At 46.7% G+C, this 72,089-nt stretch overlaps 3 protein-coding genes and 2 pseudogenes across 3 annotated transcripts; 4 read left to right on the plus strand and 1 right to left on the minus strand.

Moving 5' to 3' along the window:
* The first annotated feature begins 28,887 nt into the window (after positions 1-28,887).
* Positions 28,888-31,254, plus strand: LOC136472141 (uncharacterized). The gene is made up of 3 exons (XM_066469870.1): positions 28,888-29,421; positions 30,105-30,453; positions 31,161-31,254. Exons 1-3 carry the CDS (start codon positions 28,888-28,890, stop codon positions 31,205-31,207), a joined length of 930 nt encoding a protein of 309 aa, XP_066325967.1. The 3' UTR covers positions 31,208-31,254.
* A 3,522-nt stretch (positions 31,255-34,776) lies between these two features.
* Positions 34,777-37,352, plus strand: LOC136472144 (uncharacterized). The gene is given in 4 exon segments (XM_066469871.1): positions 34,777-35,125; positions 35,128-35,324; positions 35,915-36,257; positions 36,988-37,352. Coding segments are annotated over 4 exon segments (936 nt in total). The 3' UTR covers positions 37,035-37,352.
* Positions 37,353-40,461: 3,109 nt separating this feature from the next.
* On the minus strand, positions 40,462-42,789 carry LOC136472145 (uncharacterized). Its single transcript, XM_066469872.1, has 3 exons — positions 42,213-42,789; positions 41,167-41,469; positions 40,462-40,506 (listed from the first exon to the last, which is right to left on the minus strand). Exons 1-3 carry the CDS (start codon positions 42,787-42,789, stop codon positions 40,475-40,477), a joined length of 912 nt encoding a protein of 303 aa, XP_066325969.1. The 3' UTR covers positions 40,462-40,474.
* Positions 42,790-63,782: 20,993 nt separating this feature from the next.
* Positions 63,783-66,469, plus strand: LOC136472146 (uncharacterized; annotated as a pseudogene).
* Positions 66,470-70,868: 4,399 nt separating this feature from the next.
* The window catches only part of LOC136472147 (uncharacterized), a 1,644-nt pseudogene continuing 423 nt past the window's right edge, over positions 70,869-72,089 (plus strand).

Consider the following 72,089-nt stretch of genomic DNA (forward strand, 5'->3'; position numbering starts at 1 on the left):
TGGATCTTCGCATGAGTAAATTAGTTAACTGCTCGGCAATGACAAAAGATACAAAAGCATCAGGAATACACAACTGAGATATTTACCTGAGGAAGCAAATTTTTGTAGTGAACGGGTTTTGTCTGCCCTGGCAAGTTGAATGAGGCAAGTGGAGCGAACAGCTATGCGGCCTGCTCCTACACAACATCCCTCGATAGCATCTTCGACCTCTCTCAGGTACCGTCGGTCTCCCCCTTGAACTCAAAGGCAGGGTGGGCCCTCTCCTCATAGGGCTGGATACGGTGCACTATAAAGCTTGCCGACACAAATCCACTGTTGGTCTTCACGCCCTTTATTAAGCCAAGGAGCTCCCTTATTTGCTCCATATCAGTGTTGCTTGGCATCTCCGACCAGCTCCTCTAGCTCTCTGGTATGTGGTCAGCGTTGCAGTGGACTATAGGGTGGCTCTGCTTCATGTAGAACCACCTGGTGTTCCATCCCTTCAGCAATGTGCTTAGCGGAACAGTAAGGTATTCCCTTGAAGATATACTCCATCGGCCACCTTGGAACCACCGCCGCCTCTCTGCTTCAGCCAGAATAGGTGATGGAAGAGATTAAAGTGTGGAAGGATTCTGAGATACGCCTCATAGAAATAGATGAAGATAGATATGTGCAATATGGTATTTGGGTGGAGGTTGCATAGACTAACCACCCAGAGCTCCAACAGATCCCTCAGGAATGGATGAATAGGAAATCCCAACCCACGCTAAAAATAATCCTCAAATACCACCACTTCGTCGGTATGAGGCATGGGGAAGGGCTCACCGAGGGCCGAACGCCATCCGGCGGTGATGTGGTCAGGCAGAACGCCCGCCTCCACCAATCTGTTGAGCTCCGCCTCTCCCGTCCACGATGCCACCCACTCTTCGTCACGCCAAATTTTGGCGCTCGCCTTCTAGGGGCTCGTCTTCTTCGGTTTCGCACCTCCCATCTTCGGCGCCATCTCTCAGATCTGGCTAGGGTTTGGCAACGGAAGCAGGAGTAGATGTGAATCCGGAAATGCGACGGCGCAGGCGGAAAATGAAATGGCAAAGGGGCAAAGGTATGAGCGCGGGGTGCGGTGGCGTAGTTATAAAGCACTCCCCCACCTCTTCGTATTTGAGGGTTTTTGGGAAACTGTTCCCATGATTTGCGCTTCTCTAAATTCTCCGCAACTGAAGGTGGACCGTTACTTGGGCCTCCGCGCAGCCTTGGCCCGTATCGCCGATTTATCTCCACAATTTGTTACGGCTCGTCGAATATTCACTGACATCTCCGTCAACCGTTACGGCTTAGTAATTACTACTGTACAGCCATTACTTCGGGCATTTTCTCCGTGATTCTATTTTCTCCAAGCTGACTGCTGTTTCTGACCCTGGCACCATGTGACTACGTCACCTACTGTCAGGCTTGGGGACTAAGTGGGCACACTTCACCTTGCGGTGAATGTGCTTTTTGGGGCCACGCCCGGGGACTGGCCGCCTACTCGGCTGGTCTTCTATTTTCCTTCTAATTTGGACCCTGGCACCACATGACTACGTCATCTACTGTCAAGCTCGAGGATTAAGTGGGCACACTTCACCTCGCGGTGAATGTGTTTGCTTTATTCTGGAAGACTCTGTGCCTCTTGAAGCTGAAGAAGACTATCTCATTTTCTCGTGGTCGGATTCTAAGTGGGCACACTTGGTCCGCTGCGAAGAAATTTTCGATTCTGAACTTAAGCTCCTTACACCCTTATGGCAAGTCATACTTGGGTTATACTACTCGGCTACAGTTCACGCTGTTCGGCTATGGTTCACGCTGCTCGGTAACTGCTCACAACTGCTCGACAACTCATCACGGTGGTCGAACCATGAGTCTAACTACTCGGCTTTGTTTGCACCTGCTCGGACAAGCTCAAGATGGTGTTGCACAACGGGTACAAGGCGCTCGGGGACTAGTTGTGGGGGGTACGACCCCGGATATCCACGACAGACCACATGGGCTACGCCCCCAGGGGCGGCCCAACCCACAAGACAAAGTCTTGCGGGGCACGACTCTGCTCGGCGCCTCCCGCAAGACATCGGGAAGATATCCTGAAGATACTACGAGATCTGTTAGGATACGTATGATCCCAAGATTCTTGTAATCTGTTATTACTTTTCGGTTATCTCTCAGATCTAACCGACTTGTAACCCTGCCCCTCCGAACACACGCAATATCATACGATAGCTAATACAAACCAACAGACCACAGGAGTAGGGTATTACGTCATACTGACGGCCTGAACCTGTCTAACTCGTGTGTCTCTGTTGCCTTCTTGTTCTTGATTACACGCTTCTCTGCCGATCAATCTACCTTCGTGGGATACCCCTCAGAGGACTGTCGACGATATTCTGTCGACAACCAGGGAGATAAGATGAACGGTTTTAAAAGTTGAGGGAGGTGTTTTGCCCGATTTTGAAGTTCAGGAAGAAAAAGCGGACTTTCGCGGAAGTTGAGGGATGTAGCATGGACTTTTTTCGGAAAGAAAAGAGGAGGGTCGGGTGGGCTGGTTGGGCTAGAACTGGCCTGTGGCTTACTGGGTTTTTGGGAACCCTTTTTCTTTTTTCAAACATGGGGTTTTGTAAGAAGTTCAACTCCAACTATAAAATAAATATATAGTAAAAAACGAGAATCCAAAGCACTGCATGCTTGCTAACATTACATGAATGCACAAGATTATATTAGAACTTGATTTTGAAGGGGATGGGAGATAGAGTTGACGTTTGTATGTGTTTAGAAAAAGGAAAACATGTTTCAATTGGACTCGTTGAATTCGGGCGCTCTCATTTTTTTGGGGGGAAAGCAATTCGTTTCGAGACATGCATGGCCTATGTCATGTCTTCGATCTTGTCAAAATATAACAAGGCATTTTTCATTTCAAAAGTTTTCATGTTGGAATTTTGAGATTTAGGTAAGAACGAAAAGGGTTTACAGCAGGTGTAGGTTTGATGTAATATTACATGCAACACACAAAATGTTTTTTTTAAGAAATGGTATTTTTATAGTCCCTTCGTTCTACTTTAAATCATCTTTCTTATAGTAAGAACTTTTGGGATATCTTTGATTAATATATATTCCTCGGTGAAGTTAGAGAAATTGCTGCCCCTTCCCATCCCATTCCACCACCAACGGCAACGACAAGGCGAGAATGCTGTATGCCCGCTGGGCCGCCATACGTGTGTGTCCCAAGAACTAGAAGTCCAAATCAAAATAGAGGAGGAGACAAGAGAAAGCGATAAATCTGATTGTTTCCAGCCCGCTAAACTAATACAATCCGCCACTTGCGTGCAGAAGCATCAAGCATGCATGATGCATGACAGTAAAGGAGAGGAAATTGTGGCAAAGGAAGATGATAAAGGGGTAGTAGTAGCTTAGTGTTGCGCCGCTGGTCATCGGAGAGACGACGACTGAGACAGTGAAACGATGGCAAAAGGATTGGTTGTGCTGGTTTCGATTTGGAGAGATAGCGACCATCAAGGAATTGGTAGATCGCGCTGCGTTTTGGCGATAGCGACAGCCGTCAGCCGACACAGATATAAAGGGAAGGACAAAACAGAGGTTTGTTTGTGCTCGTCCTTGGGATAGATAGACGCGAGTTATTTCGCTAGGAGAAATAAACGATGGCAAATTAAAGAAAGATGACAAACGAATCGGATACATTATTAGTTATGGTCTTTGGGAGGGAGGAAGGAAGGAATAGAATATCAAAGAAAAAAAGGTTGCATAATTGTTGGCTTTCAGCCCATTCGTTTGGTCGTGTTTGGCTTATAAGCCATGGCTTATCAGTCAACGAATAGTATTTTTCTCTCACACCAAATCAGCCAACAGTACTTTCAGCCATGACTTATCAGCCAAACAAACCTAAACGAACAGGACGTGTGCCTTTATGGTCCGAGGAATGGTACCAATACGAGAATTCATTCGTTGCAGAATTTCTTTGGAAAATTGTGTCTGATTAGTTTATTGTTATGCTAGCTAGCAGGACTGTATAAACTGGGTTCTACCTTCATGCTCTGGCCTCTGGACCAGCTAGCACACCAACGAGGAAACTCGTTACCAAGATACGGACGATATATGCTGATTTCGTGATCGAGCTATTTAAGAGAAGCAAATAGACGAGTGCTCTACTATCTAGCATTCACGTACGTCAGTTTCGATTTTCCTCTACAAATATTATTGCTGCATATAAAAGTACGGCTTATAAGCCAAGCGAACAGGACGTTTGATTGAAACATTTAGAATTACAATATCTTTCTTAAACTCATCTAACCAGAGAATTGCTGCATATAAAAGATATTGCATTGCCACTGGTGTTAGGCCTAGAAAGTTTCAACTAGACATGGAAGTTAGGTGGAATTCTACGTATCTAATGCTTAAGTATTTATTTTCTCATAAGGCCCCATTCACTACTTTCATGCATGCTCAATATCCTAGGATTGAAGGTGCTCAGTTGCTTTTAACTGATGATCATTGGGCTATAGCAGAAAAAGTGCTTAAATTTTATGAACTGTTTTATGATTCTACAGTTATATTATCTGGTGTGTACTATCCTACATCTTCATTTATGATTCATTATCTTGTTAAGATTGCTATACACCTAAAGAAATATACTAATGATAGTCACATCAGACCTATGGTTCAACCTATGATAGACAAATATAATAAATACTGGAAGGACATACCTTTGCTTTATTTTTTTGCATTCATCCTAGACCCTAGAGCTAAAATAAAATGTTTCAATAGAGTGCTTAGGAGGTTGGGTAACCTTACTAGTACAAATTATACTACTTATCAGTTGGGCACTAGAGCTCGACTTACTGATGTCTACAATAAGTATAAGGAGAAATATAGAGCTGTTTGGTTGAGGAGGACTGTCTATCCTAACCTATCTGGTAAGAAAAAGTCTGCTTAGGATGAAATTTATGATGATGATGATGTTTGTGGTTCTGCTGGTGGTATGCATCCTCTAGCTGCTACTCTAAGCATGACTAGAGATACCTCTGCAACTGCCCTGCTGCAGGCTGCAAGTTCTTCAGCTTCTAATGCTTCTGTCTTACTTGGACCGTGATACTGTGAACCAGTTAGATGATGATTTTAACATCTTGAACTGGTGGCATCAGCACAAACTCACATATCCAGTGCTATCAATCATGGCTAAAGATGTTTTAACTATTCCTGTGTCCACCATATCTTCAGAATCCACTTTTAGTATTTTCTGGCAGGATCATCGAGGAGCGGCGGAGGAAGCTAAAGTCTGAAATGGTGAAGATGCTGACCTGCATCAAAGATTGGGAGGTTGCAGAAGCAAGGCTGCAACATATGGTGGAGGATAAGGAGCTTGAAGAGGCATTTGGAGAACTTTATCTTGATTAATTATTATTTATGTAATGGGATTATAATATTATTGACTGGACTTTGATGTAAGGACAATGAACTTTATAATTGAAGCTGGGTTGTACTCTTTTTCCTTGTCTAGGGTTTCTCACAAGGGTGAGTTTTACCTAGACAAGTTTTTAATAAGGCAGCCATTGCACTAAAGCTCTCTATAAACTGTTATTTTGTTATCTCTGCTTGTGTTTCTGTTATCTGTGTTGTGGAATGCAAGTTATGTGTTGTTTATTGTAGGTTTCATCCCAATTCAATAAATAAAGTGACATATTTGTTTGTCTATCTCAATTTTTATAGAGTACTGTGCTCATTCTGAGTCGGTTGGGGTCAGACACTTTAGTGCCCGTGCCAGCACGAGCACTGCAGTGCCACCGTGCTCAGTGGCACGGCACGGCACGCCTAAGCACTTATAGTGCCGTGCCTGAGCCGATACTTCGGTATGGCGGCACTAACAGACATGATACGGCTAACCTATCGTGCTGCGTAGTGCCGTGTGGCCCGTGCCATACGGGGCAGCCCGTAAGTATACCCTAGTTCACCCGAGAAGATCCACCTCTGAGAGAACTCAAGCAACTGATACTCAATACCGACGGTCCCGTAGGGGCTACAGACCACCTGATTCGCTCGATTTCCAAGATAAACAATGTTCTTCAATCTCTCTTCTTTTCGATTCGAAAACGACTATTTTGGTTGGACATACATTTATTTACAGGACTTAACATGCATGCCTTTATATGGAATGCTTGTGTCTTATATTAATATAAAAACTTGTGCCAGCCAAGAACGACAAGGGATATATATATCTCATGAGAAGTTTTGTAATGGTCACACAAAACTTACACCATCCACCAGTTTTATAGGAAGAGCGAAAACAATCAAACAAGAAAAGTAGACTTCATCATAAACAACAATTACACAAACGACATACAAGATAGAAAAACAAATGCAGCAATAAAAGAACAACATTAATAGTTTGCCCATCTCTAATTCGCCGAAGGTTTCACACCTGTGCAGACAGTGCTCCGCTAGTGTCTAAGATGGCTTCAGAAAGTGGAATTCTCATGAAATTAACTATCAAATCATCATCGGCATGCAGACAGCCAACACTAATTAGATGGTTAACTCAAAAGAACTCCACCTGCCAAAGCCACCTTAGGCACCGGAGGAGCACTGTCTGCCTAGGTGGGGCACGGCTCATCTGCACTCAAGTCATAATCCGCTCAGACAACATCGGGCGTGTGGCTGGCGGCTGGCTGTCCCAACGGATTATGACCCAAGTGCAAAAGAGGCGTGCCCTGCCTAGGCCTAGCCAGAGACGGTGGTGGCTAGTCCACGCCGGCGTTCAGGGCCGGCCGCGGGCTCACCGCCGGCGCACGCCGCGGACGATGAGCGCGATGCCGCCGTGGAAAGCCACACACAGTGCTAGAGCGAAGCACATCGTGCAGGGATCTCGTTCCAGGGAGAGGGAGTCGACCGATTTGGTGAGTGAGGCGGCGATTGCGATGACCGTGGAAGCGACGCACAGGGCAATTGTAGTAGAGTTCATTTTCTTCCGCACCTCAACTGAATCACATCAAAAACGAGTTAAAAGCAGTCAGCATGCTAGAATCGCCTCCTTTTCATAAACAAAAAAATATATATTAATGCAGAATCCATAAAGAAGGGTATGACAGGCAACAATCAAGATTGGATAATCCAGGAAAAAAATAATATGACGCAAAAATGTTTTTTTTCTGTGTCTTGGCCCTGAACGCGGACAGTGCGTGAGTCGGTGAGGATTTGGTGCTTGTGCTGCATCTGAAATTTGGCTCAGCCTAGAGAAACTGGAGAAATTTGGTGCTGCTCTGCTTGCGTGCTTGATGAAGGAGACACGGATGACGCTGCTATTGGCTGCCGATTGGAGGAGAAAGGAGGAAGGAGGAGGGCCTGGTTGCTATGATGGGCTGCTATTGACTGAAGCTTGGGTAGATCATTGCTGCGGTGCTGCCTTCTGCCTGTGCTTGCTGGAGATTGGCGAAGAACATGGAGAGATCCAAGGGCAAACTTGTGCGTTCACATTAAAGCAAGGAGAATTACGAAATGGGGGGAATGAATAGTTAGATCCCGCGTGTGGCTAGCAGAAGAGCTCGGACGAACGCGAGGGAGGGGAATGAAAGAAACGAGAAACCCCACCAAGAACCCAACCAAACTGCGTCCCACATGTAACACGGCACGCAGCAGCAAAGCGCTCATGCTCCAAAGGAAGAGATTTGTTACCGTAGCAGATCGATGGATGGATGCTTGATCCCTCGAGGCGTGCGAAGCGGAGCGGCAGAGAACGAAGCAGAGCAGAGCAAGGCAGAGGGGAAAGGAAAGCTTGGGTTTTGGTCGTGCTCTGCATGCGGACATATATAGGCCGGTCGCTCATGCGCGGCAGCGTCGTGGCCCGTGGGACTTTAGAGCTGTGGCGGGCTTCCTGGCAGCTTCCCCGACCGTCTAAGAGGGTAAGAGGGATTGAAACAGCTGCTGGTATTCCTCCTCTTAAGTCAGCATCTCAGACGGTCGGGGAAGCTGCCAGGAAGCCCTCTTACCCTCCAGAACTGTTTCAATCCCTCTTACCCTCTTAAGTCCCAAACTGTTTCAATCTCATGCCGATGATGATTTGATAGTTAATTTCATGAGAATTCCACTTTCTGAAGCCATCTTAGACACTAGCGGAGCACTGTCTGCCCAGGCGTGAAATCTTGGGCGAATTAGAGATGGGCAAACTATTAATGTTGTTCTTTTATTGCTACATTTGTTTTTCTATCTTGTATGTCGTTTGTGTAACTGTTGTTTATGATGAAGTCTACTTTTCTTGTTTGATTGTTTTGGCTCTTCCTATAAAACTAGGTACTATTGTCACAAGACATTTTTACATGTATATGAGCTGATGGATGGTGTAAGTTTTGTCTAACCATTACAAAACTTCTCATGAGATATATATATCCCTTGTGGTTCTTGTAACAAAACCGACCAAATCATAAGAACGTAAGTACAAAAACAATCACCGAAGCGATCAAATTCCTGTACTTAAGCTCCCATAATCTCGGTAGTCCGAAAATCACGAAGGATTTCAACCAACATTCGACATACAAACCAAGACCGTAGTGATTCAACACAACACATCATTCGTTACAACAATTCACAAGTAGCATTCGGATTATATCCATCAGAGTTCAAATAAAATATTACAAACCAAGTCGAATGTGCGGAAGCAACATAGTTTACTACATAACTTCATAGTTTTCAAATACATTGCCAAGTCTGAGTCATGTCCCACAAAAGCATCATCAGGTACGAGAACTAGGAGAGACCGCGCACAACGGTCTAGTCTTCATCCCCAGCTGGGAGAAGACAGTACTTGCAGCAACCAAAGTAGAACTGGTCATCTGCAACAGGTAGGAGATAAACCCTGAGTACGAGAAGGTACTTAGCTAGACTTACCTGTCAAAACCAGAAATAAAAGACACCAAGGGTCATGCAAGGTTTTTGAGGTGGGCTAGCTGGACACAGTTGCATAAAAGAGCTTATGAATATAGTAACCAATTTAAACTTCGCATCAAGTTTATCATCATTTACCTGTCCACTAGATTTGCACATGTACTAGAGCACTCACTTATTAGGAGCGATCAATATTAACCATAGCAGGTATAATAAGGCTGTCGTCATCATATCATCATTTCCGAACCATTAGGTTATTTAGTGTATCTACTTTAGAGATAAGCTCGTCAAGTTCTCACTAACCGGGAGAGACGGCGACTCGAATCGAATTACAACTCAGCTGAGGGGGTATTCCTAACTCTCACCCTGGCATACTTAGCAAGGGTAGCCGTGGGTTACCTTTGGGACAACTCAGGAACCAAATTCGCGGGTTCGATCAGCGGCAGCACTCTCAGGGATTACCCTTCTGCCAGGACGATCAGGACTTTTAAATCACCTGCCCTTGGACTCACGCCTACGGCTCCCTTCCGAGGCGCACTTTATACTTATCGACTCCCGGCCTGAGGTGAGCTACTCGGCTTCGCGGTCGGTCTTCGGACACGGCCAACTAAAAGAGAGGCATGCGTTCAACATGAACAGGAAAGGCTCCAAGATTCAGTCCTTAATCGACACAGACGGAGTCACTACAAACCGGCAAGCCTCCGTCCGGTCTTCATTTCAAATTAAGACTGGTTCTTTTCCACGATAGCAAATATAGCCAACCGTGCCATATGTATCTTTCTATATCTCGCAGGTGACTGGAAATCACCTGACTTCTACCGTGTTTAAGCAGGGCTAAGCACTACACGAGCCTGAGCTACATAGGATTCAGGGTAACAATATCTGAACAATGATTGAATAACAAATGCAGCAAGTGTTTGCATCCAACACCTAAACTTAATGCAACAATATATATATATATATATATATATATATATATATATATATATGTAACAATAATACTATAACTGCATTTCGGAAATTAGGAGGCTTAATATGCTCCGGGGCTTGCCTTTCACAAAGTTGCACGGACGGTGATCCGGGCACTCAACGGCGACCTTGTCTGGCACTTCTCCTGAAGGCTGCACCTCCTAAACCTCCGGTGTCGGCTGCTGCTGCTCGCTCGGTTCCTCGAATTCCAGCAGGGTTACTCCCTCCGGTACACCTATTGCATGCCGATGCACGAGATAAATATCATGGATGCATAAGGAATGACATGATGCTCATGATGAATGAATCACAGTAAGTGTTTACGAAAGCATCACTGGACACTCGTTTACCGAGTAAGAATAGTTCTATTCAAATCACTTTAAAACAGGTATCTAACTTAACTTGAAGAACAAGATCAACTTACCTAACTTGCATAACCTAAGATAAAGATGCTCATCTTCAGTTAAAGGCCTAACACCTAGGAACATTACCACAAGTTTAGGAAATATTTAAGGCATACTTAAATCAAAGTTAAGGTTTTACATGCAACGAGTGGTTCCTTAATTCAATCATAACCAGAGTTCTATAAATCCAAATGACTTGCATGAGGACATTCTGGAAAGCTTATGAAATTCTCTACAAATCATTTGTAAACATCAAGCATGATTCTTACGTTAACCAAATCGAATTCCAGTAAACCTAGAATCTGTCCAGAATAACAGGGTTACTAACTTAATTATTTAATGATGATGCAAAAGCATAATTGGACCAAACCAAGTTTACCAACATGTTTTGCATACTAGAGAAACATTAGAAAGTATAGTGCCAACTTCTAAATAAATTATTTAATATCCTTTTCAAATTTATTTAGTTAATTAGGTGATTAAAGCAATATATAGAAAAACTATTCAGAAAAATCTACAAAAATTCCAATAGCTATCTCATGCTTCACATAGACTACCATAAAAATTTCAAAGCCATTGGGCAAGCAGAACTTGCTGTATCCAAAATAACAGGTGGCATATCTATTTTTAGCATAATTAGGAAACCCTAATGAAAAGTGTCAAGCAACAGATTTCATATTTTTCCTAGCATCATTCTAGCTTAAGAATAGCACTCACCAAATTTTACCTTTACTGGATCTATAGAAAAATTATGAAAATTCACACAAGATCCATCCATGCAAACAAGAGAATTTTATATCTCCTACATACAGTGTCCAAAATATATGAAATTTTAACTACAAGCTATTCATGATATGAGCAGTACACCATAAAATTCCATGCCATTTGGAGCTACATAGAAAAAGATATAATTATCCCTAATTCCTCCATGATTAAAAGAGATAAATAGAAACTCCCATTTTCATAACAGAACATGGCATAAATCATATTTTTAATATAAACTAGACATTATCATGAACTCAGCAAAATTGGAACCACATCATTTGAATCTATCAACTAGGAGATACATATTTTTGAATATCTATACAAATCTGTGAAAAGAATAAAACAAAAACAAAATTTGAAACCCTACTCTACTGGCTGGGCCGGCCCGAACAGATCCGGCGGCCCACAACACACGCGCTGGCGCGGCCCAAAACACGGCGCAGCCCACGCTGGCTCCCGCCTTGGCATCGGCGACTGGCAAAAGGGGCCCGCGCGTCAGCGAGAGAAACAGGGGAGGAAGAAAAGGGCGGCGGCGAAGCTCGTCGCCGGTGACTCCTCCGGCCTGTCCAGCAGTACTACGATGTTCACCTCGTCCGTGCGCATCTAGCGGTGCCCTCAATCGAAGCTATTGCTGCGGCTACTGAGGGTGGTGACGACCACGGCGGCGCATGGCCACGGCATGGCCGGCTCCGGCGAGACTACTGTGTCATGGTCCTATCGGTTGACCCTACGAGCATCAGTAGCGTCCACAGCACCTAGCGCAAGGGAGAGAAGGGATGGCAAGGGCGCGAGGACAGTTGGCCATGTGGAGCGCCAACTTCAGCGAGGTTAGCCATGGCGGCGGTGGAAGAAACGATGAATTCGCCCTTACCAAGGCTCAAGTGGACCGACTGAACGGTGGAGGTGGTAGAGGGGATCACGGCGAGGCTAGGAGCAAGATGGCCGGCGCGTTTTTGCAGTGACGAGCGTGCACGACGACGGCGACGCTCGGTCGGAAATGGAGGGCGGCTGTGGCTTGGCGCTACGCGCGGTGAAGGCGAGAGAGAGGCAAATGGAGCTGGCGAGTGCGTCGGGCAGGCGCTGGCCTTCTTCTAGAGCGCGGACGTGCGACGTGGTGGCATCGGCAGAGCATGAGCACCACGCGGCGAGCAGCCCCTACGCCGGTCGGCCACGGCGGCTCTGAACGTTTTCTAAAACTTTTCGATTCAGTGCTCGATGACTATGACTGACAGCGCGACTTCAACATGTCGATACGGCTAAACGATTGATCCAATGCAAAAACTGTGTACATGAAAAATGTAGGCCTACCATCCATCTACAACTTGTTTCAAGGACCATCATCTAAATCGCCATGGATCAAAAGTTACATCAAGCCAAAGATGGCTCAATCAAACTGAAAATGGATTATGACTTAGCAATTTTTCCAAGTGTGAAATCAGCATGGAATTCTAACTTGTGGGCCATGTTTGAGCATGTTCTAGCCATTTTCATGAGATGATCATAAAACAACTTTTGTTCCTTGATAAATTAGCTACAACTTTGGTAAAGAGTGCACAGCCATGCAAGATCTCTAAGTTGGACTTTTGAATCAGTCAAACAGTGTCACTCTAAGGGTCATTCAAAGTCAAACCTCTCCCAAAGGGCAATTTTGTCATTTTGATCTACATGAACAATGTCCAAACAATTACCCTAAGTGTAGTTAAGGTGTATTAGACCATGATCAACCACTTTACACAAATGCAAATGCCAATTTCTAATGATCACATGTGATGAAGCACAAAACAAGCAATTCACCCAAATGTTGCAATTCAATGTTTCACATGTTTCATGACTTCGTTGTTATTTTATACTTGTCACATTACTACCATGTTGCCATGTTTCAAGGTATGAGAAATTCATGTTGCATTCACATGTTGCACTATTACCATTCATAAGCAATCAAGTATGAAACAAACATAATTTGCGAATGTTGCATATGTATGTTTTAGTGATAATGACATGATGACATGGATGATGCATATGTTTATGAAATGAAATGGAATTATGTGGAAGCCAAACACCTAGGGTGTTACAGCCCTCCCCCCTTAGAAAAATCTCGTCCCGAGATTTGGAAAGCGTACCAATCAGTATAGAAAGCCGGATATTTTTCCTTTAAATAATCTTCCCGCTCCCAGGTTGCATCCCGTTCACTATGATTACTCCAAACTACCTTGTACAACTTAACTACTCGCGTACGAGTCACTCTTTCTTGAGTATCCAGAACTTGCACGGGCTTCTCCTCATAAGAAAGATCATATTTCAAGTTGACTTTCCTTGTTGCTATTCTTTCCTTGGAAATACGAAGACACTTCTTCAGCTGGGACACATGGAATACCAGGAATATAGCTCCCATCTCACGTGGTAGATTGAGTTTATAGGCTACTCTTCCACTTTTCTCAATAATGTAGTAAGGTCCAACATATCGAGGCTCAAGCTTCCTTTTGATTCCAAAATGTTTTACTCCTTTCATAGGGGATAACTTCAGATAAACATGGTCACCTACTTCAAACTCAATAGGTTTTCTTCTCTTATCAGCATAGCTCTTTTGTCTAGCCTGAGCGGTAGTCATATTCTTCTGTATGGTTCAGACTTGCTCTTTGGCTTCTTTTACAAAATCAATACCATAGAATCTTCTTTCTCTGGGTTCCACCTAGTTCAAAGGAGTTCTACACTTGCGGCCATAAAGAGCTTCAAAAGGAGCCATTTTGATACTCTCTTGATAACTGTTGTTATAAGAGAATTCAGCGAGAGGCAACCAGTCCTCCCAAGAGCCTTTGCAAGAGATAAGACAAGCTCTTAGCATGTCTTCAAGAATTTGATTAACACGCTCAGTCTATCCTGATATTTGCGGATGATAGGTAGAACTGCGGATTAGATGAGTGCCAAGATTCTGATGTAAGTACTCCCAAAAGCGAGCCGTGAATTGTGGTCCTCTATCTAAAACAATGGATTTGGGTACACCATGGAGGCGTACCACTTGTTGAAAATAAATCTCAGCATAATTGTGAGGGTGATAGGTAGACTTGACTAGAATAAAGTGAGCGGATTTAGTTAGATGATCTACGATAACCCAGATGGAATCACAACCCTTTTTGGTAGTGGGTAATCCAACAATGAAATCCATGCTAATTTCTTCCCACTTCTAGCCAGGAATAGAGAGTGGCTACAATAATCCAGGCCTCATGTGAATAGCCTTGACTCTGCAACAGTTATCACACCTTGCCATGTAGGCTACGATTTCTTTCTTCATCTTGGTCCACCAATAATACAGCTTGAGATCTTGATACATTTTACTGCTACCAGGATGGATGGACAATTTAGAAGAATGGGCTTTAGCCATAATTTGATTTCTAAGTTCTTTGTCTTTGGGTACCACAAGCCTATCATTAAACCAAAGAATTCCTTTGTCATCGACCCTAAAGTGCTTGGTCTCTTGATATTTCATCTTTCGCTTGATATGAAACACACCCACATCAGTCTTCTGGAGTTCGATAATTCGACTTCTAAGAGAGCAATCCACAGTGATATTGTGGAGTACTACAGGATGAAGGAGGTGTGCCAGATGAAAGTCTTCACTAACTAAGAAATTGCAATGGGCCTTTCTGCTTAAGGCATCAGCAACCACATTCGCCTTGCCAGGATAGTAGTGTACTTGAAGGTTGTAGTCTTTGATTAATTCTAACCATCGTCGTTGACGCATGTTCAACTTGGGTTGAGTAAAGATGTACTTGAGACTTTTATGGTTAGTATAGATGTTGCACACATTACCCAGCAAGTAATGTCTCCAAATCTTCAGGGCATGAACAACCGTAGCTAGCTCTAAGTCATGGGTTGGATAATTGATTTCATGCTTTCGAAGCTGGCGTGAAGCATAAGTAATGACCCGACCCTCCTGCATAAGAACACACCCCAAACCGGTGCCACATGCATCACAGTAGACATCAAAAGGCTTCTCGATGTCAGGTTGTGCCAATACAGGAGCAGATGTTAGTAAGGTCCGCAAAGTGTGAAAAGCCTCTTCACACTTCGGAGTCCACACAAACTTCTCATCATATTTTTGAAGTAGGTATGAGAAATTCATGTTGCATTCACATGTTGCACTATTACCATTCATAAGCAATCAAGTATGAAACAAACATAATTTGCGAATGTTGCATATGTATGTTTCAGTGATAATGACATGATGACATGGATGATGTATATGTTTATGAAATGAAATGCAATTATATGGAAGCCAAACACCTAGGGTGTTACAGTTCTTGGCTGGCACAAGTTTTTATACTAATATAAGACACAAACATTCCATATAAAGGCATGCATGTTAAGTCCTGTAAATAAATGTATATCCAACCAAAATAGTCGTTTTCGGATCGAAAAGAAGAGAGATTGAAGAACATTGTTTATCTTGGAAATCGAGCCGATCAGGTGGTCTGTGGCCCGGGACCGTCGGTATCAAGTATCAGTTGCTTGAGTTGTCTCAGAGGTGGGTCTTCTCGGGTGAACTAGTGGCGTCTGTAATGGTCTAGCTTAGAGCTAGCTTATGAATTTTTTAATTATTAAATAGTGTAAAAGATAAGAGACTAGCGTGAATTCAAGAGATAATCTCACGCACTTTAAGATGCAATCCTCTCCCACAGTACGAAGTGCCGCTTGGTCTCTCTCCACCATATTTATTAGCTTAGAGCTAGTACTAGCTCATATAGTTGGAGACGCCCTAACGATCTTGAGGTGAAGGTTGTCAGCTTTTGCACAGCACAGATGAACTGTTGGCGGGGTAGTGCTTTGGTCACATCGTCATCGTCTCACGGACCCGGGCAACAACGTCGTCATCGTCTCATCAACGATGTAGTCATGGTACAAGAGTTGTCCATAAGTAATACTCCTTCCGTAGATAAAAGAATGCAACTATAGAATCCGTCAAATCAGTTCAAATTTGACCAAGTTCATAGTATAGCATTTATGTCTCCAAATAATTTATTATAAAAATATATTCTATAACTAATCTAATGATACTTATTTTATATCATGAATTTAGTCAAAGTTTAAATTATCTGACTTTTCAAAAAACGAGAATTGTGTTCTTTTGTAGACAGAGGGGATATAACTTAATATAGTTTCAGCAACATGTAAAGAGGAGAGGTGTATCGGACCGGACCGCTAAAAGACCAAACCAGAGTCTGGTCCGATTCACTTAAAAGGCCATCTATACAACCAGCTGGTTTTTTGTCGACCGGTGAACCGGGTAGTTCCATGTGAACCAGGCCGGTTTGGTATTGGTGACGCGCGTGCAGTGTACTCCAGGCGGGCTGGCTGGTCCGTGCCTCCGTAGGTGGCGTGCGCTGTGCGCCTGCCGTGGGTAGGCCTCGCCGGGCCCCACCTGCCTCCTACGGTCAAAAGCCACTGGATTCGTAGTTTCGTACTCGGCACAGTCGATGTATCGTGCACCTGGATATGGTTACTCTTGGCCACTCCCCGCTGGATGCTTGTGGACTTTTTTAATGTCATTATTTTATATATTTTCATATCAGTTCCAAATTATGCAAAAAAATTATTTATTGTTATTATCTCAATGAGTTTTTTTATAATGGTGACTTAATTTCAATATTTGAGATTTTTTTTAACGGTGATTTTTTTTGAAACGAATCAAGCAGGAAAGTTATCAATTTATATTTAAAAGAAGAAAACTCAGATTAGGTAAATACAACAGAGCAACAAAGACCCCTAAAGAGTCAAGCAACGAGCACCACAACAACAAAGAGATTACTAACAACAGAGAGGAAAAAAAACTCGGGCCGTTAATATTTGAGTTATCATTTTGTAAGGGCTTCATATATTATCTTTTCATGCTTATTTTTGACATATCTTGTAAATCAACTCTAGAGCACCAAAACCTATAGAACTTGTTAAATTAAGACCTGTCTTGGTTTAACGCATTATGAAATGTTGTGTTTTTTACCAGCTTATTCGCATATACGATCAATTTATATGTTGCTGATTATCTGTTATATATCATTATATTGCACCGTTTGAAGTATTTGTGGACGGTTCAATTCATCTAGTTCAAAACTATTGAACCGACGGTTCAATCGGTTCTTAACAGTTGGACTAGTAAACCAGCAAACCTCGTCGGTTTGATCTTCGGCCAGTTCTAATAACTATGACTGCTATTAAGAGGGGAAAAATGAAAGGTACCTACATATAAGATTGTCCGATCTTAGCTTGTGCTCCCATGAGATCCTTCTTTCTGCATTCTGCATCGGCCTTGTTTAGTTGCCAAACTTTGGATGTGCAAAGTTGGCAAAATGTACTGTAGCGCCACTGTAGCATTTCGTTTCTATTTGGTAATAATTGTTCAACCGTTGACTAATTAGGCTCAAAATGTTCGTGTCGCAAAGTACAACCAAACTGTGCAATTAGCTTTTAATTTCGGCTACTTTTAGTATTCCATGCATGTACCGCAAGTTTGATGTGACGGAGAATCTTCTTTTTGCATAGTGCCAAAGTTAGGAGTTTGGGAGGAACTAAACAAGGGCCTGGTTTTTTATGGGATTCAGTTCAGGTACGGCGCGGAAGACGATGAACGACTCTACCACAGCTGGCCTGTGCGTCGCCTCCGCGGTCATCGCGGTCACCGTCTCCCTCACCGCAGCCGCCGCCGATCCCCTCGAACAAGACCCCTGCCTGCTGGGCTTCGCTCTAGCACTGTGCATGGTATTCCACGGTGGCATGGCGTTCGTGTTCCGTGATCTTGGCCCCAGCGGCCAACCGACGACGTGGCCTACCTAGCACCAGTGGCGGAGCTCGACGATTTTGACGGCTAGGGCCACCGTCAAAGTGTTTATATGTTCCGCACCGGGTTAAAATACTAACCACACCGGTCCTAATAACAATACATAACAAACTAGCTTATAAATGCAAAATTTTAGATGGTACCTCAATTCCATGCCTGAATACAAAACACATTTTTTTAGAAAATGTCTTCATCTTTGATGCTTGCAAAGATATCTAGTTAAATATTAAAATAGAACTTAGATTTGAGAACAGGAAAGAATTACCGAGGCTTAGTCAATTGATCCTCATGCAATCGGCAAGTAAATAGTCTAGCAGAGCACAGAGGCACAGAGATAGAGGCGCCTGTGGCCTGCGCCTTCCTGTTGCATTGTGCTGCAGTGCTGGTGCCGTCTGCTTGTGCCAAGATGCTGGCTTGCCGGACGCAGGCGCCGTCTAGTGCGGTCGTCCGGGTCGCAACTACGGCCAGGCCTAGGCGGCCGTCGCCGTGCTGGGCGGCAGGAGCAATGGCGTCGAGGCCAGGAGGACTGGTGCGTGGAGGACCAGTGCCCGGCGAGACCGCGGGAGGACGGCAGGCAACGGGCGAAGGCCAAGGGTGGACCGGCGCTAGGGTTAGCAGCGACTCAAAACGCGGAGTCAGAGAGGAAGAGGAACGGAAGAATAGAGGGGTGAAGGGTCGAGATGGCGACTAGAGGGGGGTGAATAGTCCTTTTTGAAACTTAATCATGTTGGCTAACCGAAACAAGTGCGTAATTAAAACTATCGGTCTAGCCAAGACTACACCCCTCTATATATATTCACTAGCACCTTGCAAAGATACTAATTATGCAACTAAGGTGCCGGGCTAGCTAGAGCTCTCCTAAACAATTCTAGGAGCAAGGTTACACAAACCTATGCCACTAGTACTTTAAGCGACAAGGGAGCTCCTACACATGCTAGTAAGCAAAAGCACAAAGCTAACTAAGCTCACTAGCAATGCTCAATAACAAGGCAACCAATGCCTAATTAGAGAGCGCAAATACTTAGCTACACAAACTAAGCAATGTGACTAACAAGGTTACTAAAACCAAATTAGGCACGCAAAGGAGCTACTTCTATGCTACACAAGCAAGAAGGTAATTAGCAAGCTACACAAGCTATCTAATTACAAGAGCAACTACACAAGCTTAATATGTATAAAAGTAATTGCAAGCTTGTGTAATGGGGATGCAAACCAACGGGAAGAACAAGGTTGACACGATGATTTTTCTCCCGAGGTTCACGTGTTTGCCAACACGCTAGTCCCCGTTGTGTCGACCGCTCACTTGGTGGTTCGGCGGCTAATTAGCATCACTCGCTAAGCCCGCACGTCGGGCGCCGCAAGAACCTACCCCTTGAATGAGGGTAGCTCAATGATACGCTTTACTAGAGTTGCTCTTCGCGGCTCCTGCGGGGCGAGCACAATGTCCCTCACAAGCTCTTCTCCGGAGCACCGCATAAGCTTCTTGCGCGCTTCGACGGAGACCACCACCAAGCTGTCTAGGAGGTGGCAACCTCCAAGAGTAACAAGCACCACTGGCTTGCAACTCGATCACCTAGTGCCACTCGATGCAACCTCACGATGCAATCGCACTAGAATCGCTCACTCACACAATCGAATGATCACTATCAAGTATATGTGTGATGGAGGGCTCCCAAGCACTCACAAGCATGGACACTAAGTCCCTTGAGGTGCTCCACACCAGCCATGGCCGAAGGCCACTTCTATTTATAGCCCCAAGGGCTAAACTAGCCGTTACCCCTTCACTGGGCAACGGTCGGGCTGACCGGACGCTCCGGTCGTGTTGATCGGACGTTGGACCTCAGCGTCCGGTTGCTTGTAGACGGCCACGTGTCCCGATTCCAACGGTCACTTGACCTGATCGGACGCAGCAGCTTTCAACTGACCGGATGCTGAACCCCCAGCGTCCAGTCGTTTCCAGTAAGGTACCGACCTCGACCGGACGCATCCGGTCACACTTGATTGGACGCAGCCAGCGTCTGGTCACACTCTAGCTTCTGCGTCATCGTACGTTAGCCTGACCGGACGCAGCCTGCCAGCGTCCGGTGCTTTTAGACCTAGCGTCCGGTCAGTTGACCGACGCCAGCGTCTTCGCGATCAGCTCGTTTTCACTTCTAACTTCTTCACCCTTGCTCCAATGTGCTAACCACCAAGAATTTGCATCCGGCGCAATAGAAAATAGGCATTCCATTTTCCCGAAAGCGCCAAATCCCACCGAGCTTGCTCGGCGGGAGGGAGAGAGGGACCCAAACCCATCTTACCTCTGCAAACACCACCTCCTTTATAAATGTGCCAACACCACCAAGTGTACACCACCATGTGTAAGTGTGTTAGCATTTTCACAATCATTTCCCAAAGGATGTTAGCCACTCAACTTGCCACGCCACTCGATCCTAGCGACAATGCAAAGTTAGATCACTCGAGTGGCACTAGATGACCGATATGCAAACAAGTTTGCCCCTCTTGATAGTACGGCCATCTATCCTAAATCCGGTCATAAACTTCTCTACACACCTATGACCGGTGAAATGAAATGCCCTAGGTTATACCTTTGCCTTGCGCATTCCATTCCATCTCCTTCAATGTCGATGCAACACATGCACCAACACGATCAACAATGATATGATCCACTTTATATCATCACGTGATCATATTGGTTCATCGATCTTGACTTTACTTGCTCTTCACCGTTGCCATCGTCCATCGACGCCAAGTCTTGCTCAAGCTTCACCGCCACGCGGTCCATCACTCCAAAGCCTTCGACTTGCCCTTCACGCTTGCAACCGGTCCATCAAGCCAAGTCTTGTCTTGATCTTCTCCACCTTGATCACATGACTCAATGTCATGTCTCATGTGCATTTAAGCCCCTTCATCATCACATGTGTGAGCTTTGCAACATCTCCAAGCCATTTTCACCTTCATGGCATATGTTGCTCACACGCATGTACCTGTAGACTAATCACCTGTGTATCTCACATAAACACAATTAGTCCACCTAAGTTGTCACTCAATTATCGAAACCAAACAAGGACCTTTCAAGGGGGCACCGCGCTCGCGATTCGCGTTTGCGCTCTCTGCCTCTCTTCTCTTTGTGCTGGACTGCTGGGCGATTGGGGTGTACACATTTGGCCCAATGTCTAGAACTAAGCCATAAAACTACATATACTATAAGGGACTTTTTGGGCCACGCCTAGGGCCATGGCCCTAGGCCCAAATCCGCCCCTGCCCAGCACCATCTCTGGCTAGACCTAGGTATAGGGCGCGGTTCCTTTGCACTTGAGTCACGTTCCGTCTGGGTAGCCACATCGACGAAAGGTTGCCTCGGTGGATCGTGGCTTGAGTGCGAAGGAGCGGCGCCACACCTAGCTAGGCAGTCAGTTCTCCTACGGTGATGTCAGTTCTCCTACGGTGATGTCAGTTCTCCTACGGTGATGTTGTCCTTTGTGCAATTGTTGCGTGTGTGGACTTCACCTTCCTTTGTTCATGTCTACCAAAGGGTGCCTAGCTGAACTGATTAGGTAGCCTCGGCGATACTTCTCAAGTTCTGAGTTCGACTTCCCGTGGAAGCGAATTTTAAGCTGTGGTTAAAAAAATCCCCCTGTCTGTCCCACGGCCAAAGCACATATCAAAAGGACCGGCCCGGTTCTCATAGGGCAACGGTTCCTCTATGTCAGGGTGAGACAGAGATTCGGAAATTTTCTCGGCCTGTGTGAGAAGACCTCTCTTGTAGCAATGCCCGGGATGGCTTATCCTTCGAGTCGAGTTTTTTTTCACATCTTCATAGTCAGTGGCGGATCAAAAACGGACTGCGCGCCCAGGCTACTGTTGTCTGCTGAGTAGGGGGCGCCGGAGCTTGGGGGTTTAGGGCGGCCGAGGACCGCGGCTACCGGCGGCCGCTGGCCATCACCGGGAGGCGGGCGAGGCCGCGGACAGCCGGGGGGGGGGGGCAGCCGCGCGACTGGCGGGCGGCACCGCGGCAGCCGGCGAGGGCAGAGCGATACAGGACGAGGCGAGGAGGAGCCGAGGAAGGTGGATGGATGGAGGGCGCGCATGCGGAGGCCGGAGTCGGAGCGGGCAGGGGCGCCGTCGCGAGTCCCTGCTAGGGGTCGCGGGCGCGGTTCCTTGAGAGGCGAGTCGGGTTGCTGCAGGCGACGGCCAGGGCTAAGGGTGGAGACGGCTGGGCTGTCCTCATCTCGGGGTGGGCTATTGGGCTGGAGCGCCTTTTTATGTGGGCTATTGGGCCTCGCAGCCTGGGCAGCACGGGACCCAAATCCGACTTCACATAGAACATGCTGTTGTCATAATAATAGTTAATAAGAATAATAAAGTGACAAATTTTACATCTTTGACGACATATATGTCTGTTTACGTTGGCTATATATGTGGAAGTGTGGACAGACAAATGCTAATAATCGTTGGTACCATTCACAAGTTTCTGCTGCATCTATTCACCGATGTGGTTCAGTGTTTTAATTCAACTATCGCAGTCCAACGACGAGCTCTTCGAGGCTGGGCCAACGCGCTTAACATCGAAGCACTATGCGCGCTCTTTCTGGACGAAAACGGGTCACGCAGGCAGCAGCGGAGACGAAAGCCACTTTCTTAGGCTGCATCGTTGCCCATATCTTGGTTGTCTATCTTTTATGAAATACCAAAACTTAAATATGTGTGTGCTAAGACAGTTCAGCTTTTGGTTGTAATTCTGTAGACCTTCTAGAGCGCTCGCCTATAGACCTCCTAGGACGTTCGTTTGAAGCATGTCGTTTGGATGATTAAACTCCTATCTTAATTTCAATGATGCACAAATCTTTTGCATATTAAAAAAACTATCGCAATCAAGTGAGCTTTTTTGCAGATCGATGACCCCACAAGTGGTGCTCCGATCCAATAAGCAAACGTGCCTTATTAGCTGCTCTCCCACCATAACGAACGGCCTAGCAGAAACGCGCCGTGTGACACCCCGGTGTTACGATCTTATTTAGCGCCGTGATTTAGGACTAAGTCAAATTTTCAAAACAAGTTTCTCAGAATTTTTGATTTAAAACGTACTTGCCGTGATGAGGGAATCGTGTGTGACTTAGTTTCGTGGACTCAAATCAATGCTCAAGTTAAATTACGTAGTACGTAGAAATATTTAGGAGTATCCGATAACGATTCTAGCAAATAAGTATCGAACGGCTTGTTTAATTGATTAAGCATAAAAATTAACTTTTATAAATAAAATAAAATCCATTAATAAATAGAACGATATATATATATAGTGTTTGAATCGAATTTAAATTTGAGCTTTGCTGAAATTTTTCTATGCCTAAACATCACGTAAAGTAATAAACCGTTTTATATATATATATATGTGTGTGTGTGTGTGTTCCGGCAATAACTTTAAATTGAGAACATGTGACTATGCTAGTTGACCTACTCCTCTACGACCTTGTCTACATCTGTATGGTCTCTGTTTGCTCTCTGCACCGCAGCAGTTTTGCTTTGTAGCGAAGGAGCGAGCAGAGGTCCGGCCGGAGGGAGAACGAGCATTTATGACGGCAGTATTTCGCTGCTTTCCTGCTGCCCCCAGGCCCTCTTCCGTGCAAGGCATATGGTGCACTGCGTTATCATTCATCACTCATCTGGTAAAAAAAGAAAAAAAAGAGAAAGGCATCACTGTTCCTGTCACGTCACTCCTTTAGCACCGTGGTAAACATACATGCGTTTACCCGCTGCTGGCTCATTTCTTTTCCTCTGTTCGCCCTGGCAGCCCATGCCCATGCCCTGTCCTCGTGCGCCTGTTTACCTCTATCTGCCCCGGTCTTATCTCTGTCTGTCCTCTGTGACTTTCTCTTCTCTCTCGATAGCGAAGCAGGTAGTCTTGTCCGAATTTTTAATGGGGGCACCAGCAGCTGTGCAGTGCATGTGCTTAGAGGGTGATCAGGAAAGCTAGCGTTTCATCCTTGTCTGCTTTGGATTTTCTCTGCACTGCCGTGTCTCCCGCGGTCTTCCCCTCCTCCTTTTTTTCTGCTACCATGGGTAGAGACGCCACTGCTCTTTGGTGCCCGCGCTGTCTCCACCTCGCGCCCTGCGGCTCCTCGCCATCGCAGCACCACGCCCGAGCCTCCTTCGGCTCCTCGCTCCGCACCTCGCGCGTGGGCCCGTGAAGCTCCGGCGCCCCCCTCGTCTGCTTGCCTCGCGTGAGCTCCCACTAAGCCTGCCCACCGTCGTCGCCCGGTCACTGCGCGCGCCCTCGGTTAGCGCTGCGTCTTCGTCGTGGCCGTGGCTCTGCTCACGGACAGCTTGACCAGCCGTGTCCTGCGCTCTGCCGCTCTCCTTCTCCTCCGCAGTCAACCGCCATGGCCGCACACAGCTTCCGTCCGCCATGGTCGCGTGCCTCGGGTGCGAGTATCGCCGCTGGCCGTCATGTGCCCGCGTGCGTGAGTTTCCGCAGCCGCGCTGGACCGTTCCACCTCCGCGTCTGGCGTCGCCGTGGCCTTGCGCCGAACTGCAACATCGGCGTCCCTCCTCGTTTCTCTCTCGCGCTGCTCGCGCACGCTCCAGCCATGGTCGCCCGGACCTGGTTCGCCCATGATTGGTCCGACTCGAGAAGAGCAGCAGTCATGGCCATCGCTCGTGGAGCCTTGAGCAGAGTCGCCCGACGTTCCTTGCTCACTCTCTGTTCTCTCGGCTGCTCTGCCACCCGGCCAGCGCCGTTGCATGCCGACGCCGCCATCCGAGCGCAACCCCGGCCCACGCTGGTCTTCTGCTCCGACGTTTCCTCTCCAGCACAGCTCCGATGCTGGGCCGCAGCGCATCGCCTGGAGCTAGCCGCGCCACGACAGCTGTTCTCCAGGCGCCATCGCCGCCCGTCGTCATCCGCGCGGTCCCGCCTGCTGACCGTGCCGGTGATGCGCCCCGTCGCCATGGCCGCTGTCGTCGCCGTCCCGGAGCCGTCTGCGTCGTCCCACCCTCGCGCGAGCTCCACGCTGCGCCTGGTAAGCCGAGCCACGGAGCTCCTCGGCCGCTGCCCAGTCCGGCCTCGCCAGCCGCAGCCGCAGCGCCACGGGCTGTCATGGGCCACGCTGCGGGTGTCCGCAGGTGCGCCTTGCCGCCACGCAGCTCCTCTGCCACCGCCGGGCCGCTGGCAGCCGGCCGGCGGAACCGGCCCGATGCCCCCTCCCACTCCTCTGCTCCCGGTGTCCATATGAAGAAGATGACCCTGCTCTCTCTCTTTCACTATGACAGGTGGACCCGTTTGGGCAGCGGGTCCCGCATGTCAGTGCAACCAGTGGCCAAGTTGGGTACGTGTTCGGGTGCATCTAGCGTTTTACTTAGGGTGTAGTTGTTTGCTGTGTAGATTTTTCAGATTAGGTGCTAATCCTCTAAATTCCATATCTCATGCTAGGAGTATCAAAAATTAGTGAGACTAGTTTTGTTAGCTTCTTTATGAGATGCTCTACATGGTAGATCTATAAAATATGCTGGTCCATAAAGGTTTGTATGCTGTGTTAATTAGTCACTAAAAGTGCTTTTAGAAATGCTTTTAATTGACCAGAGCCATATCTTGAGTTATATAAGTACATAAATAGCGAAACTAGTTTTGTTGAGCTCCTAAAATCCTGCCCTGCCTGCTAGTATATTTTGTTCACGTAGTTGGATAATATTCTTAGGAAGCTATATAATTAATTAGAGATAATTAATATTACGAAAAGGTAAACTTGTAGGAATTGGTATGGTAAATTGGTAATAGCGTTAACTCTGAAAATTCAACAGTGGATTTCTTGCAATAATTAGTTGCTAGATAGGCAATGATGTCCTAATCCAAATATAGTAAATCAGATAGAAGGAATAAAGGAACAATGTTGGTTTGTATAACTAAAAACAATTGTGGGGAAATAATGCCTTGTTCGACAACATGGATACGTAGCTAAGTACGGTCATCGTTAGAACTAGCCCGTTAACTCGAGAGGCGTACGTCGTATTTTATGAGTCACGATTTCAGTTGATTAATTACATCTTTGCATTGCATCGCATGCATATCATATAGGTACGATGATGGATCAACGGATCGATCGAAGGATGATTGGGAATCCAAAGATGATGCAATGGGCCTTCTATCCAGTTGATGGTGGATGATCTAAAGATGCAGATACTAACTTTTAATATATCTTACCTAGGCAAGCACCGATGCATAACCCCTACTTTCTGCAGTTTAAATTATATTTGTGCATTAAGTTTTAAGGAGTTGAATGAAACCCACTTGCATATATATCTTTATCCTATGAGTCTTACTAGTATGACATGATCGTGTAGATTGCTCTGCTACAGGACTCTGGTAGAAGTCGAGTGATTGCCTATCACTCGCGAGATATAGAAAATATGTTACTATATGATTATCACCTGGAATATATAAAATGGTGGAAAGGAAAAATGGTGACCGGGCAGGGATATGGTTTGGGTATTGGTGGGTGTAAGAAGTTATGTCGCCGCGGAGGTAGGTCATAGCTTGGTTACACCGTTTTTCCCTGTCTGGTCGGTTAAGGACCGATCGTTGCATATGACTCTAGGCAGGTCACAGACTTTTTATCCTGAGCACATACTTATGTATGGGCACTTGGAAGGCTTGTTGCTCTCTTGTCGCGGATCCGGCTCTTTCCGGACCGACTGTCAGGGTTTGTTTTTGGTGGAGGAGGTCCTTGCACCGCGTTGAGTCCAGGACTCAGGGGCAGGGGCTTGGAGTCCCAGTTTGGACGGGGACCTGGACACCTGGGACAGGAGAGTGATGGGTTGGTCCTGCTTGTGCCCAGGGTACAAGCGGGGCGTGTGTTTTCGGGGTACCCAGCTAGGGGCATTGATTCGCAAATCGCTAGGCTATCCGGTACGGCTTGTCTGCGGTTTAGCATCGTAGTAAGAACTGAAAGATGAAAAATGGAAGATGGACAAAGGAAATCTGATTGCTTATCATCTGCTTGAAAGTAGCACATGTGCTTACATAGAATGATTAGTAAATGAACCAATGCGGCTATTAATAAAAATCGAACATAAGGATGCACGCTTAGTAATGCTTCCTACAAATGCAATAAACCCACGAGCCAGATAGCCTTGCATATTCTTGGAGTCTTTTCTTTTCTCCTGTCGGGTAAGTCTTGCTGAGTACAATTGAGTACTTAGGGTTTTATTCCCCTGTTGCAGGTGACAGGTGGATGCTAGAGCTGACCTTTGTGTGTGGATTCCTCCTGGTGGGCTCAGCGAGGATTTTCTTTACGTTGCGATCGTAGTTGTTATTTATAACTCTCACCAAATGCTTTTATAAATGGAAGTTTAATAATCTGTTGTCGTAGTTTATATATCAATACTTCATCATGTCATTAATAGAGGTTTATTTCCGCTATAACTCTGATCACATGTTTATATTCCGTTGTTCGATTAAATTGTTTACAACTCTGATAATATGATTTTATTCCGTTGTTATGTTAATAATTATTATACTCTGATGTTGTATTAAAAGTGATGTAAGAAATGGTTCCGAATGATGTGAGCTTTATTCTCTCATTTGTGATCCTGATGGCAAAAATGTGGATTTTCGGGTTCTCCCCTGGGGTGTGCCCGACGAAACCGAGTAATTTAGTGTTCTCCCTCGAGTGCTTAGTGTCTAATGGAAGGCAAGCACTCCTGTGAGGCATTAAATTAGGCGGTTCTGCAACATGAAACACTTTAATGCAACATACGTCTAAAGTGGATGAAACATTTAGAACATGGAATTGCAACATGTGTGTGAAACATATGCAACATCGAGATAAAACACTTGCAACATGAAAACACTTATTGCAACATAAAACTGAAACAACTGAAACATTTCGAACATACTCTTGCAGCATATGTGTGAAACATATGCAAAATCCAAATAAGCACACTTGCAACATACGACTAAAAAAACAGATGAAATATTTGGAACGGACGTTTGTAACATACGTGTACAACCATTGCAACATGTGCAACAACACGATATATTTTTGCAGCATCCATATGAAACACTTGCAGCATACATTTGAAACATACTCTTGCAACATACGCTTTGAACGCAACATCTTCTTGTTGCTCGACAGAATGGAGGCTCGTCGGTGTGTGGTGTTCACCGGAGGCAGCGGCCTAGCGGCGCTCGTAGGCGGCGGGCCGACGATAGTGGCTACACGTCGTAGAAGAGAGGCATCGGCCGAACAAGCGGCGGGGAGGCTGCGACTGCGCAACTTGAGAGGGCAGCAGTGCACGCGCCCGCCAGGGCCGGCAGCCGAGCGCCGTGACTCAGAGGCGGCCACGCGCCGTGCCTTGGGGCGGCCGCGTGCTGCGCCTCGGTGGGCTAGCGGCCATGCGCTCGGAGGCGGTAGACGAGCGGATAAGAGCAATAGGAAGAGGAATGAGTGGATAGGAATAAGTCGATGAGTAGTTTTTTTTTTGAAACGAAAGAGCGAGGGTTGTTGGGATGACGTTGTGGCCCACCAACAGAGCGTCCGGACGGATGGATGCCCGGTTCAGAGCATTACCCATGAGCTAAACAAGCAACAGCCAAATTCGACAAGAAGCTCGCTGACCGAATCAACCAAAGCAGCAGGCCGCCTGAAACTTGGTCGTCTGTCTCGTTCTTTAACAATCTTTCACAGTAACGGTGGTTCTAGTTATCTTCATTCTCATGTGTTTTCTATTGAGATGAGAAGTACACAGTTGATAACAGGCATAGGCTTATGATTGAGCTGGCAGCAGCAGGCGAGGCGAGTTCGCCGGTTGGTCCGGGCCCAGAAATGGCCCCACATGTCACTGGAAGCAGACACGAACGCAACCGACGTACGCACGCTCCCGGGGACTTGAAATACCCCGGCGTGGCGCCCAAACGTAACCGTCGACCGAACGAACCTGCTCTGCTCTCGCCTTCGGCCTTCCCAACCCCCTCCTCGCAACAGCCCCCGGTCATCTGCCCTGCCATCGCTGCACCACCACCACCACCAGGCGATGGAATTCTTCCCCGACGGGGGCTTCGTGCGGCTTCAGAACCGCCAGAACCGCAAGTACATCCACGCCGACGGGGACTGGGTGGGGGTCACCCTGCGCCCGCTCGGCCGCGTCCCATCCCTGGAGGCGGTGTGGCGGGCGGAGCACTGGGTCTCGAACCGGGGGCACGTCTTCCTCCTCCTCCAGAACGCCGCCTACGGCCGCTACCTCTCGCTCTCGGTCCACCCGGCGCGGCCCAGGCACCTCAGCCGCCGCGTCATCCAGCGCGACTTCGACGACCCCAACCTGGTGGACGCCTTCTTGTGGAGGTGGAGGGCTCAGAGGGTGGACCCCGACCAGGACTACGTCCGCCTGCGCCAGTTCAACTTCCACCTCCGCGCCGACGGCAGGTACCTCACCTGGAACTGGAAAACCCGCGTCACCGGCGACCTCGTACGAAGGCGCACGCTCACCACCATGATGCAGTGGACGGTCCACGCCGTCGCGGCGACCCCGCTACCACTACCCCTTCCGGTTACACCACCTGAGCCTCAGGTGCGTGGCTTCCGGCTTCGCCATCCTTCCTCCTTCCTTGTATTGCATTGGAATGGGATTCTCCTCGATCGGATAGCTTTCCTTGGAACGCCAATCATAGTCATAGATGCGTCGATTTTGATTTTCGCCTGCCTTGCGTTTAACCTTGCCTAAGTCTGAAACTGTTCGCTTCTTCGATACAACACTACTGAACCTGTTAATTCTTCCTGTCAGGTTTTAGTTCGGTAGCCCACGAAACACTTTTTATGGTTTCTCGTGTTACGTTCTTGTGCCTCTGCATCTGGTTCGCTTTAGGCAGCAGTTCCTGAGCACATTAATCCACAAATTATTGTCTATTCTAGATTGTGATCCCATCGCTCGACGAATTATGTGTCATTGGTTAAAACTGCGTCGAATCACGGTATGCAGGGACAGAGTCGTTGAGGTCACCATTGGATTTCTTTGTTATGATGTGCACTTGAATGATTTGCGCTAGTTGGTCTTGCTCATTTAATATCAGATCGATCGCAGTGGTTTTTTTTTTCTGATTTCCGCGAGAAATTCCGAAAGAATTTGGTCTCTGAACATTCCGTTGTCAGTACAATGTGTATTCAGATTCAGACATGTTCATTCAGTTACCGCTGCTGTCTAGCCGTTTGATTTCTTTTCTTCTCCTAAGCACAACAAGTGTTCCACTGCAACAGATTCAGGGAGGCCGCCGTGGCCAGTCGTTCTGGGCCTTATGGCGGCGCGCCGGGTACGGCCCCGGGATATATCCGCAGGTGCCGCGGGAGATCCGGCATGTGCGGGCGAACGATGAAGGGGAGTTCGACCAGAACCATTACATCTGGCCCTCATTCATTTCCTATGACCAAACCGTGTTCGACCTGAGGATCTACCTGGGACAACTTCAGGACGACTGGAACGGGGACATGCTTGGCTTCACGTTGTGCATACGGCCCGGCTCGCATGGGCAGCTAATGCCGCTGGTCACCCACCTGCCTCGCAGCAGAGATCCCCTGCGCATCGTCGTCTTTCGGACCGGATCACCAGGTGACTACTCTGCAAGTTTCACAGCGGTTTGTCCAGCACGTGTTACCTGCTGTGCTCTCACAGTTTCAGCATGTGAGTGTTTAAAGTTTTCAGGCTCTATGTTTAGTTCTGTATGTAGTTCTGAATTTGTTATGCAAAAAGATCAGTAAAAGAATATCTGCATGATAGATTTTGAGTAGAGCATAGTGTCATACTGACAATAGGAAATGTAACTTGCCTGCTGTTTTTCATTGCCCTGACGTTCAGAGAAATCCTGTAGTTTAATTTTGAACAGTTGTTGTCTGTAGTATCCTCTTCTTGGCTTTTTGTGGTTTTACGTTGTATTAGTCAACTTCGTTTGGTTAGGACTCTAAAACATATTGTAGATAGCAGAAGCAGTTGATTGGAAATAGCCTTATTCTCATATCTGTAGTGTTCATAGTGCCACATTGGATTTAGCAGTCCTTTGACAGATTCTTAACTTGGTCCAAACTGTCCGATTGCATTTCTTACCATGGTGGTCAGTTCAGAAATTCAGTTGTTCCCAAAATCTGATCTCCAGTTCAGATGATTCAGTTGTTCTGCTTGTTAGCCAATACTGTTTATCTTGGAGCTGTCTGTGTACTCTTATCTATTTTTGTCCACTATTGATTACTTCTCACTGCTGTAATACCCATGATATGATTCCTAGTTATCTCATTGATTTTCTTGTTCTCTTGCGAATTCAGCTGCTGCGGCGTTAGTGTATCCCCAGATATATGCACCAGCACCATAGAGGAGTACGAGAGCGGAACTTCTGACAAGATTGAAATTCATCTCTTCGGGAACCAGAAGCATTTAATCATTGCTGCCCCTGATACTGTGACATGAGAATTGGCTCATAATTTCTGAAAATTCGGCAGCTCTTCTGTAATGGTAGTTAGATCTGATGCGCTCTACTGACTGGAAGCGTTTTGACATAACCTTTCAGTTTCAGAACATAAAACTGCTGAAAATGTTATGTGGAAGTAATGGTGAACGGTTCTGCAAAGTAACATTGGTTGTAGTTGTCATCTTCATCTCGGTTGGGTGATGAACTGATGGCATGAACAGATCTGGTTGATTTTGCCTGTACCCTGATCCTGACACATCAAAAAATAGAATACATGTTAATTGACTTTAACTTTTAGCAATAGACTGAAATCTTGGTTGCATCATTTGTGTGCTGATAAAGCTAACATGACATCCTTCTCTTCGTTTCTTGTTATTTTCAGCAAATGAGTGAAAGTTTAGGTTGTAGAACGGTCAGTCCAGTGTGCATCTTTGAAACAATCCTTCCTGCAACTCTACTCCTGAACCTCCCTATTTTTTTGAAAGAAACTGAACCTCCCTGTTTCAAGTCGGGTCTTTTTGGTTCTGTTCCCAAATTGCTTGTGACCTCCTGCCTCTATTTGTTTTACCAAAACATGGTGAATGTCCATGCTCTGCAATGGGATCTTAATTCCTAGAATGCAATGTTTATGTTTCTCGTCCCAGGATTGTTAACGTTTTTCTCATCCCCTAATCAGATCACGCAAAACTGCACATGTTGTGTACTCGCTTTGTATAGCGATAATGATATAGCCCGGACGGACGGATGTCGCTTCCCATCAAATCATTCTTATCCATTAGTTCTGAGCCCGACCGAATCGTTCTTATCCATTTGTTCTAAGCCCGATGACACAGCCTGCTCCCAGAAGCCCAGAACCAGCTCCTCCCTCCCCCTTCGATACACCCTCACCTCACTACCGCCCTCACTCCCAAATCGAGGCGAGAGGCGGCACAGATGGCTGGCCGCAGGGCAGGCGGGAGCACGACAGCGGCCATGCGGGCGCTACATGCCAGGCCCCGTCGTCGATGACTTCGATGCGGAACAACGGGGCAGAGATTGCTGTGGCCGTGCCGACGAGCTATGTGCGCGCTACCAGCAACCGACGCGTCGTCGAGCTCCACGCATGCGAGTCGGCGAGCCTCCACGATCGATGCTCCAACGAGCAAGCGAGAGGAGGTTCGTGTGACGCCGCCCCACCGGTGAGTTGCCTGCGCTGCTGCCGCACTGGCGAGCTCCGCGTCGTAGTCGAGCTCCGCAACAAGTATCCACCTGCCCAAGTAGTAAGGTGACATTGCGTTGCAACCCCATGTTACAAGTGTATGTTTTAGGTGTTTCAACCATTCAAGATGAATGTTGCAAGTTGTTTACTTGGATGTTACAAAAATACATCTAGATGTTGCAATACGTATATAAAAATATTTTATCTATTTCAAATGTATGTTGCAAGTGTTTTATCTAAATGTTGCATATGTTTTAAGCATATGTTGTAAGTGCATGTTTTAAATGTTTCGGTTGTTTTAGACGTATATCGCTTTTGTTTCATGTTGAGTGTTCATGTTTCAAGGGTACATTCGGAGGGGCGCATGTATTCCTGCGTGCGCGCACGAAACGGAGCACACGCGTGCGGGCAGGCGGCGCAGGCAGTCCCCGCGTGGCCTTCTTCATCGGCAGCGCAGTCGGTAGTCGGCACATACACCTCGGTGGAGTAAAAAGCACGCACATGCAGCCACAGTGCGGTGTGCACATGCGTGGTTTCCTTTTCCACCCCTCCTCGTGCTGTAATTTGGCACGTTCCGCGGGAAACGGAGCTTCGAATCGGAGCGGGCAGGGCACGCGACACAAGCAGACGCGGGTGTCTGTCCGGACATCCGGATGCTAGCTCTACCGTTTGTATAGCCCGTAATATAGTGTACAGATTCAGTCTTAATATTTTTCCAAATATTTATCTGTCACCAGAATTAATTATCCCACTATCGTCGAATTCTCATTGTCCTTTAAGTTCTCTTCATTGGTCCGGTTTTAAATTCTATGCCTTATATAGTTTTTGTTGCCACTCCCCCACCACTCGATACTGACCATGAAGAATGAATATTCTCAACTCTTGTAATCATTCAGATTTTAGACACAATGCATAATAGCATGAAAAAAGAATAATACACTTCCTTCAAGATTAACAAATATATTTTCACATCATTATTTAAAAATAGATAAGAAACAGGGAAACATGTTCTTATATGACTCTAATATCTTTATCGAGCATGTGTCTATTGCAATTCATAATCTTTTATGCCTCGATATACCCCTTTCTAGTGAGATTGTAATGGCATGGGTCACTTGATCATGAATTACAGCTTTTTGTTGAAAGGATGGCAAGAGTTTTGCCGTAATGTTTATTAGACGGGAGAAATAAAAAGCACAAGAACGGTGGCACTATCCAATCCTCCAGAACCAAAAGCGACTATATCTACAAAAATAACAAAGCAAAGAAGGAGAACAACTAAGCAACATTGCACGATATTTCCAAACAGTAACAAACGGTGGCACCATCCGGTCTCTATTAGCAACAAACGGCTGCATATGAACAAGGTAAAAGATAGTTTCTTCAGCAAAGGTGTCTGGATCATGCAAACTCCTCGTGACTGAAAAATAGATTTACCATGGTAACAGAGGCAAGAATTTGGAAGAACGAATTCAGTCAGAGCTGCAACTGTTCGTCTGTTCCACACAACTACTGCTCTAAAAAAACTCAGCCGTGTCAGTCAACTGCACAAGGCCTGAAACAACACGTTGCTGCCACCAGTGCAACATTACATCGATGTTCCATCGATCTACAGCCTCTGCAGAACTGCTAATTAAACAAGCAACGGCCCAACTCTGCAGCAAAGCTCCACGGCCGAATCAGTGGAAGCCACAGGGACGGACACGGGCGATCACGCTGCACACCGCACACATGGCCACATCGCCGTCGTAGTCCCAGCGTCGTAGGCGCCGCCTTTGTTGGCACGCCGGCGCGCGTCGATCCGTTGGTGGCGTCGCGGTAGCCCCCGGCACGGCCAGCGGACGACGGAAACCTCGCCGGCTTGCTCACACCAGTGGATCCACTCGTGCTAGACGCCGGTGGGCTCGGTGAGCTCGTGCGGCCGCCTGGGCCAGGGCCGGGCTCGGAATGCCGCCGCAATGGATCTTTCCAAATTCCAACTGAGTTGGCAGCAGCCATCGCCAGCTGGACAGGATTAGTTGGAGCGCTGGCTGGCCGCCTCGTATCCGGGCCCAGCAATGACCCACATGTCAGTGGAAAGGAGGCCGAGCGCAACCGCCCCCACCACCCTCGTCACCTTGAAATACCCCGGCTCCGCCGCCTTGCCGTGGCGCCCAAACGCATCCGTCCTGCCAACGAACACCTGGTCTGCTCTCGGCTCTCCCTCCCCTTCCCGATCCCCTCCTCGCAACAGCCCGGCGATCGTCTGCCGTCGCCGCACCACCACCACCAGGCGATGGAGCTCTTCCCCGACGGGGGCTTCGTGCGGCTGCAGAGCCGCGGGAACCGCAACAAGTACGTCCACGCCGACGGGGACTGGTTTGGGGTCTCCCTGCGCCCACTTGGCACCGTCGCACCTCTGGAGGCTGTGTGGCGGGTGGAGCACTTGCCCGTGAACCAGGAGATCATCTTCCTCCTCCTCCAGAACGCCGCCTACGGCCGCCACCTCTCCTTCTCGCCCTTCAAGGCGCAGCCCGGCCACCGCGGCCGCCGCGCCGTCCAGGCCGACCGCAACGAGCCGCCCAACAACCTGCTGAACGGCTACCTGTGGTGGTGGAGGGCCTAGAGGGTGGACCCCAACCAGGACTATACGTCCGCCTGCGCTACGCCGACTCCCACTTCCTCCTCCGCGCCAACGGCAGGTACCTCACCAGGAACACCGGCGTCACCGTCGCCGTCAACCGACGCCGCAGGCTCACCACCATGATGCAGTGGACGGTCCACCTCGTCCCAGCGAGCCCGGTACCGCTACCCCTTCCCGTTGCACCACCTCAGCCTCTGCAGGTGCGTGGCTTCGCCATCCTTTCTCCTTCCCTTGCATTGCATTGGAATCGAACTCACCTCGGGCCTCGGCTAGCAGCTAGCTTTCCTTGGAACACCACAATCATGGTCATGGATGCGTCAGTTTTGATTCGGAATCTTTGCGTTTGTCCTTGGCATCTTGCCGAATTCTGAACTGTTCATTTCTTCCGATACAAGAATACTGAACCTGTTAATTCTTCCTGACAGGTTTTAATTCTGTATAGCCCGCGCGCGAAACACTTTTTATGGTTTCTCGTTTACGTTCTGCTCCAATCCTAAACACATTAATCCACAAATTATTGTGTATTGTAGATTGTGGTCCCTGCGCTTTACGAATTCATCTGTCATTCCGATGTGGAGAAAGCCCTAGTTGAGGACACCATTGGAGCACTTTGTTACGATGTGCCCTTGAATGATTTGCGCTATTTGGTCTTGCTCGTTTTCATACCGGATCGATCGCGATGGTTTTTTCTGATTTCTGTAAGAAATTCCGAAAGAATTTGGTCTCTGAACAATGTGTATTCAGAGTTTCAGACATGTTCTTTTCCTAAACAAGTGTTCCACTGCAACAGATTCAGGGAGGCCGCCGTGGCCTGTTGTTCCGGCGGCGCACCGGGAACCGCGGCCCCGGGGTGCATCAGCATCCGGCGCGGACGATACGACACGTGCGGGCGAACGATGAAGGGGAGTTCAACCAGGACCAAGGCTACTGGCCCGCGTTCGCTTCGTACGACCACTCTGTGATCAACCTGAGGGCCCAGCTGGGGCAACTTCAGGGTGACTGGAACGGGGACATGCTCGGCTTCACGTCGTGCATGCGGCCCGGCTCGCATGGGAGGCTAATGCCGCTGGTCACGGACCTGCCTCGCAGCTTAGATCCCATGTACATCGTCGTCCTCAGGACCGGATCACCAGGTGACTACTCTGCAAATTTCTCAGCAGTCTGGGCAGCACTTGTTATCTGCTCTAACAGTTTCAGCATTTGAGACGTTTAAAGTTTTCAGTGTGCAATGACGGCAGTGTGACTTGCATTTGTTATGCAAAGAGATCAGTAAAAAAACTTATAGTCATGATAGATTTTGAGTAGGGCATAGTGTCATACTGACAACAGGAAATGTAACTTGCCTGCTGTTTTCCTCCACAGCCCTGATGTTCAGAGAAATCCTGTAGATTAATTTTGAATAGCTGTTGTCTGTAGTATCCTCTTCTTGGCTTTTTTGGGCTTTTACATTTTATAGTCAACTTGTGCTTGAGGTGTAATGGTTTACTTGGTTTGGTTAGGACTAATCTATACATGCTGTAGATAGCAGAAGCAGTTGAATGGAAATAGCCTCATTCTCATGTCTGTAGTGTTCACAGTGCCACATAGGATTTAGCAGTCCTTTGACAGATTCTTAACTTTGTCTAAATTGTCTGATTGCATTTCTTACCATGGTGGTCAGTTCAGATATTCAGTTGTTCCCACAATCTGATGTCCAGTTCAGATAATTCAATTGTTCTGCTTGCTAGGCAACAGTGTTAATCTTGGAGCTGACTGTCTACTCTTATATATTTTTGTCCACCATTGCTTACTTCTCACTGCTGTAATATCCATGATATGATGCCTAATTATCTCATTGATTTCTTTGTTCTCTTGTGAATTCAGGTGCTGCGGCATTAGTGTATCCCCAGATAGATGCACCAGCACAGTAGAGGAGTACGAGAGCGGAACTTCTGACAACGTCGAAATTCATCTCTTCAGGAACCAAAAGCATTTAAGCATTGCTGCCCCTGATACTGTGACATGAGAATTGGTTTATAGTTTGTGAAAATTCAGCAGCTCTTCTGTAATGGTGATTAGATCTGATGCACTCTACTGACCGGAAGCGTTTTACCTTTCAGTTTCAGAACATAAAACTGCTGAAAGTGTTCTGTGGAAGTAATGGTGAACGGTTCTGCAAAGTAACATTGGTTGTAGTTACCATCTTCATCTCTGTTGGGTGATGAGCTGATGGCAAGAATAGATCTGGCTCATTTTTCCTGTGGAATACATGTTAATTAAGTTTAGCTTTTAGTCATGGACTGAAAATCTTGGTTGCATCATTTGTGTGTTGATAATGCTAACATGACATCCTTCTCGTCATTTCTTGATATTTTCAGCAAATGAGTGAAAGTTTAGGTTGTAGAACGGTCAGTCCAGTGTCATCTTTGAAACAACCTTCCTGCCTACTCCTGAACCTCCCTGTTTTTTTTTGAACAAACTGAACCTCCCTGTTTCACGTCTGGGGTTTTTTTTGGTTCTGTTGCCAAATTTCTGTCTGGGTTGTGACCTCCTGCCTCTATTTTTTTTTTTTTTGAAAACATGGTGAGTGTCCTTGGTCTGCAACAGGATCTTAATTCCTAGAATGCAATGTTTATGTTTCTCATCCCAGGATCGTTAACGTTTTTCTCATCCCTAAATCAGACACACAACTCCACATGTTGTGTACTCGCTTTGTATAGCACATATAATGTACAGATTCAGTCTTAATATTTTTTTTCCAAATATATCTCTGTCATGAAGAACAATTATCCCACTGCCGTCGAATTCTTATTGTCCTTTAAATTCTCTTCAATGGACCAGTTTTAAATTCCATGGCTTATATAATTTCTGTTGCAATTCTACCTCCACTTTATACAGACCTTGAAGAATCAAAATTCTTAACTCTTTTAATCATTCAGATTTTAGACACAATGCATAATAACATGAAAAAAAAGAATAATACACTTCCTTCAGAACAAATATATTTTCAGATCATGTTTAAAAAAATAAAAAAAAACATGTCCTGATAGGAATATGTTATTGACTCTAATATCTTATTGAGCGTGTGTCTATTTGCAATTAATAATCTTTTATGCCTCTATATACTCCCTTTCTCTTTTTTTGAAAGATCCGAGTAACCGGCTTATCATTAATAAGGGAGAGTTAACAGGAGTTTGAGAAACGCCTTACAAACGTGGGAGGCGCTACCCCCTACAGGTAGGAGTTACAGAAATTCCTTGCTAATTACTCGCAAAAGGATGGGATGCCATTAAGGGGCTAAGAACTTTTCCCTCCGCTTGGGACCAAATGGAGCATCGATAATGCTAGCACACGGGCATCCATCTAAGCGTGTTCTGTCCAAACGGCTCGTTTCCAGGCCTGTCCATCGGTCCAGCCCAACAGGCCTCCTCCGCTCTACCTCCGGTACAACGTGATTTCTCCAAAAAATAAAAAACACAGCGATATTTTCTTTCCCCACTGCCGCACGCATGTGATCGCCGCAGGCGCATCCACCGCGCTGTCCGCCCGCCGCTGGCCATCTCCAGCTGTAGGCTTCCTGTCTGGATGCCGCACGCCCACTCCCCTCGCTGCTGCCACACGCCGATCCCGCGCCGCTCGCTCCCGCCCGGCAGAGCCAAGCCCGGTGCTGCTAGCGATGGTGGTGGTGGTGGTGGTGCTCGCGCGGCGCCAGCTCTGACCCCGACAGCTGGAATCGCCCGGCCTCGGGCTCCCCCAGGTTGCAAGCGCATGTTTAAAGTGTTTCAGATGTTTCGTAGATATGTTTCAAGTGTTTCTTGCGGATGTTGCAAAAGTAGATCGGGATGTTGCATACGTTGCAATAATTGTACACGTATGTTGCAAGTGTCTGTTTCCAATGTTTCATCTGTTTTTTCAGAAGTATGTTGTAAATGTGTTTATCTGAATGTTGTATATGTTTCACACATACGTTGCAAGTGTTTTATCTAGATGTTGTATATGTTTGCAATTGCTTTTCAAGTGTTTTTCACGTGTTTTTGCATGTGTTTCAGTCGTATGTTTCGAATGTTTCAGCTGTTTCGTACGTATGTTGCAATTGTTTCATTTGGATGTTTCAAAGTATATCGAAGATGTTGTGCATGTTGCAATGTGAGCCACCTGCCGCAGCCGCTTGCTGCAGCTGCTGGTGCGCCGTGCATGGAGGGGAGCGGCGCAGCAGGCGTGGAGGGGCGCGGGAAGAAGGGAAGCGTGGGGAAGTGGCATGGGCAGACCCCGGCTGTGCGTGCAGGCGCGAGCGTCCGGACGCGGGGGGTCCATCCGGACGTTAGTGCTGCCCATGGAGCATACATCCCTGATCTCTACGAACACTGCATGTATCGTACTCCTGGAGTCCCTGAATATCGCCGCATTCCTTTGTTTCCAGATGCACCGCCGTGTCAGGATTGCCAAGGTTTGTGCCAACTTGGTGCCCGCTGTGGCCAAGTTCAGGAACCAGTCTTCGATATCAGTCGTTTCGGCCCATTGAGACTCCAAACTGCTACTTGAGGAACCGCCAGAGGAAGAATTTGCAACTCGGCGGTGTCCAAGCTTTCCAAATCAACTTTGGGAAATTTGAGATGATGTGGCCGCCAAACTGGATGTCGTAGGCAGACTTCGCCGAGTATTCTCCTGAACTTTCTAGGATCCAAGTTATTTGATCATCCTGTGCAGTATTCAGGTTTAGATGCACAGACTGTATCAGGTTCCACAAACTGAAATACTTTCAAGCAGGTCGTTGTTCAGGCCATAGGCGATATCTCTAATCCATTTTCCGTCGAGGAGGCTTCGCTGACACGAGCGATATCCTTCTACTGTGGCTGTACAAGAGCGGGAACAGAGCTAAAGGTGCTTGACCGTGAATCCAGCTAGAGTTCAAGAAGGACGCCCTGCGACCGTTATGAACTGCAACTCTTGTGGCTGCTGTAAAGAGGGAGGTCCACGACTAAAAGCTAAACTCAATTAACATGTACTCAACATTTTGATGTGTCAGGATCAAGGTACAGGAAAACTGAGCCAGATCTATTCTTGCCATCAGTTCATCACCCAACAGAGATGAAGATGGTAACTACAACCAATGTTACTTTGCAGAACCGTTCACCATTACTTCCACATAACGCTTTCAGCAGTTTTATGTTTGAAACTGAAAGGCTATTTCAAAATGCTTCTGGTCAGTAGAGCGCATCAGATCTAACCACCATTACAGAAGAGCTGCTGAACTTTCAGAAACTATGAGCCAATTCTCATGTCACAGTATCAGGAGCAGCAATGCTTAAATGTTTTTGGTTTTCGAAGCGATGAATTTCGACGTTGTCCGAAGTTCCGCTCTCGTACTCCTCTACAGTACTGGATACACTAATGCTGCAGCAGCTGAATTCGCAAGAGAACAAGAAAATCAATTAGATAACTAGGCATCATATCATGGGTATTACAGCAGTGAGAAGTAACCAAGAGTGGACAAAAATAGATAAGAGTACACATACAGCTCCAAGATAAACACTATTGGCTAACCAGCAGAACAATTGAATTATCTGAACTGGAGGAACAACTGAATTTCTGAACTGACCACACCATGGTAAGAAATGCAATCGGACAATTTGGACCAAGTTAAGAATCTGTCTAAGGACTATTAAATCCTATGTGGCACTATGGACAGTACAGACCTGAGAGTGAGGTTTTTTCCATTCGAAAGTTCCTGCCATCTACAGAATGTTTTAGATTAGTCCTAAACAAACGAAGTAAACCGTTACTACAGGCAACAACTATTCAAGATTAAACTACATAATCTCTCTAAACATGAGGGCTATGGTAAACAGCAAGCAAGTTACATTTCCTGTTGTCAGTATATGCTCTACTCAAAATCTATAATGCATATATCCTTTTACTGATCTCTTTGCATAACAAATTCAGAACTACATACAGAACTGAACTTGAGCTGAAAACTTTAAACATCTCAAAATGCTGAAACTGTGAGAGCACAGCAGGTAACAAGTGCTCCACAGAACGCTGAGAAAGTTCCAGAGTAGTCACCTGGTGATCCGGTCCTGAAGACGACGATGTACATGGGTTCTAAGCTGCGAGGCAGGTTGGTGACCAGCGGCATTAGCCGGCCATGCGAGCCGGGCCGCATGCACAACGTGAAGCCGAACATTTCCCCGTCCCAGTCGTGCTGAAGTTGCCCCAGCTGGATCCTCAGGTTGAACACGGAGTAGTCGTAGATATCGAATGAGGGCCAGTTGTGATGGTTCTGGTCGAAGTTCCCTTCATCGCTCGCCCGCACGTGCCGGATCTCCCGCGGCGGAAGCTGATAAATCCCGGGCACGTGCAGAAAAAAAACGATTGAGATCGATCTGGTACCAAATGAGCAAGATCAAATAGCGCAAATCATTTAAGTGCACATTTTAACAAAGAACTCCAATTGTGACCTGAACTAGGATTCCCTGCGTACGATGATTCGACGCAGGCCCAGTTTGGTTGCCAAATTTTTTTTTTGGCAAAATGGCACTGTAGCGTTTTCATTGTTATTTGGCAATTAGTGTCCAATCATAGTCTAATTAGGCTTAAAAGATTCGTCTCGTGGATTTCGTCTAAACTGTGTAATTAGTTTTATTTTTTATTTATATTTAATACTTCATGCATGTGTTTTCGTATTCGATGTGACGGGGAATCTTGAAAAATTTAGCGTTTTGGGAGGAAACTAAACAGGCCTGCAGTTTTAACGATTGACAGATAAATTCGTAAAGCGAAGTGACCACAATCTAGAATAGACAGTAATTTGTGGAGTAATGTGCTCAGGAACCGCTCCCTAAAGCGAACCAGATGCAGAGACACAAGAACGTAATCGAGAAACCATAAAAAGTGTTTCGCGGGCTACAGAACTAAAACTTGTCTGGAAGAATTAACAGGTTCAGTAGTATTGTTCTTGTATCGGAAGAAATGAACAGTTTCAGAGTTAGGCAATAATCAGATTGCGATGCAATAATCAGATTTCTTGGGAAGGCGAGCCAGAATCAAAATCGACGCATCCATGATCCTTGATTGGCGTTCCAAGTAAAGCTAGCCGATCGAGGAGAGTTGCATTCCAATGCAATGCAAGGAAGGAGAAACGATGGCGAAGCCACGCACCTGATGCTGAGGTGCAGCTGGAAGGGGCATCGGTACCGGGGTTGCCGCGACGGGGTGGACCGTCCACTGCATCATTGTGGTGAGCCTGCGGCCTCGGTTGACGTCGACGGTGACGCCGGTGTTCCACCTGCGGAACCTGCCGTTGGCGCGGAGGTCGCGGTCGAAGTGGCGCAGGCGGACGTAGTCCTGGAGGGGGTGCACCCTCTCGACCCTCCACCTCCACAAGTAGATGTTCACCATGTTGGGCTCGTCGAGGTCGCACTGGACGGCCTTGAGGCCGCGGTGGCCGGGAGGCGCCTGCTCGGCCGATAGCGAGAGGTAGCGGCCGTAGGCGGCGCCCTGGAGGCGGAGGAAGGTGGTCCCCTGGTGGACCCAGTGCTCCACCTGCCACACCGCTTCCAGTTCCAGGGATGGAGCGGAGCCGCGCGAGCGCAGGGAGACCCCCTCCCAGTCCCCGTCGGCGTGGACGTACTTGCGGTTCGCGCGGCTCCGCAGCTGCACGAAGGCCCCGTCGGGGAAGAGGTCCATCGTCTGGTGATGTTGGTGGTGGTGGTGGTGGGGCGGCGACGGCAGGGCTGTTGCGAGGAGGGGATTCGGAAGGGGAGGAAGCGGCGAGAGCAGAGGAGGTGTTCGTTGGGTCGACGGTTACGTTTGGGCGCCACGCCAAAGGCGGCGGCGGAGCCGGGGTATTTCAAGGCCTCGGGAGCGTGTGTATGTCGGTTGCGCCGTGTCTGCTTCCACTGACATGTGGGGCCTTGTCTGGGCCCGGACCAACCCGCCTAGCCTGCTGCTGCCAACTCAAGCATAAGCCTGTTATCAACTGTGTAATTCCCCATCTCGATAGAAAACACATGAGAATGAAGATAACTACAACCAAACTTACTGTGCAAGATTGCTAAAGCATGAGATGATCATGTTTCAGGCGGCCTGCTGCTTTGGTTGATTCGGCCTGCGAGCTTGTTGTCGAGTTTGGCCGTGAAATGGCTTGTAGTGCTTTGGTTGCAAAGCCTTAGTAAGACAGTAACAAACTTCATGTCCTGGTTTTGATTTTCTAGGAGCGAATTTAAAGCTGGTTTAAAAAATCCCAGTCGAGGTTCAAGGGTCTTCTGCCTTAAAAGCAATGCCCTTAAGAAGTAATGGGTACTTAACTTGCTCAGGCTTAGCTTGAGCTGAGATACAAATGCTTGAATAGTCTTCTTCAACCCGAACTAAGGAACTAAGAAACGCCAACACACCCATGCCCCGCGTCGCTCTCCAGAGCGGCTCGGGCGGTGCCTCGCCTACCCCGACATCGGGGCCATCCTCCCCGGCCCCTCGCCCTCGCCACCGCCGGAGCAGGCTGCCGGAAGCCTGCGCAGCCGCAAGGATGGCTGCGGCGGGGCCTTTCTCCTCCACCTCTCTCTTTCTATGTGGGTGGCGGCCATGGCGTGACGGACGGCGGCGGCTGTTGCAGAACCGTCCGAAATAACACGTTTTTGGATGTGCTCGTCTTCCACTAGACACTAAGCACATCGAAAGTGAGCTACATCGGGCAGTTCCGTCGAGCACACCCTAAGGGAGAACTCGAAACAATTAACGTTTTACATCCAGAATCCAATAATGAGTACGAGCTTACAATACTTAATCCATTTTATACAAGAAGAGTTCTTAAAAATTATTTATTACAATACCAGAGTTCAGAGTGCGATCATTAAACAGCGGAAGGAAAATAAACATCTAGCGAAAATGATACAAGGATCCGTCTGTGCCTATCAGAAGAAACCTCCACACAAGAGCTACTCCTCAAGCTGCATCTGCAACAGGGGTAAAATAAACCCTGAGTACACAATGTACTCGCAAGACTTACCTGACTAGTGGGAATAGTTTTCCGACTATCAAGAATATGATAGGCAATATGAGTTTGTTGCTTTCTTTTTATTTACGAAAAGCATTACTAATAGTTCATCCTTATAGTCAAGTTTTATTAGCAGTCATGATTACTTCATTAGCTAACCATTCTAGGTAAGCACATGTCCTACTTTCAAGTAAGGGTTGAGCAATCAGAATCATTTCACCATATTTCATCTTCCAGTTCTTACTACGGTGCTAGACCATAGCCAAGTCGTACAGTCTCACAGAAATGTTGATTCGCAAAACAATGTATCCTAGCTGGGTACCCAGAAACACACGTCCCGTTTGTACCCTAGGCACAAACAAGACCAACCCATTCCACTCCTGTCACAGGATCCAGGTCCCCATCCAAACTTGGACTCTAAGCCCCCACACTTGAGACCCGATCTCAATATGGTGCTTAGACCTCTACCTTTCCCTGCCTCCAATCAGTCGGTCCGAAAAGAGTCAGAACCCACGACAAGAGTGTAACGAGCCTTCCCGCTCCCATAAGCAAGTATGTGCTCATGATAATAAATCTATGACCTGACTACCATACACAGCAATGGACGATCCTTAATCGACATGAATAGGGAAAACAGTGTAACCAAGCTAAACCCCATTGGCCACGGGACACAACCTGTTACACCCATCAATATACATACCATATCCCTATCCGGTCTCCATTTTATTTTCATCATTTTATTATGAGAGTAATAATAATCACCTATTGTGAGTAACGACAGGTTACTCACGCTACCGAAAGCCTAAGCATAGCAACTACTCGAACATGTACTAGTAGGACTCATAGGGCAGTTATATCTATGCAGGTGGTTTTCATAAGATTCCTGTAACATAAATGCACATAACATATATAAATAGTGATTATAAAAAAATAAGGGGTTATGTACCATGGCTTGCCTTGGGCAGGCACGGTGTCAGCTGAGTCAGTTAGTGGTGGCTTCGAGACCTCCTCCTACATGAGAATCTCCTCCTCGTACTCCTCAGCGATCTCCTCGAACTCATGATCACCGGTGGTCACGATCTCCGTCAACTCGTTCTCTATATGCATGCGATGATGATGCAACACTTAACATTTAGGCAACAACAACTCTTAAACTAAGAATACGCATACTAAGCTACTAAGCTAGCTCTAATGACTAAGGTACTAAGCTAACTATCATCTTTACCAAGCAAAGTATTGGGTTCAACTAACAAACACCTAACTTTACAAATGAAGGATATATCTTTATTTCTACTAATGATTTAATGTATATTTGAAACAAAGAGCATTTAACTACCCAAATGCTTAGTCTATCCTAAAGCTACAAAAATTACAGTGAGCATATAATAATACAATGAAGCTACTATAAAAATTACAGGACTAAAGCTATCACCAATTTTACCATAAAAATTCCTACAATAATTATCCTAACAATATTAAATATTTTCAAATGATTTAATAGCTCCTGGTATCAACATGTACATATATGAACTAAATACACTAACAGATAGAGCACAATTTTAGGAACCTATCAAAATTTGTTTCACAATTTTTAAACACCTACATGATTTTATATGATTTATCAAAGATCAGCTCAAAAATTAAATTAGAAAACTATTTCTAATTCCTTAGGAAAATAAAAAACAAAATCTCCTGCGCGGCACACACGCGCGGCCCGTAGGTGCGGCACACACGAGGCCGGCCCGCTTGCGAGGCGGCCCACGGCAGGGGAGTCCCACACGCATTGATGACTTTGCAAAAGAGACCTCGAACTCCTCCCAATTGACAATTAAGTACTAACATTATTTTCTCCTCTCTTAGAACTTCTCACTTAACCCCGTGGCCTTTCCCTAATTCACCCGCGCGCACCCCCTGGTGGCTCATTGCACGGCGGCGCTGCGGGCGATGACACGGCGCGATCGTGCCGGCCACCAGAGGCTCGCGCTAGACCGTCGATCGGGCCGACCTTCAACTACGGTCCAACCGCCTACACCAAGCAGTAACACGGGGCAACAGGATGCGTTGGAGCGAGCTACAACGATGCGTGGCCATTCGTGATGGCGATGTAGCTGTCCCGATGGTCTAGAGCACCTAAGAACCTAACTGGCTAGAGAGGAAGCATTAGTAGACTACCGTGGACCTAGCCGAGGTGATGGTTGGGGTGGAGGATGGCGGAGGAGGTGTGGCCACGTGCGCCCGAGCCGTGCCATGGCACACCACGGTGGCACGGTCGTATCAGCGGTGATGGGGAGGCGGTAGCGGTTCCACTGGCATGCGCAAGGTGGAGAGGGAGGCAAGGTGAAGCTAGTGGTGTAGGTGAATTGGCTCAGTTGGGACGGTAGGAGGGCTGCCCACATCCACGGCCGGACGTGGCCTTATTGGCATAGCGGTGGGGAAACTCTAAAATTGGAGCTTGGCAGTGCCTTCTTCTTGGCTGGGTGGGGTCAGGCAGCGAGAGCACCTGATGGTGAAGACGAGGATACGCTAAATTGAATGGAGATGATCACTCGGTGGTCAATTGAAGGCGTGGCTTGGTGGCAGCGACAGAGAGAGAGACGGGGTGGCAAGTGGGCTCATCTCGGTCTTGCCTTGGCGAGACGTGATCGACATGATCATGGAGGCACGCGTGCAAACACTTCAGACAAGCGCGCGCGTCCCCAACCGGCATAGCCCGGGTGGCCACGGAGACATAAATGATAAGGCGACTGCGAGCTCGGCCATGTGCGCGCGGTAGTGGCGGCCTTGAACTGGGCCAGCAGCGACACAGAGGAGTAGAGGACAGGCGCAGACACGATGGTGATTCAACAACACCGGCAGTGGCTGCATCGTGGCGTGGGGTGGGTCAGTAGTGTGGTGGGGCCAGCGGCAGCACCGCCTGGCTGCGCAAGCAGCAGCAGCGGCTCCGTACGCTAGAGGCCAGTGGTGGCTAGGCCACAGCTAGGTCAGAGCAGCCGGACACGCGCGGTGGCATGCATGCACATGCAGAGCAAGCAGGCATGGCGACGTTGTGCCCCCAAGGCGTGGTGACCGCGCTCACTCGGTGAACTAGCCCGAGAACGTGCTGTGCACGAAATTTAAAGCACCTATAACAACTAAACGATTGCTTATCGACCTAAACCATCTTTACCATACTCAATATGGCATATGAGGCTACCAACCTGAGCTAAAACATAACATCTTTTCTTAACCCAATTTTGCAAAATAAATTGCCAAACATGACATTGTCTAGCTGTCTATACCCCTAAAAATCTTCTAAGTCTATGAGCTGAATTTGATTCCAAGTTGTATTTCTAGGCTATTAGAAATGTTGGTTAACAATGTTATTTTTCTACCACAAGTATTTTATTGCCATCTACAAAGTTCATATTCCAAACTTTATTTAAGCGCTACACATATGTTCTATAGTGTTTTTGTTCAATAAAAATTAATTTTAAACCCTACTTGATATACATGAGCTATTGAATTGACTTTCATTTAACATTTTTATTTGTCATTTTAGGTTACAAGAAATTGATCTACACACTTCGTCACATGCATTATCACATAAACATGATGGTCATGACATGGTTTAGTAATATGTTTAGGGCATAACATCGAGGGTGTTACAGCTCTCCCCCCTTAAAGAAAATCTCGTCCCGAGATTTCATGTGTGTGCCTAGTGTGGGAAAAGGGTAAGAGTAAGCTTTTAACATGAACTATTACCTCATCACACCGGGGAGAAGATGGGGATAATGCTCTAGAATATAACTCTCCTACTCCCAAGTTGCTTTGTCCTCCAAATGGTTTTGCCACTAGACTTTATAAAATTTCACCACTTTGTTTCTAGTGACTCTCTTTTTCATCCAAGATTTTGACAGGGTGCTCAATATAAGAAAGGTCAGGTTGGAGAGGGAGTCCTTTAATTTCCACCACTTCCTTAGGAACTCATAAACACTTCTTTAACTAGAAAACATGAAAGACATTATGTACTGCTAACAAAATATCCAGAAGTTGGAGACGATAAGCAACCGAACCACATCGCTCCAAAATCTTATAAGGTCCAATATAACGAGGAGCTAACTTTCCATGGACTTCGAACCGATGCATACCTCTCATCGGGGATACCTTTAGTTACACATGGTCACTAACTTCAAACTGCAAGGGCCTTCTCCTCTTGTCTGCATAAGTTTTCTGACAGTTCTGAGTTGCTTTCAAATGACTCTGAATAACACTGACTTGCTCTCTTGCTTCTTTGTTAAAATCAGGCCCAAAATAACCACGGTCACCCACTTCCACCCAATTAAGAGGTGTTCTACATTTTTTGCCATATAAAGCCTCGAAAGGTACCATTCGAATGCTCTCTTGATAACTATTATTATAGGAAAACTCAACTAAAGTCAAGCATTCATCCCACTTTTCTGGATAAGAAATGGCATAAGCTCTCAACATGTCTTCAAGTACTTAATTGATCCTTTCTGTTTGACCATCAGTTTATGGATGATAAGCTAAACTTCTGAGAAGACGAGTACCGAGACACTTCTAGAGATGCTCCCAGAAGCGAGAGACAAAAACTAACCCTCTATCTAAAACAATGGTAAGAGGAACCCCATGCAAGGTTACAATCTAATCAAAATACAACTTGGCATACTTCTTGGATGAATACCTTGTATCCACCAGGAGGAAATGAGCAGACTTGGTGAGACGATCCACAATGACCCAAATAGAATCATACCCCTTTGCTGTGCGGGGCAAACCCACAACAAAGTCCATAGAAATATCCTCTTATTTCCAAATAGGGATAGGCAATGGCTGTAAAAATCCAGGCGTACGCATATGGTCTGCCTTAACCCTTCCACAAATGTCACATTCTGAGATGTATTTGGTAATATCCTATTTCATGTTTGGCCACTAATACAAGTGACACAAATCATGATACATCTTGTTACTTCCCGGATGAATGGATAATTTGGAGTTGTGAGCTTCATCCAAAATTTTTCTCCTAAGCTCATCACTTGAGGGAACCATTAAACGGTTCTTGAACCTCACCACACCTTGATCATCAATACTGAAATGAGGACCACGCCCTTCGGCGATTAGCTTCTTGATATGCAGAATTCCCAAAGCATCTTGCCTTTGCTCTATAGTAATTTGCTCAAGTAAATTTGAGACCAGAGCAATATGGGCTAACACTTCAGAATGGGTGTGGGACAAAGATTCTTCTTCAACTTGATGCGACTTCTGACTTAAAGAATCAGCTACCACATTAGCTTTTCTAGGATGATAATGAACTTCTAAATTGTAATCTTTGATTAACTCGAGCCATCTCCGTTGTCTCATCTTCAGCTCAAACTGAGTGAAAATATATTTGACGCTCTTGTGATCTGTAAAAAATGTGTACTTTATTTTCCAACAGGTAATGTCTCCAATTGTTAGAGCGTGCACAACTGTAGCCATCTCTAAATCTTGGGTGGAATAATTCAACTTGTGCTCTTTTAGCTGACGTGCAGCATAAGCGATCACACGTTCGTCTTGCATAAGCACACATTCTAGTCTAGTCCTAGAGGCATCATAATACACATCAAACGGCCTATCAATATCTGGTTAGGCAAGAACAAGAGCAGAGGTAAGAAACTTCTTTAGGGCTTGGAAAGCTTCTTCACAAGTCGGACTCCATATAAACTTGACATCCTTCTGGAGCAACTTGGTCATCGATTGAGCTACTTTAGAAAACTTAGGGATGAAGCATCGATAATAACCAGTAAGACTAAGGAACTAACGAATCTGATGTACTGACTTTGGAGATTTCTAATTTAACACATCCTGCACCTTGCCAAGATCCATAGAGATGCCTTCAGGTGTCAGGACATGTCCCAAAAACTATACTTGATCCAACCAAAACCCACACTTGCTGAATTTGGTATACAGCTTGTGTTCCCGCAATCGGGTCAGGACTATGCAAAGATGTTGTTCATGCTCTTCATTGTTCTTAGAATATATCAATATGTCATCAATAAACACCACTACAAACTTGTCTAACTCTGGCATGAAGATGAAATTTATGAGATACATGAAGAATGTAGGAGCATTGGTGAGACCAAAAGATAGGACTAGGTATTCATAGAGCCCATACCTAGTAGTGAAAGCTGTCTTTGGTATATCTTGTGGCCGGATATTAATTTGGTGATACCTAGAATGAAGATCAATCTTTGAAAATATCTTAGCACCAGCCAACTGATCGAACAAAGTATCAATACAAGGTAAAGAATACTTATTCTTAATGGTTATCGCATTGAGAGGGCGATATCCACACACATCCGAAGAGTGTCATCATTCTTCTTCATAAAAATAGCTAGACAACCCCATGGTGAAGAACTTGGATGGATGAATCCATTCTCCAACAATTCCTCTAACTATTTCTTTATCTCAGCCAATTCCTTTGGAGCCTTGTAATAAGGACGCCATGAAATAGGAGCAGTACCAGGTTCTAACTCAATGGCAAACTCCACATCTCGGTCCAGTGGTAACCCAGGTAGATCTTCAGGAAAGATATCTAGAAACTCACAAACCACAGGAATAGAAGCAAGATCAGGAGAAGCTTCAGTATGAGCAATAACTGGTAGGGTGGAAACTGAAGACATAAGGAGACATTCTATCCTCAGAAGAAGGAAGCTTCAACTCAACAACTCTCTGCCTAAGGTTCAGGACTACCCCATAATTTCTCAACCAATTCATTCCCAAAATTGCATCTATGCCTTGTCCAGGCAACAACATAAACTAGAGACAATAAGAGTGAGTTGCTAGCACTAGTCTTACTGTGTCCGTCTGAGTTTTAACACATAACTACGCACCTAAGGTTCTGATTCTATAGGCAATAGGAATAGCCATAGTAGATATATTATACCTATGTGCAAACCCCATACTCATGAATGAATGTGATGCACCAGAATCAAATAATACATATGCTGGGTAGGAATCAATGATGAACATACCAGCCATCACAGGCTCTCCCTGCGGGATCTCCTCAGCCTTAGTGAAGTTAACTTGTCCCGAGCGACTCACGAGCACCTTCTTCCTGATGATAGTCCTCTTGACCAAACGAGAGTTGGCTGAAGGCTGATGAAAGGGACCATGACGCCTAAGAGGGGGGTTGAATTAGGCAACTTAAAACTCTAACTCTAAACTATGGCATCTTTTTCTACCCTTAGCAAAACCTATGCAAAAGATAAACTATCTAAATGTGCAACTATAGTTTTGCTAGTATGTTGCTATCTCTACCGTAAAAAGGAGTTATGCAACCTAGGTTCCAAACCTATCAACTAGCCTATCACTAAGCTAGGAAAGTAAAGCGCAAACCAAGATTGCAATATAAATGCGGTATTTTTACCGAGGTATCAAGAAGCACGCAAGCTTTCCCCTAGTCCTTATTAGAGCCCGTCGCAAGGAATCCCTCGCAAGGGCTAAGCTCCTAGTTGGGTAACTCTGTGGATAGCCTCGGGCCTTCCCCACGCACAAGTGGGTCTCTGACGTGCCTTTCGGCAAGCCTCTCCCGGATGCTCCCTGCCGTCTTCACTATCAAGCTTCTGGTGGAAACGCCACGGGCCTTGTTCCCTTCGGTACATGGTGGCAGCCACACCACAAATGCGTTTGGTGTGATCTTGCAAGACTACATGCCCCTCCGATGTACAACAATGGTGCGCGCAAGTACCGAGTGGTAAGAGGTATACAAACCTTACTAAACACTAGGCCTAAACCTAGAGCAAGCGCATAAGCGGTGGTCTAATCAACCTAAGCACTTCATAAAGCACTTACGCTAATCACCTAATGAATCACTAAGCACTATGCAAGTGGAGATCACTAAAATGATGTATCAACACTCTTGGTATGTTTTCTCAACTCTCCACATCTCAAATGGCCGGTTGGGGTCCATTTATAAGCCCCACCAAGAAAGTAACAGTTGGGGGCGAAACCTAGCTTTTTGCTACTGACCGGACGCTACTATCGTCCTGACCAGACATGTTCAGTCGTCCCAACCATTAGAGAGTGCGTGTTGATCAGACTCTGGGCCGAGTCCGGTCTCACTTGATCAGACGCGTCTGGTCACGCTGGCGACGCTCTAGAACCTCTCTAGATTTGATCTAATGTTGTACTTTGCGCGTTCGGTCGTCCAGTGCCGCTGCGTCCGGTCATGCTAAAAACATTGTTGTGACAAAGAACAATATCATCGGTGCGTCCGGTCACTACTTCTCTCAGTGTCTGGTCATAGGTGCTAACGCCTGTTGTTGCCGAGCAATTGATCAGACGTGTTCGGTCCTTATAGGGCCGTGTCTGGTCATCTCTACCGAGCTCATTTCTTCGCGATCTTGCATCCAGCTTGGTTCCTATCTTCGTGCTTGGACTATGCTTGATATCTTGGGTCTTCTCTTATGCTTCTAGAGTCTTGCTTATGGTGTTGATCATAGGATCATCATGTCGCCTTCGTCTAAGTCACGTCTTATACCCTATTGAACTACAAAATAATTACTTGCAAATTTATTAGTCCAATTTGGTTGTGTTGGTCATCAAACACCAAAATCCAAAGTAAATGGGCCTAGGGTCCATTTTTCTTACAGCTGAGAAGACTGGGAGGCTAATTCTGAGGGCACTCTCGGGCATAGTGACCTTCCAAATTGTCGATCAGTTGTGCTAATTCTTTGGCTTCCTATTTGTTAGAATTTTTTTTGACCATCAAAGCTTCATGGTCAATCATATTTCTTTGAGCCTTTTTCACCTTGGAAGCTTGGTCTTCAATATTGGATATAGGTATCAAGGCCTCAGCAAGATTTAGGGTCAAATTATCCTTGATCGCCAAGAAGATTCTTCTCATTGGGTCTGCATCCTAGATCAAATCGGTTATATTTCTCTCGAGCATTGGTAGCATGTCTTTTAGCCAATTTTTGGTCTCATCTGATAAAGTCTCTTGGGAAGAAATGGCTGATAAGCTAATGTCACTTTTGTCTATGTATTCTTCAAAGTTGAAGGAGTATCTCAGAGCTAGAGAATTAAGTGCCTACATGTGAATAAAAGGAATCTTATCAGAAATGGTAAATGGGTTGACAATGAGATGAATGGTAAGGGAAACACAGTACCTTTTCTGGAAGAGACTTTGGCTAAGGAGAAGGAACAGCTGATGATGTGCCAACATCTTTTTCAATATTTGGTTGAATTGGCTCTGGATTTTTGATGCTAGTGTCTGCAGGCATCAAGAAGTTTTTTGGTTTATATTTGTTATAGAAGGACAAGAATAAGCATATGGATTTCTTACCATCAACTATTTGCTGAGTTGGAGACTCGACGGTTTGGGTATTAGCATCAACATGATCCTCTTCAACCGTTGGATTGTTGGACTTTTGCCCTTGTGCAGATATTTTCTCAGGTGGTGTCTGATAAAGGAGAATGATCAGAGAAGAGTGAGGATTACATAAGATTAAAAGACTCGAGGAGATGCCTTGGTAGCATCAGGAGGTGAAGTAGAGAGGTTCTCATCTTCTGCTATTTTGGGTCTGTCAGAAGCATCAGTTATTTTAATTGTAATCGACTCCATAGAGGGATTAGCCGATGAGAGGTTGATTGACGCCGATTAAAATGCCTAGGACAACAATTTAGCACCCAAGATAGATTGAGATGTAATAGTCGATGGTTGCAAGAAAGAGATTAATTTAGAAGTTGGATATCATCTTAAGAGGGAAGATAAGTTAAGTTACCTGAGCAATTGATGATTTTGTTCTACGAAGTCTCTTCCCAGTGCTGATTTTCTGAGTTACACCTTGGGTTGCCTTGCATTTTGAAGGCTGATATGTGAGTATTATTGGGGCAGCTAGGGTTTTCATCAACTTTTTAAGAGTGGGTGCAGTTGATCCCATTCTTGAGGCTAGACATGGTGGGTAATATTCTATTAGATGCCCTTTCCTGTCCACGCTTGGTGGATCAAATTTGGCATCCTGCAAAAGAATTTGTTAGATGAATTGATAGGAGAACTTGTTAGATAATCCTTCTAAAAGAAAAAGTAGTAAATTACCTCACTATTAGAAGTAAATTCTTCATCTAGGGCTAAGCAGTTAGGATGAATTAGACTGTAGAAGAGGTGAGAATGCCATTCTTGCCACCAGGAATCAAACAAATTTAAGGAGAAGGTAGCTCTTGTCCATTCATGCAGGCAAAGAGAAGGAAGGTCTGATCCTAGTTGAAAAACTCTAGAAGCTTTCATTATCTCACTGATACTTTCTCTTGGCTTCATAGTGTTCCTAAAGAATAGCCAAGGAGGTAGTTGACCAAGGCCAAATTGACAGACCACAAAAGAAGGATTATAAAATTCATAAGTTAGGAGGTTATCTGGGAGAAAAGAACCAGTAGCCATTTTGCCATGGTCATGGCTAAATTTGGCTGGCAGTACACAGGGTTTGATAATACAACTAAAAATTATAGCAGCTATTTCATCTGAGCAACTTGATTTAAACCGAAATTTGATAGGCAGAACTAGTTCATTATCTTCATCCTCATCATAAGGCAGCCAAGTCAGGATGTTTGCATCGAACCCTTTGAAAAAATTCTTGACAAGGTGGCCTATATCAACAGCAATTGTTATGGCTGATGCAGCTTTACCATAATTCATACATTGTCGAGTTCTTCCTTCTTTTCCTTTATAATCTTCAGCAAAGTTCGAAGAAGGGAAGCTTAGATTCTTGAGATTGGGTCTTACAATCTTATGTATGTATAGATTTGGCCATAATAGTATTAACCACCAAGGGCCACTGATGGTATGCATTGGTTCATTTTGCAGTAATTGAACAGATACTTGGTGCATCAGGTGATAAGCAGACCCAACAGATATTTTCCGAGGGCGATTTCATTGCCGGCTACTAGACGTTCTGCCATGTATTTATGATTATAAGTTGGTCCGCAAGATGACCCACAAAAGATGAACTCTTCTAGCCATATATTCAGGAAAGCTACATGCTCTCTTTCATCAACAATCGATCCATCCCTAATATGGTTCATAATATAGCTCGCCCATCCTGTGCAGTTTGATATTTTGGCTAATTTCTTGGACCCAACACTTAGGAAATCATAGGGTTGCATTGATCCTGTTATTCTAAGGCCGGTCAGCATGTAAATATCGACCAAAGTGATGGTCATTGGACCATGACCAAAAACAAAAGCATTCAAAGTGTTGGACCAAAAGTAAGATGCAGAAATCAGAAGTGAGTCATTCATCTCCATTCCAGACAGTGAGAGTGTCAGACATTGACTCAAATCATAAATTTCCCAATCTCCAACCTTTTTCTTTGATACCCTATGGAACCAATCCCTCCATCCCTTAGGTATTTTGGGCCAGTTTCTAAAGGGAATTTTGGTGTTCCAAGAACACAAATCTACTACAGATTGTTTGAGGGGATTCGGTTGGTTTCTTGATTGATGAAATCGGATGGATCAGGGTCACCTATGGGTCCAAGATAATAGCCATTAGGCACAATAGCTGATGGAATCAGAATTTTGTTCCTCATTTCCTAAAAACCAGTTGGGATGAATTTAAAAAAAAAAGAAAATACAGAGTAGCGGCTAACACTTGAAAGGCAGAAGTTTGAAGGCATACCTCAGGAACGTGGTCGCTGGTTGCCATTATAGCCAAAATGGATCTAAATCTGAGGAAGGTTACTTGAACGACAGTTTGGTAGAACAGAGGATTTGCTAGGGTTAAGGCTTTGGTGGTGGCGGCTTGGACTGTTGAAGTTTACTCGAGAAAGAAGGGGAAAGTAAGTAGGCCGAGCAAGCTGGAAATGATATTGTTGGGGTATTATATAGAATTTGGCCCAAGAGATCAGGAGCCATGCATTTATTTTGGAATGAGCGGTTGCAACACGGTGAACAGATGAATAGGAATTTTGAAATAAAATTATTTTATCCTAAAATTAGGGGACATGTGTTTACACCAAAATTTGGGAAGAAGAACGCAGAAACTCAAAGCTTCCAGGATTGTGTCATTAAGAAATCGATTAGATGTGAATAGATATCAGTTGATTTAGATGTGATGTTAGAATCGGCTATTTTATGGATGACGTCAGCAAACAGCATCAATGGGCTATGTTTGAGTGGTGCCAGGAAGATGTGTCGGACTCTACAAATAAGGAAAATTGGGGTTTAGGTTATTATTAAGGACTTTTCTTTTATTCCAAGAGTTGTATTAAGTCGTATTTGAGTAGCATTCATGTTTAAGTTCCGGGTATAAATATTAGACCCTGGTTATTGTAAAAAAGGACAAACATTCAATCAATACAATCTTTTTGGCTTTCACCATCGCATTAGGAGTAGGAGTACTGTAGATCTCGATGAGTTCTTCAGCAAACAGGGTTGCATCGACTGATCGACCTCCAGCTTGCTTGTGAGTACCGTCACGACTTGTATTGTGCTTGTAAAGCTACATCAGCTGATTGAACTTTTATGAACCATAATATAAGTTAGTTATGTAAGGCTGCATCAGCTGATTGATCTTTTACGAATCATAATATAGATCAAAGTTATCGATCTTGTGTTAAATAACCTATTATTTAATACAATATCATCAGTTATCGAATCTGCTAAGATTAGTAAGATTTTCCTTGCTATTTTTGGTTGATTCACCAGTTATCGATCTTGCTATAATTAATGTTTTATTAATTATAACAAAATCATCCGATTGAGATAGAGATAGATCAACATTATATCATCTTAATTGGTCGTCCTTTGATCTGGTCACACTTTAAATCTTATAATTGATGGCTTAATTCTGCTAGATCGACTGTTTTATCTCTATTCTAGTCAAACATAGTATGCATCCAAAGACATATTTCAATCTTAAATAAACTCACTAGTTAATGAGATCTAATCTAATGACACTACCATAACGCATCGATCCGATCGAATCTCACTGGTAAGACTTTAGATCAGAAATTATCGATTAGTGGTCTTGTTCATGATCAAGATATGTACTTTATTTGTTTGCTATGACTGCATTGGCTATTTTAGCCGATTTACCTATACTCTCACGCATATAGCACGTTTTCATGAATCTGTCAGCACATAGATGGTTTTATAGATTCTTTAGCTTTAGTTTATTATCATTATCATAGCTGCATCGATCCGATTGAACCTTAGTATTGATGATAATAGATTAGACTAAAAATTGTTTATAGATTTATTTATATTGGACAGTCGACTTGTTCGCATGTTATACTCTTTTCATCAGACTTATCGACTCGACGCTTTATATTGATCATGTTCCATTAGCCGATGATGTTTTATGATATTCTATGATCATCGGTTATTTTGATTCGTATTATTGTCGTTTAATATTAGCCGATAATCCTTGATTTAAAGATCTTTATTTCATGGATACGCCAGATATCGAATATTTAGTTGATAGCCTCATTAAATCGGCTATCTAGCCATACATTTAGAACTATTTGGTGCAATACCGACATGTTCCACCTTAAATTACTGATAAGATTTTCTCTCATTGTCAATTGCAGGTCAAGTTGACTGGCACGTCATTAGGTTTTCAGAATCGGTTGGTTCTGTGTTAAAGCCAAGCAGATCTCTGATCTCATTCCACTCAGATCTTCCGGCTTGCTGTGTGTTGATCACATCGCCATATTTTATATCAATAGATTCCTATAACATAAATGCACATAACATATATAAACAGTGATTATAAAAAATAAGGGGTTATGCACTAGGGCTTGTCTTGGATAGGCGCGATGTCAGCTGAGTCAGTCAGTGGTGGCTCTAGGACCTCCTCCTGCACGAGAATCTCCTCCTCATACTCCTCGATGATCTCCTCAAACTTGTGATCGCCGATGGTCACGATCTCCACCAACTCGTTCTCTACATGCATGCGATGATGATGCAACACTTAGCATTTAGGCAACAACAACTCTTAAACTAAGAATACACATACTAAGCTACTAAGCTAGCTCTAATGACTAAGGTATTAAGCTAACTATCATCTTTACCAAGCAAAGTGTTGGGTTCAACTAACAAAAACCTAGCTTTACAAATGAAGCATATATCTTTATTTCTACTAATTATTTAATGTATATTTGAAACAAAGAGCATTTAACTACCATAATGCTTAGTATATCCTAAAGCTACAAAAATTATAGTGGGCACATAATAATACAATGAAGCTACTATAAAAATTTTAGGACTAAAGCTATCCCTAATTTTACCACAAAAATTCCTACAATAATTATCCTAACAATATTAAACATTTTAAAATAATTTAATAGCTCCTGGTATCAACATGTACATATATGAACTAAATACACTAACAGATAGAGTACAATTTTAGGAACTTAACAAAATTTGTTTTACAATTTTTGGACACCTACATGATTTTATTTGGTGGCTCAGTGCATGGCAGCGTGGCGAGCGATGACACGGCTCGACTGTGCCGGTCACCAGAGGCTCACGCTGGATCATCGGTCGAGCCGACCTTCAACTACGGTCCAACCGCCAACACCAAGCAGCAACGCGGGGCGGCGGGATGGGCTAGAGCAAGTTGCAACGATGCACGGCCGTTCGCGGCGGTGGTGCAGCTGCCCCGGCGATCTAGAGCATCTAAGAACCTAACTGGCTAGCAAGGAAGCATCAGTAGACTACCGTAGACCTAGCCAAGGTGATGGTTGGCGTGGAGGATGGCGGCGGAGGTGTGGCAACGTGTGGCCAAGCTGTGCGACGGCGCACCATGGTGGCACGGTCGAGTCAGTGGCGATGGGGAGGCGGTAGCGGTTCCACTGGCGTGCGCAAGGTGGAAGGGAGGTAAGGTGAAGCTAGTGGTGTAGGTGAATTAGCTCAAGAGGGATGGTAGGAGGGCTGCCCACATCCACAGCCGGACGCAGTCTTATCGGCACGGCGGCGGGGAAACTCCAGAATTGGAGCTTGGCAGTGCCTTCTTCATGGCCAGGTGGGGTCAGGCAGCGAGAGCACCTGATGGTGAAGACGTGGATGCGCTGAATTGAATGGAGATGATCCCTCGGTGGCCAATTGATGGCGTGGCTTGACGATGACAGTAGAGAAAGAGACGGCGTAGTAAGTGGGCTCATCTCGGTCTCGCCTTGGCGGGACGTGGTCGGCATGATCATTGAGGCACGAGCGCAGACGCTTCGGACAAGCACGCACGCCCCGATCGGTATGGCCCATGGGGCCACAAAGCCATAAATGACAGGCGACGGCGAGCTTGGCCACGTGCGCGCGGCAGTGGCGGCCTCAAACTAGGCCAACATCAGCGCAGAGGTGCAGAGGACAGGCGCAGACACGACGGTGATGCGACGACACCGACAGTGGCTGCGTCACGGCGCGGGGCGGGTCGGCAGTGCGACAGCGCGGCAGGGCCGGCGGCAGCACCGCTTGGTGGCCAAGCCATAGCCAGGTTAGATCAGCTAGACACGTGCAGTGGTACATGTCCACGCACAGAGCGAGCAGGCGTGGTGGTGACCGCTCTCACCTGGTGAACTAGCTCGAGAACGTGTTGTGCATGAAATTTAAAGCGCCTATAACAACTAAACGGTTGCTTATGGACCTAAACCATCGTCACCATGCTCAAGATGGCATATGAGGCTACCAACCCGAGCTAAAACATAATACCTTTTCTTAACCTGATTTCGCAAAATAAATTGCCAAACATGGCATTGTCTAGCTGTCTATACACTTAAAAATCTTCTAAGTCTATGAGCTGAATTTGATTCCAAGCATTTCTAGGCTATTAGAAACGTTGGTTAGCAATGTTATTTTTCTTCAGCAAGTATTTCATTGCTATCTACAAAGTTCATATTCCAAACTTGATTTAAGCACTACACATATGTTCTATAGTATTTTTGTTAAATAAAAATTAGTTTTAAACCCTACTTAATATACATGAGCTATTGAATCGACTTTCATTTAATATTTTTATTTGTCATTTTAGGTTACAAGAAATTAATCTACACACTCTGTCACATGCATTATCACATAAACATGATGTTCATGACATGGTTTAGTAATTTGTTTAGGGCATAACACCGAGGGTGTTACAGCGGCTTACTCCGGCATCACGCCCCACCATCGATCTAGCGCCTTCTTTGCTGGATCCGGTGGCCTTGTGGCTGGATCTAGAGAGGACCAAGGTTGAGGGCCCTCTTTGGCTGTGCATGGGCGGGGTGCTGGTCATGCCCATGGTGGCGGCGGTGGCTCTGGCCCAGGGCATGGGAACGACACCGAATCCACAAGGGGTAGCGTCCTCAGGATGCGCACGGAGGCGGCGACGTGGGCTAGAGGCGCTAGGACCAGTGCTCTAGCGGCCAAATCTGGCGCCCATGTCATGATGGTGGTGCCTGACTTCAGTGGCCACGGGATGCTCGGTGTGACAAGTGCCGGAGCTAGTGACGACCATGGCGTGTGGATGGTCGTGCGGGCAGGCGACTTGCGGGGCGGCAATTATGGGGCAGCGGTTGGCGCAGTGGATAGATCATAGCCTTTTCCATGCACGGGGTTGAGGCACCATGGTGAAAGCTTTATCCCTCTCGGGCCAATGACGGAGACGCCTATGGCCACCATTTTCTTCCTTGGAAGCGTCATCGAACGGTCCTCTCCCCTTTGCACGACATGTCCTTCCTAGGTGAAAACCTTGACCTCCTGGTCAAGCGACGGTGGTGCCAGTGGCATCGCATCCCTCATTGGAGGCGTCGTCTTTGGAAGCTCACGCTCGTTCAGTCTGCGGCGATCGCCATGAGGAAGGTGGGGGCCTAGTTGAGGATTCAAGTTTGTGGTGTCCATGGCGAAGGAAGGCAGTCAGGAGGAGGGTGTTGGCACGGCGATTGGAGAGCGTCACATCTGCTTGCCAATGAAGGGCAACAGTTTTGTGGGACCGTACGCCAGTTGCGACCATGAAGTTGGCGAGGAGGCCAACGTGGGAGGCGCCCACGGAGTTGGCGATGTGGCCGACGTGGGAGGTGGTGGCTAGTAGATTTGCGTTGTCGAGGTGACCTACGTGGTATGGCGACGGGGCGGTCTTGCACAGCGGCGGCTGTTTTCGACACAAGGAGGCGTTCTGACTGGCAGCTGAAGGACGTGTGTGGCACTTCTACCTTTGACGAGGCAGCTAGGTCCTGAAAGCTACAATGTGTGTGCTTGGATTTTGGTGAATGGGATCGGCTTGGTGAGCGCTAGAGGCAGCTTCTCATGCGTTTGGTTTGGCTGCTTGCAGCGGGCTACGACGGCTAGCCCTATTTGGCGGTGTCTAATCCGGTGTGGTACATCATCTTGACAGGCGGCGCAAGCGGATCCGGTTGCGGGAAGGCGACACGGCTTGCAGCGACCTACGGCAGCTAGTCCTGCTTGGCAGCAGGCTAGCCCAGTGTGGATCATTGTCGGTAATGATGGCGCTTGCGGTGACAACGGTGTTTTCGCCCTGACATCCTTAGTCGTCCGGGGGGTGGCGGTGTAGTGTGGTGGTTTGGAGTTTATGGTGGTTCTTTTTTTTTCTTTTTTTTTTTGAGTTGAGCTTCGGCGTTGTGCAGTTCATGTCAATGTCCCAATCCGACCGACTAGAGTTATTTTTTCTTTTTGTTGAGTTTATTTTCCTGCATAATTGTTGGTCACTATTGTACCGTTGTGCCCACTTTGGGATTATCTTCTTTTTAATATAATCGGCAGCTTTCCAGCCTAATTTGTTTTAAAAAAAAGAATAGTCTTCTTCAACCATTATCAACCCCTGAACATGCTGGCAAAGTATTTCAACCGATTTCATTATAGGTTTGCCCAAATCAAGTCATTATTCTTTCATTATTGTTGTTGTGGACAGATTCTCTAAGTATGCACAAATTTCTAGCATTAGTGCATCCTTTTACTGCCTAAGCTAGTCAGCAGCTCAAGCATACATGCATATATATAAGCTTCATGGTCTCCCACAGTCTATTGCCATTGATTAAGAACGAATTTTCATTAGTCATTTTTTGCAACAATTCTTTAGACTCTCAAATATATACTCAGGCCGTGTTTAGATGGCCACTGAATCGGCGCCGCCGAATTCATGTGGTGCACTGTAGCTACTGTATCATTTTGTTTTTATTTGGTAATAATTGTCCAATCGTTGACTAATTAGGCTTAAAATGTTCGTCTCGCAAAGTACAACTAAACTGTGCAATTAGTTTTTAATTTCGTCAACATTTAGTACTCCATGCATGTACCGCAAGTTTGATGTGATGGGGAATCTTCTTTTTGCATAGTGCCAAATTCTGGATTTTGAAGGAACTAAACATGGCCTCAGTTGAATATGAGCCGTGCATATCATCCTCAACCTAATAGGCAAATGGAAAGAGTTAGTCAATGTTTAGAAGCGTACTTGAGAAGTTTTTCTCACTCATATACCATGTTTGAAACTCTATATGGTCATCCTCTGAAACATTTCGGCATCAATGGTGTTGAAGTGTGTGTAGTACCTAATCTTCATGAATGGATCAATGAGGCCACCCCCAACGCGCCACGCTGTACAGTAGTCCCATCTGCCACCGAAGCACTCAAGGTCTAGATCAGCATGAGTGGTGGTTCCGCAGAGCATCACCTGCAGGAGCAACTATAGCTTGGTCTAACGAAATGCAGAAGCACCAGCTGTGGCTTGCGTTGTGGAATAGAATCCTGACATGGGCAGTCTACTTTAGCCAGTTTAGTTGCAAAAAATTTTGTAAAATTTTTTAAGATTTCCCGTCACATCGAATCTTTGGACGCATGCATGAAGCATTAAATATAAATAAAAAACAAAACTAATTACACAGTTTAGACAAAATCCACGAGACGAATCTTTTAAGCCTAATTAGACTATGATTGGACACTAATTGCCAAATAACAACGAAAACTGCTACAGTGCATTTTGCCAAATTTTTTGGCATCTAAACACGGCCTTAGCTAAAAGTTGAAGCAAATTTTCTGCTACAAGTGCAGACTCCTGGGACCATAAAAGAGTAGAAGTGTTAGCCTGCGTTAGGAACATTCATAGCCTCAAGCCTCCAACATCTAACATGGCAACGACTTTTATCAGAGACCACCATCTTTGTTAGCCTACGTTGGGCGTGCTATGAGAGGAAATTGATGACCAAATTTAGGAGCTACACTAGCCTATGTAAACATCAAATGTCAGAGCCATTGGGGCAGCCTAGCATGGCCAGCTGACGACTAAGGCTCTATTTGATCACGGAACGAACAACTAGTTAACTAATTTTTAGTCTCTATATATAAGTATCCAAACATGCGGACTAATTGTTAGTTCATTAGTTATGGACTAATTGTTAGTTCACTAATCTATTTATAGGAGCTAATAGAACAGTTGTTAGTCCTAATTCATCCAAACAAGCCCTGTTTGGCCTGCTCACGACAGTTGTTAATCTAGACGCCCCGTGGGCTCGGTGAGCTCGTGCGGCCGCCTGGGCTAGTGGGCCGGGCTCGGAATGCCGTCGCAACGGATCCTTCCCAATTGAGTTCGCAGCAGGCAGCAGGCGAGGCCGTATTGGCCAGCTGGACAGGATTGGTTGGAGCGCCAGCTGGCCGCCTCGTCTCCGCGCCCAGGAAATGGACCCGCATGTCAGTGGAAGGAGGCCACGCCCACGTTGCGAGTCCAGAACCAGAAGCCATGGCCTTGAAATACCCCGCCTCCGCCGCCTTGGCGTGGTGCCCAAACGACGCAACCGTCCTGCTCTGCCAACGAACACCTGCTCTGCTCTCGCCGCTCCCTCCCATTCCGAATCCCCTCCCCGCAACAGCCCGGCGGTCATCTGCCCCACCACCACCACCAGGCGATGGATCTCTTCCCCGACGGGGCCTTCGTGCTGCTGGAGAGCCGCGTGACAGGCAAGTACGTCCACGCCGATGGGGACTGGGAGAGGGTCTCCCTGCGCCCGAACGGCCCCGTCCCATCCCTGAACGCAGTGTAGCGGGTGGAGCACTGGGTCTCGCCGGACCAGGGGAACACCTTCGTCCTCCTCCAGAACGCCGCCTACGGCCGCTACCTCTCGTTCTCGATGCGGAAGGCGCAGACCGGCCACCGTGGCCACCGCACCACCCAGATGGACCGCAGCGAGCCCAACGTGCTGCAGAACCTCAACGCCTACCCGTGGATGTGGACGGTCGAGAGGCTGAACCCCCCCCGACCAGGACTACGTCAGCCTGCGCTACTTCACCTGCTACCTCCGCGCCAACGGCAGGTACCTCCCCTGGAACATCCGCGTCACCGCCGACGTCGATCCAGACGCCCCCATGGTCACCACCATGATGCACTGGACGGTCCACCAAGTCGCAGCGAGCCCGGTACCGCAACCCCTTCCGCTTACACTTGAGGATCAGGTGCGTGGCTTCGCCATCCTTTCTCCTTCCTTGCATTGCGTTGCGTTGGAATGCAACTGTCCTCGATCGGCTAGCTTTACTTGGAACACCAATCATGGATGCGTTGGTTTTTATTTTCGCCTTCCCAGTTCCCAAAAGTCTGATTACTGCATCGCAATCTTTGCGTTTATCCTTGCCTGAGTCTGAAACTGTTCGTTTCTTCCGATACAAGACTACTGAACCTGTTAATTCTTGCTGACAAGTTTTAAATCCGATGCCCAGGAAACATTAAAATCCACAAAGTGGTCCCTGCGCTTTACGAATTTATCTGTCATCCGTTATTTCTGAGTCGAATCATGGTACGGACTCCATTGGAGCACTTTGTTACGATGTGTTCGCCTTCCCGTTCTCTACCACTTGTCCACAAAGTATTGTCTATTTGGTGTTCGCCAATCGTTAAATCTGCGTCGAATCATGGTATACGGAAAGCCCAAGCTGAGGCCAAGAGTTCTTTGTTACCGGATGACAGATATTCATGGTGTACTTGAATGATTTGCGCTATTTGATCTTGCTCATTTCATACCGGATCGATCGCAATGGTTTTTGTTTTACTGATTTCTGTGATAGATACCGAAAGAATTTGGTCTCTGAACATTCCGTTGTGAGTAAAATAGATATTCAGACATGTTCATTCAGTTACCGCTATTGTCCAGCCGTTTGATTCCTATAATTCTTTTCCTAAATACAGGGAAGCGACAGTGGACTGTTGTTTCCGCAGCCGCCGCGGACGATCCGGCACGTGCGGGCGAACGATGAAGGGGAGTTCGACCAGAACCACCACAACTGGCCCTCATTCGCTTTCTACGGCAGCTCCGTGATCGACCTGAAGAACGAGCTGCGGCTCCTTCAGGACTGGAACGAGGACATGTCCGCCTACACGCTGTGCATGCGGCCCGGCTCGCATGGGCGGCTAATGCCGCTGGTCACCGACGACCTGCCTAGCAGCACAGATTCCATGAACATCGTCGTCTTCAGGACCGGATCACCAGGTGACTACTCTGCAATTTTCTCAGCAGTCTGTGCAGCACTTGTTATCTGCTGTGCTCTTACAGTTTCAGCATGTGGGATGACTTGCACACTAAGCATTGGTTGTAGCTCAAGTTTGGTTCTGTAGTTCTGAATTTGTTATGCAAAGAGATCGGTAAAAAAAAATCTGCATGATAGATTTTGAGTACTGACAACAGGAATTGCACCTTGCCTGTTGTTTTCCGTAGCCCTGATGTTCAGAGATACTCTGTCGTTTAATTTTAAATAGTTGTTGTCTGTTGTATCCTCTTCATGGCTTTTTGGGGTTCTACATTTTAGTCAACTAGTGCTTGAGGTAATGGTTTACTTCGTTTGGTTAGGACTAATCTAAAACATGCTGTACATAGAAGAAGCACTCGAATGGAAATAGCCACATTCTCAGGTCTGTAGTGTTCATAGTGCTTTATAGGATTTAGCAGTCCTTTAATTTGACAGATTCTTAACTTGGTCCAAATTGTCCGATTGCATTTCTACCATGGTGGTCAGTTTACAAATTCAGCTGTTCCCATAATCTGATCTCCAGTTCAGATAATTCAGTTTTATGCTTGTTAGCCAATAGTGTTAATCCTGGAGCTGACTGTCTACTCTTATATATTTTTGTCCACTGTTGTTTAGTTCTCACTGTTGTAATACCCATGATATGATGCCTAATTATCTCATTGATTTAAGTCTTCTCTTGTGAATTCAGCTGCTGCGGCATTAGTGTATCCGGCACCACCACCAGGAGCAGATGCTGCTGCGGCATGAGTACGAGTGCGGAACTTCTGACAATGTTGAAATTCGTCTCTTCGGCAACCAAAAGCATTTAAGCACTGCTGCCCCTTATACTGTGACATGAGAATTGTCCCATAGTTTCTGAAAATTCTGCAACTCTTCTGTAATGGTGGATAGATTTGATGCGGTCTACTGACCAGTAGCATTCTGAGATAACCTTTCAGTTTGAGAACATAAAACTGCTGAAAGCGTTATGCGGAAGTATGGTGAACGGTTCTGCAAAGTAACATTGGTTGTAGTTACCATCATCATCTCTGTTGGGTGATGGACTGATGGCAAGAATATATGTGGCTGATTTTGCCCGTACCTTGATCCTGAAATATCAAAACAGTAGAATACATGTTAATTGAGTTCAGCTTTTAGTCATGGACTGAAAATCGTAGTTGCATCATTTGTGTATTGATACAGGACATCCTTCTCTTTGTTTCTTGATATTTTCAGCAAATGAGTGGAAGTTTAGGTTGTAGAACGGTCAGTCCAGTTTGCATCTTTGAAACAACCTTCCTGAAACTGTACTCCTGAACCTCCCTGTTTTTTTGAAAGAAACTGAACCTCCCTGTTTCAAGTTGGGGTTTCTTGGTTCTGTTGCCAAATTTCTGTCAGGGTTGTGACCTGCTGCCTCTATTTTTTTTTTCAAAACTTGGTGAGTGTCCATTCTCTGCAATGGGATCTTAGTTCCTAGAATGTAATGTTTATGTTTCTCATCCCAGGATCGTTAACGTTTTTCTCATCCCCTAATAATCAGATCACACACAACTACACATGTAGTGTACTCGCGATGTATACAGGCCCGTAGATTGGCAGAAAAAAAATATAGCATATCCAAAAAAGGCTTGCAAGTTGCAATTCCTGGTTTATTAATTGGATCAACTCACGAACGTAAGGCCTAATGGCCATGTCCACCAGCCTACTTGGCAACTTCGCTTCCCTTGTTTGTTCATTTTTCTCTTTGCCATTTTGCTTTCTCGTGCCACGATACTACTATTTGTTACTTGAGTACTACTTTTTACTCTTTTAGCATTAAATTTTGATCTGTTCTTAGTAGTTTAAGGCCCATATATATTCTGAAGCTTTATAATCAACTGAAAGCATGCTTTGATTTTCTCGAATTTTAGGGCCTCATCGTGTATTTTGTTCAGGCCCCTCTAAATCCTAGGTACGGCCCTGGATGTATAGCACATATAATGTATAGATTCAGTCCTAATTTTTTCCCCAAATATATCTCTGTCATGAAGAATAATTATCCCACTATTGTCCAATTCTCATTGTCCTTTAAATTCTTTTCATTGGTCCAGTTTTAAATTCCATGGCTTATATAGTTTCTGTGGCGATTATCCCTCCAATTTATACTGACAATGAATAAAGAATGAAAATTCTCACTCTTTTAATCATTCAATATTAGACACAATGCATAATAGTGAGAAAAAAGAATAATATATACTTCCTTCAATAATAACAAATATATTTTCACATTATGTTTAATTTAAAAAGTAAAGAAGAAACAGGGAAACATGTTCTCATACGAATTCGTTATTGACTCTAAATCTTGTTGAGGACGTGTCTATTTGCAATGAATAATCTTTTAATATGCCTCTACATATACTATTCCCCTTTCTAGTGAGATTGTAATGACATGGGCCACTTGATCTGAAATTATGGGTAAAATGAAAAATGCACTAGTAGGCTTTTTTTAACATTGTCGACTCTTGATGTTTTCCCCATATATTTTGGGTGTGTCTAGTCACCGCCCGGGTGTTGTAGATGTACGTGACACCCGGGTGATGGCAGGCACCTAATCACTCGATTGCTAGGGGAACACAAATCGAGTGATTGAAATCCTTCCAACACTCGATTCTAGGAACCATTGGATACAGATTAAATGAACCAAAATAATTATCCAAATAATATAAAAATATTAAATAAACAAAACAAAAAGATTAGCCAGATTATTTCTATGGAAACGAAATTGAAAAATCTTAAAGGAAACCAAATAAAACATACAGAAAATAAAAAAAGCCAGATTATTTCTATGAAAGTCAAATTAGAAAATTTCAAAGGAAAACCAAATAAAATATACAGAAAATTAAAAAAAACCAAAGAAATATCAGATGACTGTTCAAGTAATTCTGACCATTTTTATTTACAAATAATCAATTTACACTAGTTGAACACAGAATTTATCCCAAATAGAAGCAGTAAAATGTGGTCCGATGAGACGTGTAATCTGTCTTTGCTTCAGTGTTTGTTTAGTTTCTAAAAAGTTTCGCAAAAAGTGCTACAGTAGCCATCACATCGAATCTTGCGATACGTGCATAGAGCATTAAATGTAGACGAAAAAAAACTAATTGCACAGTTTGGTTAGAAATCGCGGGACGAACGTTTTGAGCCTAATTAGTCTATGATTGAACACTAATTGTCAAATAAAAACGAAAGTGCTATGGTAGCAAAATTTCCAAATTTCGCGAACTAAACACAGCCGGAAGAATAAATCTAGATGCATAGGCTGGTTTAGGCTAGCTGGTGCTGGTTTGTTGTGAGAGAAAAGCACTGTTGGCTGACTGATTTAGGCTGGATGAAACCAACAAACGAACAGGCTAAGTATCTACAAGTATGTGATGGGTCAGCATTCATCTCACCTGCACGGCTGCACCCGCACCTATACTTGGCCATGCAGCCCGAGGCACGACGGCACGGCACGAAGCACGTTTTTTAGCCCGACACGAGCACGGCACGGCCCGGTAACATGCGGGCCTGGGCTGGCCCGGCCCGAGGCAGCAGGCCGTGCCTGGGCCGCTGCTCAGGCCCGTGGGCTGGCACGGCACGGCCCGCTCCTGTACCGAACGGCCCGGCAAGCTGGCCTGCTAAGAGCCAGCCAGCCAGGCGCCCAGGCCGCTCCGCTCGGCCGTCCCCACCCCCGTCCACCGTCCCCCCTGAACCTAAATCCCTAAATCCCCCTCCCGTCCCGGCTCCCCTCCCTCCCCGTCCCCGCTCGGCCGCTCCCCAGCTCCCCTCCCTCCCCGCTCCGGCGCTCCCCACTCGCGGTCGCGGCATCGCTCTTCTGCCTTGCTCCCTCTCTTCGTTCGCCGGCCAAGTGTGGGCGCGTCCGCTCGTGGCAGCGGGCACCGCGTGCTCCATCCCCGGCCACGCCGCCGCCTCCACCTCCACTCCACTCCGCCTCCCCCATCCCCATGCTGCCGCCTCCAGAGCTCCACCTCCACAGCCCCTCGCGCGACGGCGTCGAGTGCGGCGGCGGCCGCCGCCTCCACGGCCCCCCGCGCGTCTGGATCTGGCCGCCTCCTCCGCGCCCCCACACGGCTTTGAGCGGAGCGGCCTCCATCCCCTCCGCGGCGCCAACTCCGCCAGCTACTTCGCCGGATCCGGCCGCTACTTCGCCGGACTCGCCTCCTCCGCCGGATCCGGCATCAAGCGACCCGGGGGGAAGCTCGCCAGCGGCCGTCGCCACCTCCACTCCTCGCCTCCCCCTCCGGCCTCCTCTCTGTCGCTTTTGGTGGGCCTCGGGCCGGCCCGACCTGCAACCGTCGCCTCCTTACCTCCCCGCGCGGCCCCTACATCCAGCCTCCAGGGCGAGCGCGCCGGCGGCGGCGGCCGCTCCCCGTGGCTGCCCTTGCCTCCTGCTCTCCCCTTCCCTCTCTCTGTGGGCCTCGGGCCAGCCTGGAACGCTTGGCAGGCCGTGCCTTCTCGGGCCGGCCCGGCCCGAAAAACGGCCCAGCAGGCCGTGCCTGGGCCCTTGGTCAGGCACGACGCCCGGCTGGGCACGGCCCGGGAGGCCCGCGTGCCGTGCCGGCCCGACATCCTCCGGGCCGTGCCTGGCACGGGCCCGTGCCGTGCCGAGCCGGGCCGGCCCGATGGCCAAGTATACCCGCACCTTGCAAGCCGGCCGCCTGCACCTGCACTTCTTTTCTGGAACGCCTGCAACTGTACGTATCACGTCATCATGCACTACACAGGCCACAGGCCAAGCCAGACACGACAGCGACCACCAGGGGCCCGCGAGCTCTCGCTGTGCGCCGTTCACAGCGCTGATCGGACGGACGCCAGATCGAGTGAGCGCAGCCCAAAAAATACTCGAGTAATATATAGCTTACCCGTATATTTTACTCTTTTGTCGAGAGTCCGGCCGCTTAGCATTTCGGTTGTCATATCGGTATCGGTTCGGGAAGAAACACCGTTGCTTAAAAACATTTTCTATCTAAAAATCTATGATCGTTTACGATAATCCACGATCATAAATTTTTAAATACTGCTTCGTCTGAAAATACTGTTTCAGTTATGATTTATCATAAACGATCGTAAATTTTCAACTAAAATAATATTTTTCTCTCACACAAATTAACCCGTCGTACTTTTTCAGCAACGAGAATACGAACAGCTAATCGAACGGGCCGTACTCAACCAAGCCACGCGGATCCGATCCAAGCACCCTTCTCTTGTCCTTCGATTCACCACCGCCGGATCGTAGGTTTGGTTGCCTTTCCCCACCCACAGCGTTGGTCTTGCTCCTACTCTACCCACCATGCCGCCGCCACGGAGAGCAGCGCGTCGCCGGTCCGCCACCGCCGCGGAGCCCCCACGCGCCGTGCGAGGCAGCCGCCGGCTGTCCCGTGCGGCACGGCGAGCCGTTCAAGCGGGAGGGCCGGTGCGGCGGCGGCGACGACGACGACGACGGGCTGCCGCTGAGCGACGAGGCCCTCCTCCTCGTCTTCTCGGCGCTCTCGTTCACGACCGCGGACCTCGTCCGCTGCGCCGCCACCTGCCGGCGCTGGCGCCGCCTCGTGTCGGCCGACGCCGCCTTCATCTGCCCGCGCGCGACCCCGCGCTCGGACCCCTGCATCGGGAGCCTCGCGCTCGGCTTCTTCCACTCGCACATGACCGACGGCGGCGTCGCGCAGCCGCGGTTCGTGCCCCTGTCCGCCGCCGCCTCGCGTATCCAGCCCTCGTTCGCCGCGCTCGTGGACGCCGGCGCGTCCCGCGTGGTGGCGTCCCGGAACGGCCGCCTCGTGCTGGACCTTCGCCGCTGTGCGAACACGAGGGTCACCCACGCCGTTAGGCTGGGCGTCTGCAACCGGGTGGCCGGCGGCGGCGGCGTCGACGTCCTCCCGCAGCTGCGCGGCAAGGACAGCCCCTCCGGGCCCTACGCGTGCACGGTGATCACCGCGGCCGACGAGCGCGGCGGCGACCGGCGTATGATGACGCGGTACTCGTCCTACCGCGTGCTCCTCCTCTACAACCGCCGCGGCTTCACGGCGCTCCGGTGCTACTCCTCGGACGCGGGAAGCTGGGGGCCGGAAGCGAAGGTGACCGGCGCCAGGATCGGCAGGACCCAGCTCGCCGTCGGACCGCACGCCGCCGTCGTGCACCGCGGGGTCGTGTTCTGGCCTCGCCTCGCGGTGGCTCTGCGGCTCGACTCTTTGCTGCAGCCGGCGCCTGCCGTTGCCGTGTCCGCGGCGAAAGAACAACGCCGACACGCCGCCGCGGTACACCGTGGCGGGCTTCTCCCCCGCTGCGCGACAGCGCCACTCGAGCACGACGGTCAGCGCGGCACACCGGTTGCTGGGAGTTATGCCTGGCGGTGGATGCTCCGTGTGGAGGCTGACAGCGAGACGATACGGGCGTACTGGGGAGGACGCAAAGACGGAGACGCCGATGGTGACGGAGACATCGTTGACGGCGCTGTTTGCTTGGCGAAGCGTTGAAGTGGAGGTGGACGAAGATGCAGGCGCTGATGATGGTGCAC

The sequence above is a fragment of the Miscanthus floridulus genome, chromosome 8 (genome assembly GCF_019320115.1).
Source record: "Miscanthus floridulus cultivar M001 chromosome 8, ASM1932011v1, whole genome shotgun sequence".
NCBI lineage: Eukaryota > Viridiplantae > Streptophyta > Magnoliopsida > Poales > Poaceae > Miscanthus > Miscanthus floridulus.

Bases quoted from the DNA above. Each gene is read 5' to 3' on its own strand.
- LOC136472145 (XM_066469872.1), bottom strand. From the start codon at position 42,789: ATGGACCTCTTCCCCGACGGGGCCTTCGTGCAGCTGCGGAGCCGCGCG. The intron at 41,470-42,212 runs AACTCTCCTCGA...TCTCAATCGTTT, and splicing joins CTTGCATTGCATTGGAATGC to TTTTTCTGCACGTGCCCGGG. The intron at 40,507-41,166 runs GTGACTACTCTG...TTGCGAATTCAG, and splicing joins CTTCAGGACCGGATCACCAG to CTGCTGCAGCATTAGTGTAT.
- LOC136472141 (XM_066469870.1), top strand. From the start codon at position 28,888: ATGGAATTCTTCCCCGACGGGGGCTTCGTGCGGCTTCAGAACCGCCAG. The intron at 29,422-30,104 runs GTGCGTGGCTTC...CCACTGCAACAG, and splicing joins TTACACCACCTGAGCCTCAG to ATTCAGGGAGGCCGCCGTGG. The intron at 30,454-31,160 runs GTGACTACTCTG...TTGCGAATTCAG, and splicing joins CTTTCGGACCGGATCACCAG to CTGCTGCGGCGTTAGTGTAT.